Source organism: Carassius carassius, chromosome 36, assembly GCF_963082965.1.
Source record: "Carassius carassius chromosome 36, fCarCar2.1, whole genome shotgun sequence".
NCBI classification, from domain to species: domain Eukaryota; kingdom Metazoa; phylum Chordata; class Actinopteri; order Cypriniformes; family Cyprinidae; genus Carassius; species Carassius carassius.
In genome coordinates, this window is record NC_081790.1 from 25,730,463 (window position 1) to 25,801,286 (window position 70,824).

General features: G+C 39.5%; 3 protein-coding genes across 4 annotated transcripts; 1 reads left to right on the top strand and 2 right to left on the bottom strand.

Moving 5' to 3' along the window:
- Positions 1–32,567: 32,567 nt before the first annotated feature.
- Positions 32,568–35,779, bottom strand: LOC132117486 (D(1)-like dopamine receptor). The gene is made up of 2 exons (XM_059526802.1): positions 35,179–35,779; positions 32,568–35,072 (listed from the first exon to the last, which is right to left on the bottom strand). The coding sequence occupies exon 2, from the start codon at positions 34,847–34,849 to the stop codon at positions 33,509–33,511; it is 1,341 nt and encodes a 446-aa protein (XP_059382785.1). The 5' UTR covers positions 34,850–35,072; positions 35,179–35,779; the 3' UTR covers positions 32,568–33,508.
- Positions 35,780–50,346: 14,567 nt separating this feature from the next.
- Positions 50,347–55,352, top strand: LOC132116834 (uncharacterized). Its single transcript, XM_059525700.1, has 13 exons — positions 50,347–50,641; positions 51,678–51,862; positions 52,069–52,282; positions 52,443–52,518; positions 52,645–52,928; positions 53,042–53,119; positions 53,402–53,478; positions 53,616–53,669; positions 54,003–54,208; positions 54,354–54,456; positions 54,560–54,722; positions 54,865–54,968; positions 55,187–55,352. Exons 1-13 carry the CDS (start codon positions 50,594–50,596, stop codon positions 55,350–55,352), a joined length of 1,758 nt encoding a protein of 585 aa, XP_059381683.1. The 5' UTR covers positions 50,347–50,593.
- A 1,797-nt stretch (positions 55,353–57,149) lies between these two features.
- LOC132117487 (uncharacterized) lies at positions 57,150–60,664 on the bottom strand. 2 transcript variants are annotated; one of them, XM_059526803.1, is made up of 7 exons: positions 60,276–60,664; positions 59,107–59,771; positions 58,962–59,007; positions 58,361–58,452; positions 58,131–58,241; positions 57,730–58,006; positions 57,150–57,398 (listed from the first exon to the last, which is right to left on the bottom strand). In XM_059526803.1, the coding sequence occupies exons 1-7, from the start codon at positions 60,321–60,323 to the stop codon at positions 57,174–57,176; spliced, it is 1,464 nt and encodes a 487-aa protein (XP_059382786.1). In that variant the 5' UTR covers positions 60,324–60,664; the 3' UTR covers positions 57,150–57,173. The 2 variants fall into 2 exon arrangements, with proteins under 2 accessions (XP_059382786.1, XP_059382787.1); XM_059526804.1 differs by having other exon boundaries at positions 57,151–57,398; positions 58,361–58,389.
- Between the last annotated feature and the right edge of the window lie 10,160 nt (positions 60,665–70,824).

Sequence of the window (70,824 nt, forward strand, 5' to 3'; positions counted from 1 at the left end):
GCCATGCAGCTGATTCTAAGGTTTTCAAAAGGCATCACGCGAGTGTGAACATCACTACAACTAGGAAAAAAACGACCGTAATTCAAATGCAGCTCCCGTCGGCATTTAAACAGACCTTTGCTCTTAATTCCGATCGGGCCAACGCTATAAAGAAATATGAGCAGGTCTAAAAATTGAAACTGCTGTTGCTGCACTTTAGACTTTGGAAAAGTGAAATATATATATTAAAAAAAATGTTTTTATATGAGCAGGCCTACAAGCTGGGATTGGTAATGCTGCACTGTAATCATAGTTATTTATTAATATTTTTCATTATATTTTATTATGTGATATTGGTTTGAGACAGAGTATTTTATTTAGTGGAGAACTTTGCACCAGTATTTTATTTCTTATTCTTTTTTATTATATATATATATATATATATATATATATTATTATTATTATTATTATTATTATTATTAAAAAGTGTTTAAAAAAGTGTAAACAAATTGTTAAAAAAATTATAGTAATAAACAACCTGCAGTTTAATGTTTGCATTTCTTTCCCTTACAGTACCGAAAATGAACCGAACCGTGACTTTAAAACCGAGGTATGTACCGAACCGTGATTTTTGTGTACCATTACATCCCTACACAAAATATAATTATTTTATTTAAAAAAATTAAATATTTTTTGTTTTATTTTTTATTTAAGCCAATTAGTAACATACTTACTTAATTTAAAATATACTTAAATATTAAATTAAATTTTTTCTGAGTATTGTTAGATTGCCATTAGTGCAATTATGACACAAAATATAATTATTTTATTTAAAACAATTATTAATTAATTTAAAATAATATGATCCCCATCATCATATTAGCAGGTTTTATTTCCCCTTCCATAGAGAAGTTATCAGTTGACCTTACAGTTTTCATTGAAAAACTACCATATGGAATGATTGTGTCTAGTGTTGCAATTTATAGAAACACATTTATGTTTGAGTAATAAATTACATCCTGTGACTGGAAGGGAACAGTTTCATTAAAAGAGCTCAGTGGGGATAAAACACTTTAAATTGTAATTTACTGAGATCTCACATCACCAAGCTGAGGCAGTGAACTGCATCAGAATCAATTTCCAAGTGTTGACTCTCTGAGGCAAATGAGTCTCTAGTGCAAAGCTCAATTCAGATTGTGAATGTGTTCAGAAGTGGAGGGAAGTTTTGTGCTGAATTTGAAGACAAACATGGAGGTTGGGGAAAAGTAGGCCATTATAATAACTGAGCACCAGATAGTGAAAACATAAATCAAACCACTTAAATAGGAATGTAAATAGAGGCAAGAATGATTCACAAGAGCGACACATAAAGGCCAACAGAAAAAAAGAGAGCTGATTTGACAGCAAACACAATATGAACCAAAACATGCTACTATAATTGGAAGTCCAAAGACAAAAAAAAAAAGCTTCTACATTTGGATACAATGTTACTATAGCTTAGTTTAGGGCCCACAGATCTTGATCATGAATCTTGGTGTTGAGGTTTGTAAAAGGGAGCTGTTACAATAGTCTAAAAGTCATTGGGTAACACTTTAGAATAGTTTCTTACATACTGCATAACTAATAAGGAATTATTGAAGAACTAACAGGTAATTATTCATTAAGACTTAACTCACTACTGTTAACTACTAAGGAAAATGTGTTAACTAATCACTATGTAATACAAATTTATGGTTATGTTAAGTAACAGTTAGCTAATCAATAACTAATGTATTCTGTCATACCTCCTGAAGAATTATATTAATTATCTACTAGTTAAGGTTCAAGAAATATTACTATGAAGTAACTACTAATGAACAGTTATACGCAATTACATTGAATTGTGACACTTTCATATAAATGTTATTTGCAGAAGTAGTAGTAGTATGAAAATTCAATATTAATAAATACAATACATTTTATAGAGATTTTGTCTGTGTAGTGAATTGATTTGTGAGTGTGTTTTGTAAGAAATCAGCTTCCAATAGGAACCCCACCACCACTCCAGAGCCTTGCGATAACTTACACTTTATATACAGTACTGTATGTGTGCCTCCTCAGCATATACCACATGATACATTCATTCAGTTCTTGTATGTAAGGCAAGGATTGAGAGAAAACACAAGTGGCCAATTAGTAATTAATAAAGAATTATCAAATAATTCTCCAAGACTTATTTCGAACCTGAAACAGTAGGCCTTTTCTAAAGTGAAAATAATAGAAAACCATTAGTAATTAATAAAGAATTATTAAATAATTTTGCAAGGATTACTTCGAACCTGAAACAGTATTCTAAAGTGAAAACATAGGGAACCCATTAGTAATTAATAAATAATTATCTAATAATTCAGCAGGACCTATTTCGCACCTGAAACAGTAGGCCTATTCTAAAATGAAATTATAGTGAAGCCTTTAGTAATTAATAAAGACTTATCAGATCAGATAATTCTGCAGGAATTACTAAACCGTATTCTAAAGTGTACCTATTAGTAAACAATAATTACTACATAATTTTGACTAAAATCAAACATACACAAAAAAAAAAAAACTTTGTAAACTACACGGCACAACTTGTTTACGATCTTTATTTCAGTTAAGAACATTTCTTAATACAGCATTTAATTTTTATTCCATTTTAACACGGCCCACATTTAAACTAATTTAACAAACATTTTATAATCAAAAGTTAAACATTTACTGTGGAAGCAAACAAAATGCATATTTTAAATCCATTGTAGCTTTATAAGTGGACTGTAACAAAGTTGTTACTGTAGTAGTACTTTGTACTTGTCCTTTTACTCAAGTTATTTTGAAAATGAATAGGCCTAGTTATAATTTTACTGGAGTAATATTTTATTGGGGTATCTGTACTTTTACTCAAGTACTTGATACGTGGGCTACAACCCGATTATTATAGTGACTATTTGCGTATAACTGTTCAGTAGTAGTTATTTCATAGTAATATTTCTTGAACCTTAACTAGTAGATAATTAATAGTAGTTCTTCAGGAGGTATGACAGAATAAATTAGTTACTGATTAGCTAACTGTTACTTAACACAATCATTAAATTATATTACATACTGATTAGTTAACACATCTTCCTTAGTAGTTAACAGTAGTGAGTTAAGTCTTAATGAATAATCACCTGTTAGTTCTTCAATAATTCATTATTAGTTATGCAGTAAGTAAGAAACAGTATTCTAAAGTGTTACCAGTCATGGTGTAGTGGTGAGATAAAACTTCAAATAAGAAATACAGTTACAGTCATATAAAGGTGTAATTATGAGAAACAACGTCACATTATGAGATACAACATCAGCCAATACTGTGACATTGTTGCAAATATGAGAAAATTAAATAAAAAAACATAATGAGATGTGAAGTGGCTATTACAAGAAACAATAGCCAAATGGTGTGATATATTAGATATATATTAGTGTGTGTGTGTGTGTGTGTGTGTGTGTGTGTGTGTGTGTCTGGGTGTGATACGGTATGTTATGTATATGTTCTGATGATCTGTAAGAAGAATATTTTAGTCAAGTTTGAATGTCTAGAATGTCTCGTAAACCATCCAGCGATCATCGTCTCAGGCATTTCCCCACTCAAGCTTCTTCTGTTGACAGCTAAAGCTGACAATATTTTAAATTCTTAAGTTCAAATGCTTCCGCTGTTCTAAACAAATATATGCTTTAGCAAAGGGAATATTCATTTTGATGCATATTTTAGCAGACTGTAATTACACTGTAGTGTATCATGTTTTATTTTTATAGGCAATACAGAAAGAAGACGAATATGCAGGGATAAACAAAATTCTAGTATCCCATAATTTTAAATAAAGCCTCATAAGCTGTCAGTTGTACACCAGGAGGTCTGAGCTTTCGTTTGCTTTACTGAATTGTCTCTCAAGCATAAATTTTGATAGATATCTCATACTTTAAAGTCTGAGAACAGAAGAAGTACTGTATAATTGAAGCAGTACATCCTTCATGTTTAAGAACTGTCCAGCAGGAATGTGAGAACATTATTTATGGTAAATACCCACTATGTGTTTATCATTCCTCTTTGCTTTGGCAGTCTTAAATCATAAGTGCCACTTGGGGTGTTTCACATCTAGTCTCTTTTACGTTATGGTTTTGGTTTGTTTCTTAATATAGGACCTTGTTAAGTCCCAGCATGTGATATTGCTTCATTCTGAATATGTCTCATGTAATCATATCCCAGAAATGTTTCCCACGCTATAGACCTCAGTCAGGGCAGTTCCGTTTTTCATTTCTGACATGAATGAAAACAAAGCTGCGAGGGGTAGAAGTATAGCCTTATTTTCATCTGTGCAACATTCAGTATGGACTCTAACCTGACTAAAGTCTATTAATGATACTTGGATACACTTAACTGAGTGTTAATTACAATGAAATAAAATGTATTATAATTTAAATGTACATTAAATGAAATTACTTGAACTTAAAGAATGCATTTTAACCCACTTCAGTTTAAGATGTAATTTCATAATTACATCTATTGTCTTTGAAATATAGTTTGTGTACTGCTGAATGTGCTGACATGAATTTACAGTAAACTATATATATATATATATATATATATATATATATATATATATATATATATATATATATATATATATATATATATATATATATATATATATATATATATATATACTAAGGTTTGGAACAAAATGAGGGTGAGTAGATGTAAATTTGTCTTTTAGGAATTGTTATTTTAATTATATGCATTATTTGCCATTGTGATGAATTCTGAAATCAAATACGTATATTACATACACATATACACGTATATAGTATATTAATGCTTTCAAACAATTAATAGCATCCCAAATAAAAAGATGTTGTTTACATAATATGTGTTTGTACTGTGTATATTATGTATATATAAATACACACGCATACAGTATATATTTAGAAAATGTTTACATGTATTTACATGTATGTTCATATAACTTATATATAAATATTTCATATATAAACAAAGTAAAAAAAAAAAACGAATTTGTTTTGCTGTTGTTCATTTGTTTTAGGTTTTTTTTTTTTTTTTGGTGCCACTATTAAAGCCTCTAATCTTTTTCAACTTAAAGATAGTGTCCATAACTAGGTCTTGAAACAGTCATGACAATCAATATTTCAGTGTTGGCCAGTTAAAATAAAAATTAGCTCTCCGATTTTATAAAAAAATTTGCTTGAAATGTATTTGATCTGAATTGCAACTGGACAAGTGTAAATGCATTTGATTGTTAAAGCCAATTTGTAAATTTTGTCATCTTTTTATTCATGCAATCCAGAATAGCAGCACAGCAGAAAGGTTTCTTTGAACTCTGGCCTCTACTGTACAGATGTGAATTTACATTTTCTTCAGTCTGAGGCTTATTCAGTTAACTTTTGGTATATATATATATATATATATATATATATATATATGTATATATATATATATATATATATATATATATATAACAAGCCAAAAAAAGAGAAAAAGAAAAAAGAAACAAAAGTATTGTAGCACATTACTTTCTATAAAAAGTAAATAAGTATGCAATTAGTTACTTTTTTAGGGAGTAACACAATACTGTAATGCATTACTTTTAAAAATAACTTCCCTAAAACTGCTAATAGTGTTGTAAAGAAATGTCCACCAATCAGACAGTTGAAGCAAGCAAATCACATCAAATGAGCACTAAGCTCCATACACTCTCATGAAGCACTGCAAATGACTTAATCAAGTTGGTCTCCACACGCTCTCAAAACACTTAAACATTTTAATATACAGTCATGTGAAAAAGTAAGGACACCCTATTGAATTCTATGGTTTTCTGTATCAGGACATCATAAAAAAAAAATTATCTGGTCCTTGGCAGATCTTAAAATTTGGAAAATAAAACCTCAGATGAACACCATCAAATGACATATCATACTATGTAATTATTTATTTAATTAAAATATAAAGCCAAGATTAGTACACCCTATAATTCAACTCCCTGTAGATCCACTTTTAGCAGCAATAACTTGAAATAATAATTTCCTGTATGACTTTATCAGTCAATCGCATTGTTCTGCAGTAATTTTGGCCCACTTTTCTTTACCACGATGCTCTAGAGGTTTGTAGGCATTTGTTTTTGTGCAAAGCTCTCACCACAGTATTTGAGTCAGGATGAGCTCTGGACTTTGCTTTATTTCAACACCTTGATTCTTTCTTTGTCAGCCGTTCTGTTGTAGGCTTGGTGGGGTGCTTGGGATCATTGTCCTGTTGCATCACCCAATTTTGGCCCAACTTGGACGGATGACCTCACAGTTGACTCTTGAATACTTTGGTGTACAGAGGAGTTCACGGTCGACTCAACGATCCTGTAGCTCCAAAACAAGCTCAAAATCATCAGCCCTCTACCAGCATGAGTGACTTTTGCTATGAGATGTTTGTGCTGATATGTTCTTAAAGGCTTTCACCAAGCGTGGGGCTGTGCATTATGGCCAAACATCTCCACTTTGGTCTTTTCTGTCCAAAGGACATTGTTCTAGACATCTTATGTTTTGCTTTTGCTTTGCAAACCTAAACCATGCTGCCATGTTGTTGTTTCTTTGTTTTTTTTCTGGCAAGCCTTCCAAACATGCCATACTTGTCCCATGTGCTTCTAATTGTACTGTCATGAACTTTATAATTAAACATGTTAACTGAGGCCTGTGGAGTCTGCGGTGAAGTTCTTGGGTTGACTGATCTTGGGGTGAATTTCCTGGGATGTCCACTCCTGGGAGGATTGGTGTCTGTTTTGAATGTCTTCCACTTGTGAATAAACTTCCTCACTGTAGAATGAAGTACTTTAGATTGTTTAGAAATGGCCATATTACTCTTTCCAGATTGTGATTACGTTTCATTTATGTTACGTGTATTCAAGCTATAAAGAATGTTCACAAAGTAAATCTCAAACCAAGTGCAGTAATAGACCATATGTCATTTCAGACACAGCTACAGTCATGTTCATTAAAAACTGCTAATTTTCTAATCAGTGCTGATGCTGCTCTCTCACCTACATGTATTGTGGTCTTTGATCTTTAAATCAGCTGGTGATAAAATAATGCATTTATCTGTTAATTTTAGAGAAGGAAATTCTTTTGATTTTACATATAGTGTGGGAATTAAAGATTGGATTCCTATTCATTTTACTGAGACACATTTATATGGCCAAGTGTTAACAGGCACAAAAAAACACTATTAAATAAAAATATTAACATAACAAATAAATAATGACAGCAAACACAACATAAATAAATCCAGCAAACTACTCCAAACCAATTATATTAAATCAGTAACCACATAATTTATGCATGCTGCAATGCATGTTGGGAGCTGGCAGTCCCTTAACAAATCAGCAACTTTGTTCAATAAAAATATTTCACCAGACAACTCTATTGGGACAATATTTCAGGGAAAATTGCCAGTCTCATATCTGTGACTCAAAAAGCCTCATATGCTGTATAAAACAGAATTGCTTTTTCATAGGCAGGGTATTTTGAACTGCAACAGAGAGCCCATTTCAGTCCGCTCGGAAAGATTTTCTGCTTCCTCATGAAAATGAACCACAAAGGGCTGGAACAAGAAAAAAAAGCTAATTTGTTAACATCACAGTGACTTTATCAGTCTCATTAGGCTGATAGACCAGAAGTAATAGAGAGACATGATCGCTGAGCAAAAAGTGACCCAAAAGCAATTATGACTAAACCTTCAGTATCGCCCTGCTCCGTTTTAGATCCCGTAGCCTCATAGAGTCCAATTATAGCACCTCCTATTACATGTTAATATGTGTGTGTGAGTGTGTTTGTTTGTATGTGTGTGTGTGTGTGTGTGTGTTGGGTGTGTGTGTGTGGGGGGGTGTTTTGTTCCCTTGGTAAAATGACCACTGCTTGTCTCTAAAGCCAGTTTTACTTGGACATTCATGCTGGTCTAAGCTGAACAACACACTGCTACATAATGAGGTCTTCCTCCAGGACTTCCCCTCTGGGTCACTAAAAGTTCTGCAGCCTAGTTTCATCTCATTATAATTCAGCCATGCTCACACCTGCTGTAACACTTTCAATTAGAAAGGCCAAAGTTACGGTTTACAAACACTGACCTTATGCATACAGTACAAACACATCACAATACTGATGACTCACCCACTCTGTTAATACATTCTGCATTTTAAAACTTTATTTTTAATAAAATGAAAACTAAAGGAATTTCAAATCACATGAGCCAATATTTTATTCACAATAGAACATAGATAACGTAGCAAATGTTTAAACTGAGAAATTTTACACTTTTATCCACTTAATTAGCTCATTTAAAATGTAATGCCTGCTACAGGTCTCAAAAAAGTTGGCACGGGGGCAACAAATGGCTAAAAAAGCAAGCAGTTTTGAAAAGATTCAGCTGGGAGAACATCTAGTGATTAATTAAGTTAATTGATATCAGGTCTGTAACATGATTAGCTATAAAAGCTTTGTCTTAGAGAAGCAGAGTCTCTCAGAAGTAAAGATGGGCAGAGGCTCTCCAATCTGTGAAAGACTGCGTTAAAAAATTGTGGAAAACTTTAAAAACAATGTTCCTCAACGTCAAATTGCAAAGGCTTTGCAAATCTCATCATCTACAGTGCATAACATCATCAAAAGATTCAGAGAAACTGGAGACTCTGTGCGTAAGGGACAAGGCCGGAGACCTTTATTGGATGCCCGTGGTCTTCGGGCTCTCAGACGACACTGCATCACTCATCGGCATGATTGTGTCAATGACATTACTAAATGGGCCCAGGAATACTTTCAGAAACCACTGTCGGTAAACACAATCCACCGTGCCATCAGCAGATGCCAACTAAAGCTCTATCATGCAAAAAGGAAGCCATATGTGAACATGGTCCAGAAGCGCCGTCGTGTCCTGTGGGCCAAGGCTCATTTAAAATGGACTATTTCAAAGTGGAATAGTGTTTTATGGTCAGACGAGTCCAAATTTGACATTCTTGTTGGAAATCACGGACGCCATGTCATCCGGGCTAAAGAGGAGGGAGACCTTCCAGCATGTTATCAGCGTTCAGTTCAAAAGCCAGCATCTCTGATGGTATGGGGGTTCATAAGTGCATACGGTGTGGGCAGCTTGCATGTTTTGGAAGGCTCTGTGAATGCTGAAAGGTAAATAAAGGTTTTAGAGCAACATATGCTTCCCTCCAAACAACGTCAATTTCAGGGAAGGCCTTGTTTATTTCAGCAGGACAATGCAAACCCACATACTGCAGCTATAACAACAGCATGGCTTCGTCGTAGAAGAGTCCGGGTGCTAACCTGGCCTGCCTGCAGTCCAGATCTTTCACCTATAGAGAACATTTGGCGCATCATTAAACGAAAAATACGTCAAAGACGACCACGAACTCTTCAGCAGCTGGAAATCTATATAAGGCAAGAATGGGACCAAATTCCAACAGCAAAACTCCAGCAACTCATAGCCTCAATGCCCAGACGTCTTCAAACTGTTTTGAAAAGAAAAGGAGATGCGACACCATGGTAAACATGCCCCGTCCCAACTATTTTGAGACCTGTAGCAGAAATCTAAATTGAAATGAGCTCATTTTGTGCATAAAATTGTAAACTTTCTCAGTTTAAACATTTGCTATGTTATCTATGTTCTATTGTGAATAAAATATTGGCTCATGTGATTTGAAAGTCTTTTAGTTTTCATTTTATTAAAATTTAAAAAACGTCCCAACTTTTCCGGAATTCGGGTTGTACTAGTCTGAGGGTGGCCCTCTGCTGACATTTTCATGACACTGTCCTGAAACGTACGTATGTTGTTGTTGTTGTTGTTTTTGAAGAAGAAAAAGAAGAAGAAGAAGAAGAAGAAAAAAAGAAGGGACTTTTCTTCTTTTTAAATAAATGGTAAAAAAAATTCACATACAACATAATCAAAGTAACAAAACACACACACACATAAACACGCACACATAAACACACACACAAACACACACACACACACGCACACACGCACACACACACCTTTGTTTTTGTGACATCCCATAGGCGTAATGGTTTTTATACTGTACAAACTGTATATTCTATGGCCCTACACCAACCCTACACCTAACAGGATACTTTACTTTCTCAAAAAAACTCATTCTGTATGGTTTATAAGCGTTTTGAAAAATGGGGACAGTCAAATGGGGAGTCACCCTCTCCTTGTAATACCTGTGTCATACCCATGTCATTATAGAGAGTTGTGTCCTGATATGTCACAAAAACAAGAGCACACACACACACACACACACACACAGGGTGCATATGTTTAACGGGGACATTCTATAGATATAATGGTAACACTTTCTATGAAGCCTGTATTTATAATACATTATAAGGGTATTCTTAAGGCTTTATTATGAATGCATAATGGATTATAAAAAAAATAAAAAAAACGTATTATATGTTATATCAACTCATGAATAATCATAAAAACTATTACAATGCATCATAATACTTACGTATTTGCGGTTATTAGTTTAAGAGTATGATTATGTATAACACTCAATGAAAACCATATTAAATCTACTTCATTTACAGTATAATGGACTGTATCATATCTTGACATTGTTTATTTAAGATCTGCACAGTATCTTACTACAGCTTGTGAGTGGTTAGATGTTAAGTGGTTCCTGTGGAGCTAATGTTAATCAATTGATGTGAGCTTGGTCCCCTTAATCAATCGACTATAAGCAACTTTGCAACTATATGCCAACTAACTTTTATTAGAGTATTATTATGCTCAAGCATGGTGGAATCGTGTATGGTAGAATAAGCTGAAGTACTTGCAAAGACATTTATAGTCAGTTTATCTGTTGGTTGACCATCAAAGTAAAGTGTTAGCATATATTTACAGTAGCAGACATGATACTAATACTCTAATGACCACTAGTTGATATGAAGTTGCAGAGTTACTTATCAACAGTTGTCTAAAGGGTACCATAAAAATATTCAAACTGATATTACAATAAAAATAGTTCAAAGCAAATGTGTCATATTACGCATTCATCTGATCTTATGACTGTTTGAGAGAAAAAAGGTATTATTATTATTATTATTATCATTATTACTACTACTTATAAGTGGTAAAGTAGCATAAGAAAAATGGCAAGATATGAGACTCATAACACATTATAACTATGAGAAATATAATCCCTTATAAAAGTGTATGCAACGTGTTCATTGTGTTATAAATCATCATACGCTTAAAAGCTATAACCACAAATAAATAAATATTATATTAAAACTGTTCTTATGATTATTCATGAGATGATACAACATATTATACATTTTTTTTAATGCATTATGCATTCATTATAATACTTTAAGAATACCCTTATAATGTTTTATAAATACGGGCTTTATATAAAGTGTTAGGGATATAATTGTTTTTATACTGTACTTATTGTATTTTCTACCCCCTAAACCTACCCATCACACAAAACTATCTGCTATTAAAGAGTTTCTAAAATTGTCATCCTGTCTTGTTTATAAGTTTAGAATAATTAAGAGTGAATACGTTTATTTTGCTCGCCAAGACTGCATTTATTTGATAATAATAATAATAAACCAGTAATATTGTAAACTATTATTAAAATTTTAAAGAAATGTTCTCTATTTTAATATATTTTGAAATGTAATTTATTGTTGTCAGGCGGTAGTGGTTTTAGTGAGGTGCACGATGAAGAGTAGAAGTAACAGAATCTTTTAATAAGAATAAACCACTTTTAATCATTTAAAATTTTAAATGAACATTAATCAAGGAGAATGGATAAAAGAATGGGCTCGAACTCAAATAGTGGTTTTGTCATGATCCTGGTATTCTCTCTCTCTCTCATTAGCCCCCCGGGGTTTTTCCCATGGCCGGTCCAGTCTGCAGTGTTCTGTTGCTACTCAGCTGAAAGACTTTCTGTTCCTGTGGGGCTGAGACTATTATCAGTTGGAGTTATTACCCAATGCCTTTGTGTATATTTATAAGAGCTGACCGCCGCTCGAAATGTGATAGACTCCCTCGCTGCTCGTATGACTGAGATGTCGCAGGAGCTTCTTCATCTTCGCCTCGAGTCATCCAGAGGCCAGGACGTGCAAGAGCCAGGAATCAATAACCCACCTTGTTATGCCGGTGAGCCCAGGGAATGCCGTTCATTTCTGACCCAGTGCGAGGTTGTCTTCTCGTTACAGTCGTCCATATATGTCAGTGAGCGCTCCCGCATCGCCTTCGTCATCTCCCTGCTGGCCGGCCGGGCACGAGAGTGGGGAACAGCGGTGTGGAACTCCGACGCCAACTGCCTCACTCGTTATTCCCTCTTCAGGGAGGAGATGCTACGGGTCTTCGACCGCTCAGCGCACGGGGCGGAGGCCTCCCGGCAGCTGTCCACGCTTCGTCAAGGAAAGGGAACTGCAGCAGATTTCTCGGTCGAGTTCCGCACTTTATCCGCTTCCTGCGAGCCCTGGTCATCCGTTTCCTAGATGGGCTCCGCGCCGATATCAAGAATGAGATCCTCGCACGCGAAGTCCCCACCCGTCTGGACCCTCTGATCGACTTGGCCATCCGAGTGGAGAAGCGCTTTGAGGTGTGTCGCCGCAGCCGCTACCAGGAAGGACCTCTTTCCTCCGCCTCTACACCGCCCCCCAGCGCCGACTCTGAACCCATGCAGTTGGGTGGACTCCGTATCTCCGCGGCCGAACGCCAACGCTGCATCATGTCCCGTCTGTGTATGTACTGCGGATCTGCCTCTCACCGGGTCGCTACCTGTCCGGTAAAAGGCCAGCGCTCACCAGTAGAGAGAGGGTTACTGGTGAGCACTTCAACCCTAGACCCTCCGTCACGCACGCGCACAACTTTCTCTGCCCTTCTCCGCTGGCCAGGTTCCTCCGCCTCTTGCACAGCCTTGGTTGACTCAGGAGCTGAGGGGAACTTCGTGGATGAGGCCTGGGCTCGTGAGCAGGGGATTCCCCTCATAGAACGCAGGGACCGCACACCTGTCCATGCAATTGATGGTAGTATCCTCTCTAGAGTGCGCTTTGCCACAGCTCCGGTGAGTCTCACCATTTCTGGAAATCATCAAGAGACAATTTCTTTTTTTATTTTTCATTCCCCTTATAGCCCTGTTGTTTTAGGCCATCCCTGGTTAGTTGAACATAGCCCACAGATAAACTGGTCTAAGGGTTCAATCCTTTCTTGGAGGTTGTCGTGTCATGCTAAGTGTTTAATGTCTGCAATTCCCCCTGTCTCTTCGGTCTCTGTTTCTCAGGAGGAGCCAGGTGATTTGTCTGGGGTTCCGGAGGAGTACCATGATCTGCGAGCGGTTTTCAGTCGTTCCAGGGCCACTTCTCTTCCTCCCCATCGACCCTATGATTGCTGTATTGATCTACTGCCGGGGACCACGCCCCCTCAGGGGAGACTTTATTCCCTCTCTGCTCCTGAGCGTGAGGCTCTAGAGAAGTATCTGTCCGAGTCACTAGAAGCAGGTACCATCGTCCCCTCCTCCTTTCCTGCCGGTGCAGGTTTTTTCTTTGTTAAAAAGAAAGACGGTTCTTTACGCCCCTGTATAGATTATCGAGGGCTGAATGACATCACAGTCAAGAACTGTTATCCTCTGCCGCTCATGTCATCTGCCTTCGAGATCCTACGGGGGGCCAAAGTATTTTCGAAATTAGACCTTCGTAATGCTTACCATTTAGTCCGCATAAGGGAGGGGGACAAGTGGAAGACGGCGTTTATTACACCCTTAGGTCACTTTGAATATCGCGTCCTTCCCTTCGGGTTAGTAAACGCCCCGCCGTGTTCTAGGTGTTAATTAACGATGTTCTCAGAGATATGTTGAACATTTTTGTCTTTGTCTATCTCGATGACATTTTATTTTTTTCCCCCTCTCTCCAAGTACATACCCAGCACGTTCGTCAGGTCCTCCAGCAACTTCTCGAGAACTGTCTATTCGTCAAGGCCGAGAAGTGTACGTTTCACGCTCAGTCCATTTCCTTTTTTAGGATCTATTATTTCTGCGGAGGGCATTGGCATGGATCCCTCCAAGGTCAGGGCGGTCACCAAGTGGCCAGTCCTGGATTCGCGCGTAGCGCTTCAACGGTTTTTGGGCTTTGCAAACTTTTACAGTCGATTTATCCGTAACTATAGCCTTATCGCCGCCCCGTTAACTGCTCTTACATCTGCCAAGGTCCGTTTTCTCTGGACTGGGGAGGCTCAAGCCGCCTTTGATCGCCTTAAACTCCTTTTTACATCCGCACCCATCTTAAAGAACCCCGGCGTCTCCAGACAGTTCGTTGTTGAGGTCGACGCATCAGAGGTGGGCGTGGGGGCCGTTCTCTCCCAGCGCTCATCCTCTGATGAGAAGATCCATCCCTGCGCTTATTATTCACATCGCCTAACCCCTGCCGAATGCAACTATGATGTCTGTAATCGCGAACTATTAGCCATCCGTCTCGCCTTAGGAGAGTGGCGTCACTGGCTTGAGGGCGCTCTTGTCCCGTTCATTGTCTGGACTGATCACAGAAATTTAGAGTACATTCGTTCGGCCAAAAGACTCAACGCTCGACAGGCTCGCTGGGCTCTTTTTTTCACCCGCTTCCACTTTTCTATCTCCTATCGTCCCGGTTCAAAGAACCTTAAACCAGACACGCTTTCGCGACAGTTCGCGTCACCAGAGGATGTTCCCACCGAGGAGGAGATCCTTCCTCAGAGCATGGTGGTGGGTGCAGCTGTCTGCGGAATCGAACGATTGGTCAAACGCTCTCTAGCTCACACTATCACTCCCCGTCTTTGTCCTAGGGGCCTGTTATTCGTTCCCCCTTCCGCCCGTCTCGCCGTCCTCCAATGGGGTCACGCCTCCAAATTGTTCGCCCATCCTGGCGTTAGGGGCACCATCGCAGCTATCCGCCAAAGGTTCTGGTGGCCCTCTCTTGAACGTGACATACGCCGTTTTATCGCTTCATGCTCTATCTGCGCCCAGACTAAGTCAGGTAATTCGCCCCCTGCGGGTTTACTACGCCCCATTCCTTTACCGTCGCGTCCATGGTCACACATCGCCATGGATTTTATCACTGGTCTTCCTTCCTCTGAGGGAAACTCCGTGATACTTACAGTCGTTGACCGGTTCTCTAAGGCCGCCTGCTTTATCCCGCTACCCAAGCTCCCGTCCACAAAGGAGACAGCCCAGATCGTCGTCAACCAGATTTTTAAGATTCATGGGCTCCCCACCCATATCGTCTCCGATAGGGGTCCCCAATTTTCCTCTCTCTTTTGGAGGGAGTTCTGTCGCCTAATAGGAGCGTCGGTTAGTCTCTCCTCCGGCTTCCATCCACATACTAACGGCCAGGCCGAGCAGACCAACCAGATAGGGCGTATCCTCCGTAGTCTTGCTTTCCGTAACCCCCGCCTCCTGGTCAGAACAGCTCCCCTGGGCAGGGTACGTGCACAATTCCGCTCCGTCCTCTGCCACAGGCTTATCCCCTTTCGAGTGTTGCCTCGGATACCGACCTCCGCTCTTTTCCTCACAAGACGCTGAGTGTAGAGTTCCATCTGTCACTGCCTTTATTCAACGCGCTAGACGTACTAGGAGAAGGGTCCGATCCGCCCTATGCAAGACTCGTACTCGTACTCGGCAGGCTGCTAATAAGCGCCGTATCAAGAGCCCCCGCTATTCCGTGGGCCAGAGGGTTTGGCTTTCTACCCTAAATCTTCCCCTTCAGTCTCCGTCGCGTAAATTGGCTCCCAGATTCGTCGGGCCGTTCCGTATCCTTAACGTTCTCAGTCCTATCGCTGTCAAACTCAAATTATCCTCCAACCTCCAATGCATTCACCCTGTCTTTTATGTCTCTTGCATTAAACCCGTTGCCGCCCCCCCCCCTCCCCACTCCGCCATCCCTCCCATTCGTGTTGAGGGCACTCCTGCCTATAGGGTTCGCAAGCTCCTCGATGTTAGACCTTGGGGCCGTGGCCACCAGTTCCTGGTCGATTGGGAGGGATACGGTCCTGAGGAAAGAAGTTGGATTCCATCCCGGTACATCCTGGACCACTCGCTGATTGATGACTTCTACCGCTCCCGTCAGCCCTCCTCCATCGCGCCAGGAGGCGCTCCTTGAGGGGAGGGTACTGTCATGATCCTGGTATTCTCTCTCTCTCTCTCATTAGCCTCTCATTACTCGCTCTCACACTCTAGCTCATTATCCTACTCACCTTCAGCTGCTCTCCATCATCTCATTCCAACTCTCTCCCCGCACCTGTTTCCTACCTTCGCTTATTAGACGCTCTATTTCTAGACTTTCCCTTCCTCTGTTCTTTGTCAGATTATTGCCTGATGTTGCATATCCATAACCCTCTTCCTTACCTCTGTTTACGTGAGTGGTCCACGATTGGCGTTTCCGTGCTTGCGTGTTGCTACTCAGCTGAAAGACTTTCTGTTCCTGTGGGGCTGAGACTATTATCAGTTGGAGTTATTACCCAAAGCCTTTGTGTTTGATCATACTGCCTCAACAGCTACCTGTGTTACCTTCTGCTTTTTTGAGAATCCTCATTAAACTGTTGAAATCGCCTTCTACTTTTGGGTCCTCTCTCCTAATCTCTGACAGGTTTTTTTTTGTTACATGTATTTATGCTTTGATTTGAAAGAAAACTGCACATCATTGTGGCACGGCTAACACAGAAGAGCAGAGGCAGTTTGAGTGGTATGGAGAGACACAGAAGAGACTTGACAAAGGAATTGTTGAATTAAGTCATTATTTTTGTTTTATTCGTGTACAAAAAGTATTCTCGTCGCTTCATAATGTTATGGTTGAAACTCTGATGGCAGATGGACTATTCTGATGATGCTTTTCATGCTTTTCTGGACTTTGACAGTGTAACTTACTTGGCAATGTATGGGACAGTCACAATCCTCCCGGGTTTCATCCAAAATATCTTAAATTGTGTTCCAAAGATGAACAAAGCTTTCACTATTTTATAAATTTTTAATATTATAATTATTTCTGAAGGATAATGTGAATTTAGAGAGAGAGAGGGAGAGAAAAAAGTAAAATACATTAAAATAGAAAGCAGCTCTTTGAATTATAATAAGATAGAATATTTCTGATTTTACTGTATCTAAAAAACGAATAGTTTCAAATATAAAATAAGAATGTACATTTTATTTAAATAATACATATTCTATCTGCAGACTGAGGTGTCAGTATTTCACTGCCAGTTTAGTAACTAAAGCTCATGAATGGATTATGATTATGACAGCAGTATGTCCTAAAACACCAGAAATTCATCAGATCCTAAATATGACATCTTTGTTTTTTACAAAGACATTTTGGACAAATAGAACTAGAATTTGGGAACCAAGTCTCACTATCACTAACTTTAAACTATGACTTTTCCCTTAACAAATCCTAATCTGTTGCTTATTAATAGTAAGGTAGTAGTTATGTTAAGGTAGGATAGAGGCATCTAGATCATGCAGAATAAGGCATTAATATGTGCTTTATAAGTATTCATAAACAACCAATATGTTAGTAATATGCTGCCAATAAGCAACTAGTTAATTGTAAGAATTGGTCTTTAAAATAAAGTGTCTTTGGTATAATTTGAATGCTGTCTGTATGGATATTTTTCCTTGATCCCTTGAATCTTGCTTGAAATGTTTGATGTAAACATACTCCAAGTAGGCGCATATATACTGTAGGCAGGATTCGCCTCTAAACCAACAGTGGGCACACAGCAGTGGAGGCTGCCTGTGCTTTTCAAAAGAGAAGAAGCATAGATTTCCAATATCAGTAAGAGTATTTACATCTGTTTTATTATCATGGTGCGTGGAATGCAGCTGTGACAAGCAGCAAACTACTAAAGACTGAACTTACCCAATGAAAAAATAAATAAGCAAGCTATTAACTATATATTATTAGATATTATAAATAATTACTAATTCTAAAATAAACCCTAATGACTAACCACAGAAATTATACGATCATTTATACTTGCACTTAGCATTTACAGAAGCATCATTTGTGAAACATTTTGTCCATTACATAAAATACAGTGATACACGACAAAATTGTATAACGATGATCAGAAACCATGCATATCTACTTCACAATCTCTATTGCTGCTGTGATGTTGCATGGTAATTGTAGCGCTTCTTAAATTTGGGAGTGAGAATATGTATGGTCACCTGCAGGCTGATGATTCACGCTGATTTTAGAGCTCATTCATCATTAAGATGAAACTGCTCTCTGCTACAGCTAGCTTGTATTAATTCCAGTCCATTTGCTGTACTTTATGATTTATGGTTCATTCTGAAGTCAAGATAGAACTAGAAAGTAGTCAGGAGATGAGATTATGCTATAATGCACATGTAAACTGATGCGTTTGAATTTGTTGACAAGATTAACAGAATGTATGATGCCTTTAAATATGCAAACTGTACCTGCCTCTCATTTATTAGATATTGAGAAATAAGAGTGGCAACAAAAAAGACAGAGAGAAATAGAGAGAGAGTTCTTATAAATAAAGTATATGTACGTAGAGAGAGAGAGTACAAGAGAGATGAAGCAATCTTTGAATATGTGCCTTCACATTGATCACAGACACATCTGAACGAGGGAAACAGATAGCATCGAATATAGCATTTTACGTCACAGTATGTGGGACTGTAAACAGAGGTTTTACCATGGTAGAGACTGGCAAATCACTGTAAGGCACCCTGGCAGGGCGAAAATACAGTATAGACATTTGTACATATGGTAAAGTGAGAACATTTATTGTATGGCAACAAACTATTCCACACACCACATTTACGTCATATCTTCAACAACTTTTGATTACATACTTGACGGATATTGCAAACTTCATTTTATATTAATTATATGCGGTTTCGGTGACATCATAAGTTTTTATTACACATTACTTATCGTATCTTGTGTTTTGAAACAGTGATTAATGTAATTGTAATTGTAATGAAAGGATAGGAACTGGTTTTGAAAGATTGCCAGTGTTACAAGTGTGATCAGTTTTGAAAATGTACACCTTTCATTTGAAAATTGCACCAGAATGAGGAAAAACAAACATACATTCAAACAAATTGTGTTTGTCTGTTTGTTTTTGATGAATTACAGTTTTTTTTTTTTTTTTTATAATTTAATAAAAATTGTCATTCTAATATCAGGGTAGTTGTATTAATCAGTTATTTTTTGCATTGTCCCGCAAATAATAGCCACATTCACTTTGATACATTTTAATGGACGGTCATGTCATAAGTCATGTTTATAATATGTGTTATTTATGTTTTGATCATTTAACAGTTAATGAACTTATAACAACACTTCTATTAATACAATATGATATGGTAGTATGGTACAGTATACTTTACATTATTGAGGTATTCTGAATTACTATTTCATATAAAAGTGTCCCATAATACTTCAGAAATCATTTTAATATTCTGATTAGGTGGTGAATTGTTATCAATTATTAATTATCATATGCTCAGTTATTTATAGTGATTCTTCTTATTGTCAAAAACTTTTTTTTGCTGCCTAAAGTTTAATATTTATTAGATCGATATCTGAAGATCAATGTGACACTGAAGACTGAAGCAATGGCTCTTGAAAATTCAGCTGCGCATCACAGGAATAAATTCCATTTTTAAATATATTAAAATGGAAAACTTATTTTACATTTTAATTATATCTTACTATATTACTGTTTTTTTACCTTTTTAACAATAAATAAATGCAGCCTTGGTGGTTTTGTTAATAAAATTTGTTCCTCAATCCCTTTTCATCAATTTTCATAAAAAAACAAAACAAAACAAGAAAATCTCATTTCCAAAGCATGCCAGTTAATACTGAGGGTATTATATTAATCAGATGAATTGCATGTCTAAAGCACGTCACACTAGGTTACATCTTGACCCAGCCATCTGTGATCTTGTGTCATTTATGTCTGCATTTCTTATAGGCACAAGTCCAACTAGTGTATAGCTTTGACCGTGTCTTTCAGCGGTCTGTTATGATCAGCACTGCACTGCACACAGGGTGTCTCATCAACTAAATCTCATTAATATTCATAAGGGGAGAGCGATATCCATTCATCCCTGTCTATGATACGATATTCTACAGAAACATCTGACAAAGCCCCGGAATGACGAGCAGAAAGAACTGACATTACTCATGCTTGAAGTTAATAAATAGATTGTGTCACACTAGTGTCCTCCAAGTGTCCTTGGGTTCTCTTACGAGAGCTCTCTCGTACTGCGTCTTAGCTAAGACGCTACGGGAAAAGTCTTTTCACGAAATACTGAAGCAAAAAATTATCCTTAATTTAGTATTTTTGTAAAGCGCATTTGCAGCAATACACAGCCATAGGCGAGACGGCTCGTTCGCTCATTGGCTTGTTCTGCGGCAACTGCACAGCCTATCGAGCGCGGGCTGATGCAACATCAGACCAATAAGGGCGCTTCGCGCCCTTCTTGCCACTCCCGCCGAAACGGGTGTGGCCCAACCTATAAAAGGAGCTCGAAAAGGCTGACTCACCTGATTTTTAATCTCTTCAGCGAAGCTCACGCATCGCTGGATCACGGAGGAAGCAAGCGCCGTCTGAGAAAGCACATCAGCAGGATGAGCCATTCTGAAGCTGCTGGCATCGCCGCCTTCCACTGGACGGCGGCAAAAGCGGTGTTGCCATCTAAAGCCTGCTGTGTGACGCTGCGTCGGCACTACTAACCATGGCTGCTTCATCGAAGCGCAGGTGTACGAGTTCCGCTGTGGCCGAGCTCTCACCCAAGCGCACCGCTGTTTCAGTTCCAGGAATTGTGACTGTCTCAGCGTTTTCTGCAATGCGCAAGCCTGCACAGTTGCCCGCTTGCCTGCACACAAAAGCCGTTATCACAACAGCTTCAGCAACCCAGCTCGAGACCCCCGTTCTCGCTCTACCGGCCGTCGCCCCGCGCCGCGGGGACCGCGGAAGAGGATTACGGTGAGGCTGGGAGCCCCGAAGCCATCCTAGGAAAGCCATCTATGCATGCTGCATGACGCTGCGTCGGCACTACACACGATGGCTGCTTCATCGAAGCGCCGGTGTACGAGTTCCGCTGTGGCCGGGCTCTCACCTAAGCGCGCCGCTGTTTCAGTTCCAGAGATTGTGACTGTTTCAGCGTTTTTTGCAATGCGCAAGCCTGTACGGTTGCCCGCTTGCCTGCACACGAAAACCGTTATCACGGCTACCCAGATATTTCCCGAAAAAGGTGTAATCTCTGGTGTCCCGGCCACGGCCGATGGTGCTATAAATGTAGTGACGATGCCCACTGCTCAGTGCCCATCTCCACATATAAGCACAGCCCTTCACACAGGGCTCGCGCCCATAAAAGCGACTCAAGTCGATCACGCGCACTATATAGTAGACATGCCCACTCCTCAGTGCCCACAATCACTTTTTCACACGCGTCATGTGGTTTCTGTAAAAACGAAACCCGTACACGTTCGTCCGGCCACGGCCGATGGTGCTATAAATGTAGTGACGATGCCCACTCCTCAGTGCCCATCTCCACATGTAGGCACAGCCCTGCACACAGGGCCTGCGCCCATAAAAGCGACTCAAGTCGATCGCGCGCACTGCTTAGTAAGCGTGCCCACCCCTCAGTGCCCACAATTACTAAGTCACACGCGTCATGTGGTTTCTGTAAAAAACAAAACCCGTGCACGCTCGTCCGGCCACGGCCGATGGTGCTATAAATGCAGTGACGATGCCCACTCCTCAGTGCCCATCTCCACATGTAAGCACAGCCCTGCACACAGGGCTCGCGCACATAAGATCGACACAGATCGGTCGAGCGTGCCGCATAGTAAACATGCCCACTCCCCAGTGCCCACATACACTATGTCACATACGGCGCGTGGCTTCTGTAAAAACGAGGCCCGTGCAAGTACGCTCTGCACAGGCAGACAGCGAGTTGAAATTGGTAAATGTGCACATATGCAGCCCACAGTTACTCGCAGACATATCGAGTCCCACGGGACCTGCTCAGCCTTCCCCCAGTCGGTTAAGCGCCGGGACGGGGTTGAGGAGGAGCGATCTGCCCGCTGTGATCAGCGCGCTCCCCGCCTCAAATGCGCAGCACACCTCTCAGACTCAGAGGCATACGAGTGCTGAATTATTTGGACGACTGGCTGGTTCTGGCCCGATCACGAGCGGAGCTCGTGGACCACAGGGCTGTTTTACTCGATCACCTCGAGAAGCTCGGCCTCAGTGTCAATTGGGCGATGAGTTCGCTGAACCCCAGTCAGACGATCCTGTTTCTGGGTATGGTTCTGAACTCGTGTTCCATGACGGTGCGGCTGTCACAACAGCGACCGATGGGCATTCAGCGCGCAGCGAGTTCTTTCCACTGCGGCGCGACCGTGTCGCTCAAACACTGTCAAAAGATGCTGGGTCTCATGGCCTCAGCATCTCCGGTTCTGCGGCTGGGCCTGCTCCGCATGCGCCCCCTGCAGTTCTGGCTGAAGGCTCGGGTGCCGCGCAGAGCGTGGGCGTCTGGCCGGCTGCATTTCAAGGTCGATCAGAGCTGTGTTGCGGCTCTAGCACCTTGGACAGCGAACGGCTGGTACCGATCAGGTGTAAGCCTGGGGACTTCCCCGAGTGTGAAAATGGTGTCGACGGACGCCTCCACTTCGGGATGGGGAGCGCTGCTCGAAGGCAGACCGTCCTTTGGCCTATGGTCAGAATGGGAACAGCTCCATCATATCAACTGCCTGGAAATGCTGGCAGTGGAGAACGCGCTGACGCGCTTTTGTCCCCATATCAAGGATCACCACGTCGTAGTCCGTGCGGACAACATGTCCGTGGTGTCCTACATAAACGGAGATGTCACGGAGATGGCCGTGCTGCTCGCTTTATGCGTTCCCTCCCGTCTCCCTCCTTCCGCAGGTGATAGAACGGGTGAGAGAAACGAGATGTTCAATACTGCTTGTAGCACCTCTTTGGAAGAACCAACCATGGTTCCCAGATTAGATGCAGTTAGCAGATGTCGCCCCGTGGCCGGCTGGGGGGTCCCTGAGGGACCTCCTCTCGCAGGCCAGGGACTCGATTTGGCACCCTCAACCGGAGTTGTGGTCCCTCCATGTGTGGGCGCTCAACGGTTACCCGCTGATCTCGCAGTGGGAGTGCTAAATACCATCACTCAGGCTAGAGCTCCGTCGACACGACATCTGTATGCCTCGAAGTGGTCAGTGTTTTCCAGCTGGTGCACAGCTCGAGGTTATTCACCCCTTAGTTGTGAGGTGACGGAGGTCCTCTCCTTCCTACAGGAGCTGTTGGATAAGGGCAGAGCCCCATCCACGCTCAAAGTTTATGTGGCGGCCTTCACGGTGTTTTCTGAAATGGCGTCCGGTCAGTCAATAGGAAGGAACGATTTAGTCATCCGGTTCCTCTGAGGAGCTAGGAGGCTGAATCCTCCCAGACCTCCGTCAGTCCCTATGTGGGACCTCGCGGCGGTTTTTGGAGGCCTTGAAGGGTCCCCGTTTTGAGCCTATCCAATCGGTTAGCCTTCAGCATCTGTCGTTCAAGACAGTATTCTTGTTGGCTCTCGCTTCTGTGAAGCATGTGGGTGATTTGCACGCGCTCTCGGTGAGCCAGTCGTGCTTAGAGTTTGGGCCCAATGACTCAAGGGTCACACTCAAACCTAGGCACGGTTATGTGCCGAAATCCCTCAACACACCGTTTCGGGCTCAGGTTATTGCCCTGTCTGCCCTGCCGGTGTCAGGGGAGGATGGAGACTCGAGTCTTCTTTGCCCTGTCAGGGTTTAAAGAGCTTATGTGTCTCGCTCTGCTGCCTTTCGGCAGACGGAGCAGCTGTTTGTCTCGTTCGGTGGACGTTCCAAGGGAATGGCTGTTTCGAGACAGACTCTATCCAGATGGATAGTTGACGCCTGACGTTAGCTTACGCTTCCAGGGGCCTTCAGTGCCCGTTGGGCGTCAGAGCACACTCCACAAGAGGCGTCGCCTCGTCGTGGGCATGGTCTACTGGGATCTCCTTGCAGGATATATGTATGGCGGCAGGTTGGGCCTCGCCGTCTACATTTATCAGGTTCTATAACCTGGAGATCCCCGCCTTGCAAGCAAGGCTGTTGTCCGTATAGTCGAATCAGGGCCCTGAGGGGAATTCTGAGTTCACGAGCGCTATGCGCTGCCGACTGTTATATGGGCAGTATTGCGTAAGACCCGCATTGCCACATTGGTCAGGCCTTGCCTCGGCTGTGTGATGTCATATTGCCGCATCTACGGATGCTGGTAGATATAGGACGGAGGGCTTTTTCCCTTTTCTGTCCTGGACTCTCTGTGAGTCCCTCAGGTGACTGTGCACTGTAAATCCTGGGCGTTGCTTCAGGTTTATTGGTGTGTGATCCCTGCGCGCACGGCGTTTTACATTGGGTTCCCGTAGCATCTTAGCTAAGACGCAGTACGAGAGAGCTCTCGTAAGAGAACCTACTCGGTTACTAAACGTAACCTCGGTTCTCTCTAGAAGAGCGAACGAGTACTGCGTTCTCTGCCGTGCGCACGATTCACTCTGGTTCGCTTCGGCGATGAAATAAATCAGGTGAGTCAGCCTTTTCGAGCTCCTTTTATAGGTTGGGCCACACCCGTTTCGGCGGGAAGTGGCAAGAAGGGCGCGAAGCTCTGATGTTGCATCAGCCCGCGCTCGATAGGCTGTGCAGTTGCCGCAGAACAAACCAATGAGCGAACGAGCCGTCTCGCCTATGGCTGTGTACTGCTGCAAATGCGCTTTACAAAAATACAAAATTAAGGATAATTCTTTGCTTCAGTATTTCGTGAAAAGAGACTTTTCCCGTAGCGTCTTAGCTAAGACGCAGTACTCGTTCGCTCTTCTAGAGAGAACCGAGGTTACGTTTAGTAACCGAGTACGTTTCCACACATGCAACACAGTGCTCCTCCAGAGTGACTAATGTGTGTTTGAAGCAGATTTCGTTCCTTGACACGCCAATAGAGAGAGTATTTCTGGCTCTTTCAGGGTGGGAGGGTGGATTACTAGTTTGTTTTCCCCGGGTGCTCAGGACAGAGATGAGATGAATTAAGAAGCCAGTGGAAGGATCTCCCAGTGGACTCTCTACACCCATTTAAACACTGCTGGAGTGGGTCTGGGAGAGCACATCGCCACTGTTTTATTCTTAGCTTATGCGTTTTAAGTGCTGTTCCCCAGAAAGCACAAACCAGGCTCAAGAGGAGTATGCTGGGTAAGATGCTTTGAAGAAGAACGACATTGATGGACGTACCAAAGCCTGAATGAGTAACATAAGGATTGGAGTCAAGATTTGTTTTAATGCAACCAAGTCAAAAATGAATAGAAATTTGCATGCTTTACTAGTAGTGCCGTTACTTATTCTCAAGGTTAAATATATATATATATATATATATATATATATATACATATATATATACATATATAGAAATTAACAGTACCTTAAATTATGCTTTTTATGACCTTGATGTACCGATGCTGAAGTTCTTTTTTGTTCTTTTCTTATAGGGTAAGTTCAACTATCAAATATACTAATAAGATCTTTCCAGTACGATGACAGCAAAGACAACACAGAAGAACCAAAGACTGAGTACAAGAATCCCAAAGCAGATTATTTGTTTTCTCAGTTCAAATCTACTGAGGTCTCTTCCAACCCCTCATACATGAAACTTTCCAGATTATTACATATTTAAATATACACTACCAGTCAAAAAGTTATTTTTATTTTTATTTTATTTTTTTCTCTTCTGCTCACCAATCATTTATTTATCTGATCCAAAATACAGCAAAATAACATAACATAAAATTTGCCAAATGTACATTGTGTTTCCTCTTAAATGTTATGAAACCCATTATTGTGATAATGGAATTGTAACATTATTTAATAAAACATAATTGAATTAAAACAGATGTGGATAGTCAGTTAGTTATTTCATTAGTTAATAATATAGGTCACATTATATTTGTCTTGGAAATATTTTCCCTTCCATGTCTTCCTCATTTATTTTAAATATATATCATGACAATATGAAATATCCTGTTTTAAGCTAATGATGATCTTCCAGAGGCAGGACAATTCATTATTTATTGTATGAAAAGATTTCTATCAGTATTGTAGGGCATTGTACACAACAATGAACAACTTTGCCTCTAACGGTTTTCTACTAATGGAGTTTTCAAAAGCTGATGTGCTTGTTTACCAGGACAGAATAGTGTCATTAGAATGCAAGCTTAACATGGATGAGAAAAATAAGGATAAAAGTAAATATCATAAAGTAAAATATAATTTTTTTGTTTATTTCCATGCACACTGTGCATAATCTTGTCTAATTATGCATAAAGTCTGAAAATGCTATTTGTTTGAGTGTATTTACTTTACATACGGAATTTAAACCCAGTTGAAGTAATACAACCCAGCCTCATGAGAAAACATTTACAAGGGTGTGATTATGCATGAACTGATATGATGTGTTAGGGTTGTCTTTAAAAACAAAACATTAGCATGAAGGTCCACCTCTAAATTTAGCCCTCAGTGGAGCATAACAGATCATAATAATTAGCCACAAATTCCCCAAAATGTAAAAAAAAAAAAAAAATATATATATATATATATATATATATATATATATATATATATATATATATATATATATATATATATATATATTTAAACTAATTATCATGAGAGTTTGTTGCAAATTTCCTCTCCATTTTCTTAAAGGGATATATTGATGCATTCCCTAAGCCCTTCTGTCTGAGCATATCCACAATCTGGAATATACTTAAGATATCTAAATACTGAAGCCCACTTTGCAGGTTGTTTATAATGCCTCTAGTGTGCTGTTGTTGCCAAACAGGTGTTTGCAACATCCCCTGTCACCAAACCCAAGAACTGGATGGCCACAGTCAGCCAGATACTGACAATCAATTCAGCACTATAATGTCAGAATGCCTACAGCGCTGGAAAAAAGCACTGAATGCACACCACACTAAGCTTTACCGTGAGCTATTGGAGTGCATCACTTCCAAGCACGACTGCAGCAGTCAAGGCATTTTAGCTAAAAATGCAACAACACAGGAAGTGTCACAACTGTAAACAAATGAATATTTGAGTCCTCTTCAAATTGCCACATTAATATTTCAACTTCCTCAGCTGCGGAGACAACTATAATGCACTCTGTTTACACTGAACGTGAAAGCTTTGTTTACCTGCTGTCTCTGATGCTAAGCTAGCTGCAGTAAGCAAAAGCACTCCGTTCTTAGAGAGACCGTGAAGCAATGCTCAAAGTCACTTCACGCTGTTATCTATCTCACTGCCTTTCAGCAAGGGCATCACAGCTTCAAAACTGGCAAGAGCGATGTTATTTGTGTTTTTACGCACTGCTGACTCATATTGGAAATAATAGGAATGCTACAGCTGTCACATGGGTCCTGTTATTTAATTTAACACAATTAAATTGTGTTATTCCGCAACCGGTGAACAGCCAGAACTGAAGTTACAACATCCACCTACCACTGAAAGCAAAGGGGATCTGGTGTCTTTGCATAAGTGATATTTTTGTAGTGAACGCTCTGGAAGCGCTGGTTCCGAAGCAGCACTCAGTGGTGAAATCGAGGCCCGAGTGCCAGTTACATAAGTACATTACAACAGCTCATAGACATCCCTTTTCCACCACAATGAGCATTGCCCTGGGCCTGTCATTAACCTTGACTATGTGTTTTTCCAAACGGGGGACCTTGTGAACTTCGGTGCATGTTGGTGGGTTTGTATGTTGCGTCCGTTCAGAAATAAAGAACAGGTCATATATTTTCAGTTGAGGGCCCTCAGGGGTGTGTGCTGGGCCCATGGCTATTATTACTCATCACATTCTCAAACAGGCACCGATGGAGAGCAATGCATTTGACTATTCATGATACTGTATTTTACACTTGAATGGCCAGCACTGCAAAGCCTTATGGATTAAAATAAGAGCCAACCCAAAATGCCTTAAAGGCAACCTCCATGTGCACTGGCTTTTACTTATTCAGCTGTTGTGAAAAATGCTCTTTTCTCTAAGTCAATTAAGCATTCGGAGCAACCTGTTAAAATGGCAATACAATGAAATGTGCAAAAAAAAAATGTTTTTGAAAAAAGTGTTTGATCACGTGTTTTGTGCTTTTATGCTATTTTGCTATTAATTCATCTAGCATCCAAAATATACCTACTAAAAATATGAATATGCCATATATTGCTTGGCTACTAGTTACTATAATGTCACAGTAATTTTTAGAGTACTAGTTAAGTTTATTGGACCCTGGACTACAAAACCAGTCTATATATATTGCTGAGATTCTACAGCATGATGCTGTTACAACGTTAAAGTCACAGTACACAGCTGGCATTTGCAGTTATAAATAGTATTTGCAGTATATATATGACCCTGGACCACAAAACCAGTCTTAAGTGTCTTTTTTTTTTTTTTTTGATAAATAAATAAGCTTTCCATTGATGTATGGTTTGTTAGAATATGACAATATTTGGTTGAGATACAACAATTTGAAAATCTGACTGTGCAAAACAAAAAAATAATAATAAAAATAAATAAATAAAAAATAAAGAATGAATGAAAATTAAGATATTTAGCAGAATGTCCTGGCTGCTCCTTTCTTTGCAACTGAAGTAGACTGTTTTACTCAAGCTTAAGTATTTTATGGATTCAGAATACTTGGAAAATAGTACACAAGTTATATGGACTACTTTTATTGTAACATTTTTATATATTTTATATTATTTGTATACGTCCTTATAGGAGCATATAAATAACACATAAATTAGGTACAACGTATTTTTGTTAGCATGTAATTTCTGAAATTGTCCTATTCAGACAGGACTAGTCTTCCCTCAGGAGAGGTCAGGTAAATTTGAGTTTTTCCCAGACTTACTTTATGATTATAATCTCATATGAATTGAACACATCTGTTTTTCTCACATCAGTATAAATTATGGAGCAAATTGCCAACTGTTCTTTGGATAACTCTGGGATCCTCTGAGAAATCTAAACCCATCCGCAAAGGTATGTTTGTGATTGTGTATAATTTTTGTTCACATCTTCTCCTCATTTATTTTGACCTTCAACAAATATTATAACTAAAGCTGAACTCCTGCGTGCATCATCTTTATTATGCACTAAAATCTTTTTGCTAACTTTCAGTGTAAAATAACACTTCAAGGTTCAAATTCTACTGGGATCCGGTTTGAAAATTGTAATTAAGATGAGAGTCTTATCACAGAATGCTCACAGGTAGTAGAGCAAATTAAAGGGGTAGTTCCCCCATTCAGGTTGCGGACAGGTTTTAAATAATGTAAGAATTCATTTTAAAATTATTTTTGGGTGAACCCATGTCATTGATTCATATCCAGGTGGATCAGCAGGGGAGTAAAAGTTAGTTCTTGCCCTTGAGTTACTGATACTAATGTTCTAGTCTCCTGTCTGACCATCCTACTTTGCTTTCGGATAAAACACTTAACTTCATTTTACTCCATGGGGCCCAATGACATGTCACATCACTCCTCATACCTTTCATCGCACAGCCTTCTGGCCTCAGAATAACAATAATTGTTAAAAAAAAATTTATCAATCAAAGGATGTGATTTCCTTTTCAGTACAAAATGTTATTTAAATCCCGATTCAGGACACATTTCTTGCTGACAAAAGTCATTGATGGTGTAATCAATAACAATTGATTTTCTGCAAAGAGTTGACCTTTAAATAAAGAATTGGAAGTGACATATCTCATAACAGATTCTGCGGCTTCTCATAAAGTGAAAACAAGGGAAAATATACAGCAAACAAGATTAGAAAAACAACATACACTTTTATTTTGCAAATAGAAAGGGGCCGTTTTATACAAACTGTAAACTACTGTAATAAATTTGTATGGTATATCTTGAAGAACTGCAGCACACATATGAACCTGTACAGCAACCGTGATTTTTCCAGGTAGAACATGTTTCGGGATCAACATCCTTAGTGGACCTGGGACAACGTTCCTGTCAACCACTCAGATTTTTAGACTAGGTTTGGGGACAGGAATGGGAATATTCCAGATTCAGTACAAGTGAAGTACAGTTGATGTTGATTACCACAAATATGAATTTCCACCTGTCCTTTATTTTGTTTAAAAAGCAAAACTTTGGATTACAGTTGCAATTAATGGGGCCTTTAAACCTTTTCTGTGTAAAGTCGTATCCAGCTTTACAGTTTTGTCATCACAAAAACATTAAATTACTGTAAAAATTATGAAAACGATTTTAACACTTTAAAACTGCACTTTTTTTAAACTATAAGCTTCAAATTTTTGCTGTCCTTTAAAAATTGTTCCAATTAATGGTCATTAACAAATGCCTTTCTATAATGAGAGATGAAAACAAGAGATTAATCTTTTATTTTTTTGGGGGGGGGGGGGGGGGTAATAGATGCTGTTTGTTTGCACTTGTACTGAACCCAGAGTATTCCTTCAAGGCTGGGGTTGGGGCTTCAAAAACATTATCAGCCAAATATTTCTGTCTGGTTTTGGGGTTAGTTCATGTTCACAAAAGCACAAGAATGTTGTTCCAGAACAAAACATGTTAATCCAGGAACACTTCCTACTTTATGGAATCACGGAAACTGGTTCAGTGCATGAGAAACCCACATGAAAACAACAAAATACATTTGTTTTCTCTACTCACGATTAAGGACTTAAAGATAAAAAGCACTTGTGTTCACATCTCTATTTTAACATCTTACAACATGTGTTTTTTTCTCCAGTTTATGTTACAATGCGCTAATTTCGTTGAGCATCTGAGGTTAAGGTTGTGTCACCTTGGAATGAATGTCCATAAATAGTGGTACAACGCAGCTGATAAAGTTATGATCCAAGGGGTTTGTGCTGCCACTGTCACACAGTATCGTAAACTCTCACCAGTCACCAACAGTCATTTTCAACCTCCTCCGGAAGGAACAGAGAAAAACAGCTCTCAACCTGAAATCACTGGTTTGTCTAAGTATTTAGAACAGCACCTGCAAAATCAAAAGATAAACCTGCAATCTTTGGTTAAAAAACAAACAAAAAAAACCTTGGCTTACTGTTATTTTATTCACTTCTAATTAAAAGACCACCCATGATTCCCCAGTGTTTCAGGGAATACCTTAGCATTTGCAATAAAAGAAGCATCTGGAACTTTTCAGAATGTCACAAAAGTTGATTTTAAATGCGAATCGCCTCATTGGAGAAAATAAATCTGATGTTACTTAACTGACTTGAAACAAACTATCTTATGTATTCCATCATTAGCATTTAAGCTAAAAATGCTAAATGCTAAAAAACTTTCTATAAAACATATAGCTGAATATTTCTACAGCAGCATTGTGAAGAACGGGTCTTTGACAGGCGGATTAGTAAACAGAGTCTTCTGGAAAATTCCCTGGAGCAGATGTCCAATTTTAGACAAATATGTGTACTGAAGTCTGTTCATCTAGTCTCTCTCTCTCTCCAAGTTGTCCAAGTCACACAAACATATTTACTCAATTCATATAGTTTGGAGTCAAACATATAGAGTGGTTGTTGTTCATATCTTTCAAGCTTTTAGAGACGAGGAGAGTATTAGGGTAAGTGAGAAGGAAGCTGGCAAAGGCTGCTGATCATGATGTCCTCAGCATTTTGGCACTGGGTATTACCGAAGGCGAAATATGAGAGACTTTCTCTTTATAGTCAATGTGAACTATGTTGGTTATGAGAGTCAATGGGAACTAAATTGGTTTGGATCAGTTAAAAAGTTGCAAACTGATCTGAAAGCTATCTTGATTGATTTACGGTAATCATTTTTGTCTGCATTTATTCCTAGTGCACTCTGAGAACAAGCTCATGTGTATCAGTTCAGGCAAATCCTGATGTTCAAGGGAAGCGCTCACTGGATGGTAGGCTTTGGAATTAACTTAGATCAAGGGCAGTTGCATAACATAACAAAACAGCTCAACAAATTATTAAAACTAGGATGGCAGTTTATACACCACAGATTCTGTTTGGGCAGGGAGAAACAATTTAAAATGGTTCAATTTTTTCAAGGCAAATTGAGAGACAATGTACCTAAGGATATATGTTGGTAACCATACTCCCACCCATCTGACAGCTGACATAACAGTCCAGGGGCTGGGTTCTGCACAATACCTATATGCATGATGCAAGATGATTTTCATCCTGGATATGCTTTGAAGTGCTAGATAGACCTACAGAGTGCTTCTTATAGTGTTTTCGGAAAGGTCACAACATCTTTCTTAGTAGCTGGACAGATGCATTGCATAAGACACGATTACAGTTTTTCGTTATGAATTAGAGCTAATTCACACTGTCCTAGAGCAAAGTTCATCCACGTAGTTGGCAAAAGAAACTGTTTAAAGGCAGTTGTGGTGCCTGGAACTACTTTTGTACATTTAGGATCCACATGAGGCTTCTTCTATCATTTAAATACACTTTTATGGATACAAGTACACCAGCATGTCTCTTGTGCACAGGGTTTAAAATAAAATATTTTTCCCTTTTGAAGCGTGCAAATAATGAAAATCGATGAGATTACCACTGGGATCGTATTTTCGCTGTGCTCTCCTGCACTGTGACAAGCGAAGGGTTGGCAGTGAGGAAGGGGGCTGGGTTGGGTAAGGAAGGGGTCTTTGACATCAAAATATAAAAAATTACATCCAAATATTATGGCCACTTCCACAGCTGATAAATCGCATAGCAGAAAAACCCACTGCTCTTCGACTTCTTTGACATCAAACCAATGCACACATAGGTGACTAGGATGAGAATGGCTACTGCTCTCAAGTTACATTATGGGGTGGTTTGCACATACAATTTCACAACTAGCAGCATTAGGAGATGTTGACTTAGCCAGCTCTGATAAATGGTGAAAAATATAAACAACACTATGTACATTTTATTGTCGACAGTAGACGCAACCCAATTTCTCTACTCGTGAGCCATTTACGTAAACTCAACTACAAGATATTTTACTAGTGACCTAACTCTTGTCCTTATATTAACAACCGCAGTTCTACCACAACCACATGGACATGCGCATGTATACACATTTTAAATGCATAACATGTATACATATGCATACATGGTTTATTCACATTACTTTCCATTTATGTCTTGCCATAACTGACCTGGTAATGTCAAACATTAATGCTGCGAATATTTTGCAGATAGTTATCCAGCATAAAGTGCCTTCAATTGGAACATTCTTTTGTTTTCCACAAGTTTTATGTAGTCCAAGAAATGTTTTTAAGGTCTTCAGTGAAGCTTTTTTTTTTTTTTTTTTGGATTCCGTACTTTATAGAAACTAGGATTCTTTGTTGGGGTCAGAATTCACCCATTACTCAGCAGATTATGGATTTGTGCTGCCCGTTTTGTGTTATGGGGTTTATCTTTTCTAGCGAGACATCTGCATCGCTATCCAAATTGCCTGACATGGAAGGTGACAGTTTCTCAAAGGTCTTTATCCCAGAGTCATCCTCCCTCTTCTGGTTCTCCTCTTCCTGGCAGAGGATACTGTGAGGGATCACATAGTTGCTGTTGATACCCTCCTTGGGGATTTGGCCCTTACGCTGATACTGAGAAGTGGATGGAGGGCCACCGTTGTTGTTGATACTCACAATCTCTATAGCATTGCTGCCAGGGCAGAGTCGATGGCAGCCCAGCAGGATGGAGAATGCCTTTCGGAAGTCAGCATTGAAGGCATAGATGATAGGGTTGAGTGAGGAGTTGGCCCAACCGAACCAGACAAACACATCAAAGGTGGTAGAACTGATGCACAAGAAGTCAGAGCTCCCGTTGGGGTTACAGAAAGGAACCATGCAGTTTAAGATGAAGAAGGGCAGCCAGCAGCACACGAAAACGCCCATGATGACTGAGAGGGTCTTGAGAACTTTGGTTTCACGCTTGAAGGACATCTTGAAGGAACTTTCAGACTCCATACTGCCATTGTTTCCCATGCTACTGTGGCGGTTCTTGGCGCTTTCAGCTGCTCTTTCGAGTGCCGAGATCCGGCGTATCTGCTTCTGGGCAATGCGGTAGATGCGAGTGTAAGTGACCAGCATAATGGCCACAGGAATGTAAAAACTGATCAGGGAGGAGGAGATGGCATATGTCCGATTAAGGCTGGAGTCGCAGTTGTCTGGGGGAGGCTCGCTGTAGGTGCCGTTCAGCTCTGTGTAACTGGTCGCTTGGGCTTTGTGCCAGTTTAGCTGCACGGGGATGAAAGATATAAGGATGGACAGCGTCCACGCCACACTTATCATGATGAATGCCACCTTGGGTGTCATCTTGCGCTCGTAGCGGAATGGGCTAGAAATGGCCCAGTAGCGGTCCACGCTGATGACGCACAGATTCAAGATGGAGGCGGTGGAACACATGATGTCAAAGGCCACCCATACATCGCAGAAGGCGCCAAATGGCCAAAACCCTACAATCTCGGTGGCCGCTTTCCATGGCATCACTAAAATGGCCACCAGCAAGTCGGAAATAGCCAGCGATATAACAAAGAAGTTGGTGACTTTTGAGCGCAGGTGCCGAAACTTTGTGACTGCAGCGCAGACCAAAGTGTTGCCCAGCAGGGTGGTCATGATGAGAAGCGAGAGGAAACAACCAGTGAGAACTCGCTTCGACGAATTGCGCTGCGTCACACTGCTGTCCAGGACCGTGGAGTAGTTCACATCCATGGCTTCTTCACCGAGTCGATTGAGCAGTCACCCCATAATTCCATGCCAAACTGAGAGTGCTTACACAGAAATCTGAGCAACTAGTTGAACTGGTTTGTCTAACGCTATGCTGACTGCAGCAGTCATCTTGAAAGACAAATATCATAATTTCAATGTAAAAATCTCTTGAGTAGCTCAGAAATAGACCCATGGACTCCCACAGATCTTCCCAATGAATATATGACTAAAAAAAGAAAAGGAAAAAAAAGACATACATTTAGTCTAACTATCACTTAATATTGCTTATAAACAGATTAGTGTCTAATTATGTCTGTTTCTGCTTTCAGTACCTGGTCAGCAGTTTGTTCATCGTCCCACAGCATACTCTCCCAAACAGGTTAAGCAAACATAAGCAGGCGTGATGATTAGCCTTATATATGAGTCTATCGATAGTCTATTGATCGGATTGCCGCTGCGTTGGTTTGATTTGTCCCCGTTAATGACAGCAGAAGCGCGTCCGTGTCATGTTGTTCCCAAAGCAGACTCTCCGTTCAGAAAGAGCGCGTGTGACAGTTCGTTTGAGAAACAGCAAGAGGTGCGCAAGATTTCTCCGCTCTTTTTCTCAAGTGCTTGCCAAAAGCCTTCACTTAACAGATAACAGTCTTTCATTCCCCTCTGCGTTGCGTTTCTGTATACATCCTGTACTGTGTTGGGTTCAGCGCATCTCGATTCTACTGATCATAAGCTGCAAACGCACCAGACTCAACAGTAAAGTCATAGTCGCAATTTGGCGCACTTCTCACGTTTCAGGCGTCCGATTTGTCCCCGTTCCATCTTGCGCGTAAAGAAAAAAACATCTTCCTGCCTTTAGATTTCCTTAAAAGTGGTTTTAAAAGCGTTTGCATCGGTTTTGTAATGAAAGGCTGTTGTCGTCCCATGCACATCATGTGGAATTACAGCTCATACTCTCTCGTCTTGTCGCGCAGCATCATCACATGTGCATTAGCAGTAGAGCGTGAATATTCCTGTAATGTCAACTTTACAGCGCATTACTTACAAAAAAAAAGCTAAAAGAAAAAGAAGAAGAAAAAACACGTATCTATTGAAAGTATCTATTGATTTCAATTTCTGCACCGTTAAAAACGTATGTCTGTCTCTGGGGACTGATGCGAATAGTCTTGAGCATCATCAAGTTTTGTTTTTGTTAGTGCAATAGTTTCCTTGAGTTTTTCAGAAGGCTTGCAGTCAGTCTCCTGTGCTGGGCTTGCACTGAGAAGCTCTGACAGCTCTGAAGTTATGGCAAGCCATTTAAACATTCCATCAAACTCATTTAATGTTACTATGTAGGTTATTCCTAAAAAAAAAAAAATTCTTTTTTTTTTTTTTGTATAATTATTTTTTCAATTTTTCAATAAATTGCTTTTTGCTTGTCATTGAATTCTATGGTGATCTGTGGTTCATATATCAGATATTTACCTCATAGTTCAACTGTTACTCATAACAGATATCATACAATTATGATAGATATTAGTTTATCATAAATAGGTACTATTATTAGTAGCAAATTAATTATATAGATGAATTTTCTAGTCAAGAATAGATAATTAAAAAGTAATTAAAAAATAAATAAAATAAAGACAGTAACACAATAGTAGTTGTTCTGAAGAAGTAAACATTAAAATGGTTTGCCATACTTAAGTACCTTTGTAGGAGGTGGCCATCAAAACCCCTCATAAATGGTTATTAATATATATATTTCATGGATGTAAAATTTTTCCTAGTAAATAATTACACACTATATTTTTTTTATTTTTATCGTTATACATCAATATACAATACAGCTTAATGACCAATACTTTATATGCTTTCAGAACATGGAATGCAGTTCAGATGAAATAACCTTAAAACTAGAGCAGAACAGGTTATTTTTAAGAAAGAAAAAACATATCTATGGCTTAAGCAGGCTTTTGCATACGGAATGGATCAATGAGGCCATCTGCTGGAACAGATTATTTAGGGTTGTGAATGAGTGTCAGTATGACAAAATAGAAATCGGATTCCCTACAATCACCCTGTCACTATAATTCAATGTGAGAATATTTAAAATATATATTTTTAATTTTGAAAATGAATGTGTCAAAATATATATTTTTAATAAAAATGTATATTAATTTAATTTAAAAAACAGGTACAGTAAAAAAAATGGTAATTGTATGGTATTTTGATATATACTTTGGTCTTGAATGATTAACATATTTAACAAATGGTAATTATACATTATCATGCATGGTACATGTCCAAAAAAACATGATACGTTAAGTTTTTTTTTTTTTTCAATGAAAAGCAAATATTCTGTGCACACAATTATACATTTTTTTATTACTTTAATTACTTATGCATTTTAATATAGGCTAGCTTCAGTATTCAATACTAAGGCATGTCAGATGGTGTGCTTCATCCACCAGAACATTAGGTTAATGACAGTACCTTGGACAGCGGCCGCAAATGCATTGCCTGGGTTAATAACTCAAATCCTAGAGCTTACCACAAGCCTTCTCATTGGACTTGCCTGACTCTACGTACATGAGGGTCAAGCTTTCCATTTGTTTCAAATGGAAGATTTGATAGCCATTCAGTTAGAAGGATTTTCAAGTTCATTTAGCCATAGCATAAAAGTCAGCAAGAATCAAGTGACAGTTTCAGGCCACAGCACAAATGAACCTTTTGTGTCTTTGTCAGTGTTATCAAACCCTTGATAGAGTTGTAATATACCTTCCAAAGGTAAAGGTCCTTGACAGGTTTTGGCTTGTCAAAGACAGCGAGGTCGAAACTTTAACTTTATTGAAAGAGTTTTCAAGTATTAGTCCATTATCACCTGTAACACTTTAGCGACAGCTAACATAAGCTGAGAGCTAATGATATGAAATTCAGCTGATAAGACATTATAAAGTTGAGGGAAAGATCTGCCTTTCTGCTTGATAACTTCACTACTGTTTACAGCTGAGTGTTTTCCAAGAAACGCAGTGAACTTAGAAAAAGGTCCAGGGAAAGGACAGACAAAAACAGAGCTATTGATGCGTTCAGTCGATTCCTCAAGTATATCAGAGGCACAATTATTTTCAATGAACAATCTTCACACTAGAATGAAATGGCTAGACTGGTGGGATTTTTCCTAGGCTTAACAGTGTAAAAGAGAGAGACTGATAATATACATGGTTGTACCCACACAAAAAAAAAAAAACCTTGATGGCAAAGCAGAATGCAACAATGTTTGTTTACGTTACTAATTAAAAATACTACATATCTAGAGACCAGAGATTTTTGACTTAGTCCATTAAGCAGCCAGACCAAACACTTTAGCATCATGGCATTTAGTATTTCATATGCACTCGAAATAAAGGTTACAAACGTTTTTTTTTTTTTTTTCTTCTTCTTCTTTTCTCACAGCAATGCAAGAACCATTCTGGGTTCTCCAAAGAACTTTTCAGTAAAGAGTTGTTTTTCTTTATTTTTTTTTTCTTTAATGTTAAGAATGTTTTAATAATCTAAAGAAGATTTTCTATAAAGAACCTTTTATGTAATAGAATTATTTGGATATTAAATGTTCTTCATGAAAAAAAAAATGCTAATAAAGAACAGATTCATTACCGTTTACAGGTGAAGTAGGGTTTAGGGTTTAGTGCCTAAAATATCACACTAAATTCACCAAGGTGATAATATAATAAAAAGTCATGTTATCCTTCAATCTCATGTCGTTTCAAACCCGTATGATTTTCTTTTTCCCATGGAACATAAAAAGCTACTGTATTTCTGAATATAAGAATGGCTACTGTTGAGATAGCACTGAAAACTGGGGCTGTCATGCTCTTAAAAGTCAAAACACCGTCTGTGACTTGTGAACTATATTTCAAGTTGCCTGAATTCGTACAAAACCAGAGTGGGGTTGGGGGACAAACCGAAATTTATTCATTGGTATTCTTCCCTTTCAGCAGCTCTCAAATCTTATTTATGCATTTGAATATGCATATATTCAAATTTACGAGCTACATCAATGATATTTTTCATGATTTACATCAAACCTTGCATGGCACTATATTTGAATTGCCAGTATGCTAAATTTGAAATGGGGTCAAGGAGACAATTACATTCTGGTCAGTTTCTGATACAACTCACACACACGCACACACACACCCTTATTCAATAGTATGGGGTTGGTCAGATTTTTGTATTTTCTTTATAATAGAAAAGGTTATTTAGATTATTAAAACATTCTTAACATTAAGAAAAAAAAACTCTTTACTGAAAGGTTCTTTAAAAATATTAAATATATCTTAAAGGGTTCATCAGATGTACATAAAGTTGATATGATTCGCCTTTTCTAAAAACGTGCTAGTTAGCAAGTTCTGTGGATAAAGTAAACAGTATCATGAGAATGGCTGGGCACACCAGGAAAGAGAGGGGCGGGGTAAGCAGAGCTCATTAGCATTTAAAGGAACATGGACTAAAAGGGCTTGCTGAAAACGGAGCTGATTATGACATGGTAAAAAGGGTGTTTTTTACACTACTGAGAAATTTTAACTAAAGTATGCTATAGACTTTTCAATAAGACCCTAAATAATCATATCAACTTGTGGAAACTGGCCATCCAATGACCCCTTTAGGATATATTTAATATTTTTGTTAAATCAAAATCAATCAATAAAAATGTTAGTGAATGGAGAAATTGTTCTGTTAAGTTTCAAGTTTACGATTATTACTTATTTAGTATTGATATTCCTGATCTTTAACAATAATTAAAGAAACTGTGTAAGTTGAACATTAAAAAAAAGAATAAAAAAAGGAAAATCAGATTTTACCAGCATGCTTTGGTAAGGAATGTATAAGGACAGTAAATGTTGAAATCAATTGTTGTTGTGTGTTTTTGCACAAACTTAATATAGAAAGACATCTGTTATTGGTATGTTTTTAGGCAAATTATTTCACAATTCTTTGCTGAATATTAAGTTCAAAAGAACAGCATTAATTTGAATAATGACTGAAGACATGTTATTTCTTTGAAAAACTAGGTCAGCACTAATGTAGCATCATGTTTTTTTGTTTTTCTTAGTCTCATTTGCATCTCAAATGTATCTCAACGATGTTTAGATGTTTTGACTGGAAAATAAAGACAGAAATACTGATGAGAAAATAATTTTATGCAGTGTGGGATGAACTGAGATTCCCAGAGCTTTACGTTTGCACAGCTGCTGTTTTATAGTCAATTGCTCTCATTAAGTTTAAAAGCAGCAATCGGCACACTGGGGCACAGTTTCGGACCGTTTTATATCAACCTCTTTATTTGCACCCACTGTACAGACAGAGCTAAACACTTAAGCTTTCCTTGTCATGGTATCGCTAATCATTTGGCTTGTCTAATGAAACTTTCAGCTGCCAAGAAGAGCAAAGATCTCATTTAAACAGGTTATTGTGTGTCACCCAGATCCTCCCTCTCATCAAGATCTCTTCCGAGATTGCTAGAAATTATGCAGGGGATTTTTGAGATACAAAGAGTGCAATTTCACGTTACAACCCACTGCTAAGAGCAATGTCAAGCTTATGACTTGGAACATCAAGGACCACAAATCCTCTTTGACATCTCAGCGCATATCTGACTCTGGGTCTTCGGCGGGTATTAAACGAGCGCAGAGATTCGACATCCAATTCTAATCCTCCCATTGGGGGCTGTCGTATTACTACACATCACTCACTCTACACTATATGGTGGGTTTCATGTCCATTAGTTATGATTGGTGATGAGTGTGTTTTTATGGGGCCCTTGGTTTGTGTGAAAGCTGAAAACCTTTGTACTGTATTATGGCCCTTTGAAGATTTTCCCTAAGGCTCAGAATGGAGCTCAAATCGAAAAGGCAAGAAAACAGAAAACCCCATGAGGCACCTGATGTGCTTTTCTCCCGCGGTAATAATTCTCTTGAGCATATCATTTTAAAGAGGATAGAGTCCCTGGAGAGGGCTATTCATTTCCCCCTCAGTACCTGCTAACGGATGTTTGCTTTAACCTTGGCAAAGGAACAGTGTTCTCCTGCCAACATTTTTACAGATAAATTTGGTATTGCCCAGCACTTTCCCTACAAAATAAAAATATAACATATTTTTCTGTATTAAAAAAAAGTCTGATTTATTCTGTATAAGTGGGTTGTTACAGAAATACAAAATGTGATCTTTTACATTTTGCAAATAAATGTATTTATATTGTGTACACAATAATATATATTATGTTATTTTAATATGTAATTTTATTAAATATTATTACAATTTAAATGAATTGGTGAGGCACAACCGATTTATATTCTAAAATATTTAAAAATGTAATTTATTCCTGTGATGGCCGAGCTGAATTACATTACTCAAGTCTTCAGTGTCACACATTCTAATATGATTATTTTTATCAATGTTGAAAACAGTTGAGCTGCTTTAAATTTTTGTGGAGAATTCATTTGAAATAGAATGAAATAGTATTTATCTTTATTAATTATTTAATAATTTTCTTTATAATTGCAGGTATAACTGTAGGTCTTTGCATCTCAAATTTATCTCGGTGTTTAGTATTATATCTTTTATAATATTATATCTCTTAATAAAAAGTTAAAAAGAACATCATTAGTTTGGCATATAAATATTTTCTAACATGATGCATGTCTGTACTGTTAATTTAATGCATCCTAGCTAAATAAATGTATTTTCATAGATCAAATATACTGAAGCATCACATATTGCCATAATATGTATATTACATATTTAATTTTACACCATCATATTTAATACCTGATATTTTGCTTCAAGATCCTTCATCTAACCTATGCTTTTCACACAGCTTCTGATTCTTACTTTTTTAGGTTGCCAGCAGGAAATAGATGAGACTGGTGTGTGTGTGTGTGTGTGTGTGTGTGACAATATTACTATTTACAGGCACTAGTCACTTCTGTTCCTTTGTTTTCTGAATATGATGCTCAAGTCAAATAATATAGCTCAGATATACAAACTATAATGTATATTTTAAAAAAAGGAGATAGGTTCCTCAAGAGGGCTACTCAGTGTCACCTCAATACCTGGAAAGTGATGCCTTATTTAACCTTGAGGTTGTCTTGTTAAGCACTCCTATTGACTACATTTTTGACATCATTTCGATCCTGGGTCTTGGATGGATTTCATGAGCATAATGTCAGGAATTGTCTGCATCCCGACAGTTCAGGGACCCTCATACACCTGGTAAATGGATAGGGCAGGTGTGTCGATTGCCTATTCACACACACAGAATGAAGTCACACAAAGTCATTCTACTTACTGCCTCTCTTGGCTGTTGCTCCAATCAGGTAATATATGAGCAATGAGAGCAATGAATAGTGGGTTATTCAGTCTCAACTCCTGACAAATTATGTTTTTTTTTTTTTACAGCTATAGCAAAACTCAATTACATCTCTATATATAGCCCAAGTCTATGTGATCACACACACACACAGTTTACATACATATGCACATTTACTGATGCTCGAGAACGCAACACAATGCATTAAAAAACGTGGGTTTAAACGAGATGATGTGTACATTCTTCTCATTTTTTTTTAACAATCATATTTTTTTCATTTACTGCTGGACTTCAGAAGCTACATATATACTTACCTTTTTCCTAGAAGACAAAATGAGTACAATGTACCACGATCATCCAAACAAAAATAAGTTTACACCTTCCATCCCTTAATGCATTGTGTGGCCTTCTTGAGCATCAGTACGTTTTCACCTTAGACAGTATAACAGTTATGTACAACCCGAATTCCGGAAAAGTTGGGACGTTTTTTTAATTTTAATAAAATGAAAACTAAAAGACTTTCAAATCACATGAGCCAATATTTTATTCACAATAGAACATAGATAACATAGCAAATGTTTAAACTGAGAACGTTTACAATTTTATGCACAAAATGAGCTCATTTCAATTTTGATTTCTGCTACAGGTCTCAAAATAGTTGGGACGGGGCATGTTTACCATGGTGTAGCATCTCCTTTTCTTTTCAAAACAGTAAGAAGACGTCTGGGCATTGAGGCTATGAGTTGCTGGAGTTTTGCTGTTGGAATTTGGTCCCATTCTTGCCTTATATAGATTTCCAGCTGCTGAAGAGTTCGTGGTCGTCTTTGACGTATTTTTCGTTTAATGATGCGCCAAATGTTCTCTATAGGTGAAAGATCTGGACTGCAGGCAGGCCAGGTTAGCACCCGGACTCTTCTACGACGAAGCCATGCTGTTGTTATAGCTGCAGTATGTGGGTTTGCATTGTCCTGCTGAAATAAACAAGGCCTTCCCTGAAATTGACGTTGTTTGGAGGGAAGCATATGTTGCTCTAAAACCTTTATTTACCTTTCAACATTCACAGAGCCTTCCAAAACATGCAAGCTGCCCATACCGTATGCACTTATGCACCCCCATACCATCAGAGATGCTGGCTTTTGAACTGAACGCTGATAACATGCTGGAAGGTCTCCCTCCTCTTTAGCCCGGAGGACACGGCGTCCGTGATTTCCAACAAGAATGTCAAATTTGGACTCGTCTGACCATAAAACACTATTCCACTTTGAAATAGTCCATTTTAAATGAGCCTTGGCCCACAGGACACGACGGCGCTTTTGGACCATGTTCACATATGGCTTCCTTTTTGCATGATAGAGCTTTAGTTGGCATCTGCTGATGGCACGGCGGATTGTGTTTACCGACAGTGGTTTCTGAAAGTATTCCTGGGCCCATTTAGTAATGTCATTGACACAATCATGCCGATGAGTGATACAGTGTCGTCTGAGAGCCCGAAGACCACGGGCATCCAATAAAGGTCTCCGGCCTTACGCACAGAGATTTCTCCAGTTTCTCTGAATCTTTTGATGATGTTATGCACTGTAGATGATGAGATTTGCAAAGCCTTTGCAATTTGACGTTGAGGAACACTGTTTTTAAAGTTTTCCACAATTTTTTTACGCAGTCTTTCACAGATTGGAGAGCCTCTGCCCATCTTTACTTCTGAGAGACTCTGCTTCTCTAAGACAAAGCTTTTATAGCTAATCATGTTACAGACCTGATATCAATTAACTTAATTAATCACTAGATGTTCTCCCAGCTGAATCTTTTCAAAACTGCTTGCTTTTTTAGCCATTTGTTGCCCCCGTGCCAACTTTTTTGAGACCTGTAGCAGGCATTAAATTTTAAATGAGCTAATTAATTGGATAAAAGTGTAAAATTTCTCAGTTTAAACATTTGCTACGTCATCTATGTTCTATTGTGAATAAAATATTGGCTCATGTGATTTGAAATTCCTTTAGTTTTCATTTTATTAAAATGTAAAAAACGTCCCAACTTTTCCGGAATTCGGGTTGTATGATGTGCAGTTGTCCTCATTGTTAAAGGATTTCACAAGCATACAGTCAATGTTAGAAAGGGTTCTAATATGCAGACGATGCTGGAAAATCAATGAATGTGCAGGAGCTGGAGGATTTTTCTGAAGAACAGCAGGCAGTTGAACTGTTCAGGACCAACAGGGGAGTAATGAACAACTCAAAATCTCAAAACAGAAAGACAGTCGTGGATCATCGAGGAAATGGCACATAGTGTTCAGATTCAAGGGTATGTAAACTTTTCATGTTATGTGACAGTTTTTACAGGGCAGTACTAAATAAAAAATAACATGCAACTTTGATGATCCCTCTTACTTTGTAAGGGGTCTGTAAACTTATGAGCAATAATGAGCATAACTGTGTGTGTATATATATATATATATATATATATATATATATATATATATAGCCAAAAGATCTGCCCCTGTAACACACCCACTACACAGACAAGCACCACTCACTACAGTACACTACGCACACAAGCACCACTCACACTCATATATTTTGGCTTTAGTGTCCTCAAATCAAAATGATAGACAGTGGTGAAATTCATATTCATGGTCATAGTCCGGTTTTCCATGTGGCTGACAAATGCGTGACAGACAAATGAGTAAGTTCTAATGGAAAGAAGATTAGACATGCTATTTGCATTGAAGAGCAACTTCAAATGACTTTTCCTGTCTCGCCACACAGCCCTTGCTCTCTAATCAGACTGGGAACCACGAGGAGGCAAAAGCAGACATTTGCTGAAGTAATGAGTGTCCCTAATGACACGAAGTTCATTTAATTTGTCCTCAGGATGGTAATAATTGGACTCCATTATGACCTCGGTACCGTAATTAAACCGCTGCCTGGTGATATTCTACACACTGGCATGTAGTTGTCAGTAGTGATTATCAGCAACGAGAGAGAGAGAGAGTGACAAGCTACAACTTTCCTGGCAACCCAGAATGAGTAGTCTTTTCAAAGGCAGCTATTTTTCAGAATATGATATGTCATTAGAATAGCAAAGTGATGCGGACAGGTTCATTAGCAGGCAAAGGGAATTGGGGTGGGAGAGAAAATTAATCAAACTCCTCTCTACCATTTCAATGTTTGCTAAATTGGATAGACGAAAGGGCCCGCATTTCAAACAGCAACCGGTCAGCTATTTGACTTAAGGCTGTGCGGCGAACATGTGACCTTGCCATTTATTCATCAGCAGTTTCAACTTTGATGTCTTGACTGACATTTCTGCCAATCCAATTTACATCAGTTCACACTCTTAACAGCTGGTCATATGGTCTAAAATATGTCTGGTCCAATTTTATTTTCTAAACTTGAAAATATATAGATTTTTATTGATTTTTTTTTTTTCATTTGACCAGCTAATACATCTCTGCCACTAACCGAATCAATCTTGTCCTGAGATTGAGCATTATCTTTAATCTCGTGCTTCACCAAGCATTTCCAGATTAAAATTGGCAAATTCATGCTTGAGAAGTTTTCAAGGAAACCAAAAATGAGAATTGAAGAAATCTGAAAGCAAGCATTGTGATGATTTTCACAAATCATCATGATAATACAGTAGAACGATTTCTTTTCCAAGGCATTTTTATTACTTTTTCACAAAAACACAAACAAAATGTCTATAGCAAGTGCAACAGTCACACTTTATTTTAAGGTCTTATTCTCACTATTAGTGGTTGAGTGATATATCGCCATTTCGATATTTGGTATTTTTCAAATATCGGCATTGGCCGATACGTTTTTTCGCTCGGCCGATGTGTTTGAGGCGGGACTTTAATTTTGACGGCACTAAAAACAGCAGAGCCTGAGCTCAAAGTGCACACACTCTCCCTCTTGTTCACTGTCGTTGTTAACAGTTCTGTCTAAATAAAGATAAAAGTCTGTCTAATAATCAGATGAAACACTTAAACAAAGGTATTAAAATGTATACAAAAATAATTATAATGATTAATTTTATATTATTAGTAATAGAAAGGCAAACATTATAATACTTTCTTGTTTGTAGTCAGTATTAAGCAAATATGCATTCATTTCATTTAAACAAATCATTGAATGACTGATGAATAATTTCACAAACCTTGCAAACTTAGTCGAATCCAGCTGTGAGATCTTGTGAAGTGTGCATTTTTTATCCAGCATGATCGCGTGTTCTCTGTGTGATGGTTAGTCCATGTGAATTGAATGCTCTAAATTTTAAACTCCTGAATTCAAATTATGCTTTGCTTTATGCATTTGCCCTCTGTCGTATTAATGTAATTTTCTCTGTGTGCCGTATGTAAAATGAGTATTACCCTGGCTTTATTTGAAAAATATGATACCCAAATTTACATAAACTTCCCAGAATACTGAGTGCCCTGTTGATTATAGTGTTTACTTCCTTTTTATTATATTTTTTATTAAATGTTTACATTGAAATGTAATTTTTAATCCATTACATTTCTTAAATATTAATTAAAATAAAATAATTATATCTGCGTTATATTGCTATCAGCCCCCCTGCTTTCCAAGATATCGGCAGTCAAAAAAAAAAAAAAAAAATAAAATAAAATAAAAACAATATCGGTTCTCCCCTACTCACTATTATTTTACTATTAAATATGACTTTTGCCTCATTAAACTCCTGATTACTGCTTAGTAAGGTAGCTGTTAAGTTTAAGTAATGGGTAGGATAAGGGATTTAGAATATGGTCATGCAGAATATGTTCTTTATAAGTACTAATAATTGGCAAATATGCTAGTAACATCCATGCTAACAGCAAATATTTAATAGTGAAAATTGGTCCCTACACTAAAGTGTTACCAATGCAACATGTATTTTTGTCCCTCAGGCTGGAGGTTGTTCCAGTTGCTCTATGTTCTCTAAGCATTTGAGCATGGTTAAAAATAGCCCTGAATCATGTGTCGTGGGTTTCATTTGTCCTTTCCTTCTTTGAGATTACAATTCATCCTGAATGATTATTTGGCAGTCTCTCTGGAGAATTTTGTTCAGTTTGCTGTGCTATATAACTTTAACATGGATGAAGATAGCAATCATTCTAATAACAAGTGATAAAGTCACCTTGCTAGCTGCAGCAGGGTCTTATATCAAAAAGTTTCAAGATTAATTTCTCTTTGGGTCAGCATGGACATGCAGCCTATGGAGCTAGACGAGTCTCAAAAAAGATAAATGCACACACTACATTCACATATGCACACACAGGATTCATACATGCACACACATGATTCATAAATACACACACAGGATACACAAATGCGCACAAAATTCACAAATGCACACACAAAATGTAAAAAGCACAGAAGATTCACAAATGCATAAAAAATTCACAAATGCACACAAAATTCATAAATGCACACACAATTCAGAAATGCAAACAACATTTACAAATGTACTCAAGATTCAGAAATGCACAGGACAAGATTCAGAAATGTATTTCTGATGCACACACAAATATACCTTGATTTACAAACTGCTTGCGGTCTTTGAACTTCACTGCATTTGTGTGTGAATTTTGAGACTCCTATGACTTGGCTCGACACACAAATGCATTTTTTTTTTTAAACGGGGAATGATCAGCAACCAATCAGATATATCCCTTGTTTTAGCCAATCACAAGAACACACCCCACGCGGGGGATTGTTTACTTCTAAGCCAATCACATGAACACGTTCACACAGCGCGATATGCCTGTGTCGCGAGCTAGCGCGGTGGAGTTCTGTCTTTCAGTTGGTTGAGAGAGACCTCAACATGGCTTCTGGCAACGACAGGGGAGCGGTAACTTAAAGTGTTTAGCAAGTTATCTCCTTGTTATGAGATGTTGTTTAATTGTTAATGTTAACCGTCAACATAAGCTAGCGAGCTAGGCTAGGGTCAGGCTAGTATCTTTCCATAAAGTTGACATTCTTGTGAATTAAGTGACTGTTTGACAGGGTCTGTTGCCCCAATCCGAGGTAGCAGCTCGGGCTTTTGTGCAGGTATTGGCCCTAATTTTGTGTTGTAACGTTAACTTATGTGAAACAGGTGTTTCTAATTCTGACTCCCCTCGCGTGCACGCGCATGGCGTCATATAATGGTGCCAGTTGCGAAAACAGACAGTTGTAAGTAATACATTGCAATTTGTGAATTGGGGTTTGATCGTGTTGAGGATGAGATGTGTCTGAATGAGTTTATTTATGAATTTGGCAGTTGACAAATGTTGAATAATGTATTTCATGTAAATTATATTGTTATGCTGTATGAAGCACACGTGCATACAACCATGTACATAATATCTGTGTATTTTATTTTACTGTACTGTAATTGGTTAAGTGTACTGCTGTTGTTGTAGCTGTGTATTTGAAAGCTCTTTCTGTTACAAGAAATTATTTAATTATCTTTACAAACATATTTGGCAATAAAGCATTTTTCTGCTACCTCTGACTATAGACTGTAGTGTCCTGATGACCCTTATAAAATATTTAACTATTTGGAATTGTTTTCAGGCAAAAGCGGTTTTATTTGCTACTAACACTGATACTGTCCATCACAGAACCATTTACACAGACCCAATTCATGTTACTCTTCTGTTGGCAGTTATCCTAATAAATGTACTTTTAGTACCACCTTTTCATATTTTTATTATGATTTCACAGTTCTGTTGTGAATAACATGAGATGGGAAAATCATTAAGTGTTTTTATTTACAGTTTACACAGTTTTACAATCAAATAGAAATTACAATAAGCAAACATAATATTTTCAAATAAAACTATAAAAGAAATAGAACTTAATACTTACATTACATAAAAAAAATGATCGCAATAAATCAACATGTGCACATCAAGGTTCACAAATGGGGCAGATTAACTTCAGTCTTTCCTTGAGTGTTGGACAACGTTGCAGTGAAACCAACGTGGGCACACATCACAGCCAATCTAAACATGTTGACAAACAAATATTGAAGTTAAGCATCAAGTTTACTGGGTCAGGGGCCAAATAAACTCATTCTGGAGACACATCTCATCCTGTAGAATATCTGCAAAAAAGTGTTTAGATTCAATAAGCATTTAATAAAGGGAAGTATGAATTTGCTGAATTCATATGACATTCTATTGATATGCTCGATGTAGAAGCACAAGGTCTTCACAGCTTTTCAATGTTATCAACAGAAGGGCAGAGTAATTAAGGCAGATTTAACAAAACTCCTGAAATCGTTCTGCTCTCTAACAAACACATTTTGTTTCATGAAAAGGAATATTCCAATAGAGAAAACGAGCAGTTTTTTTTTATTGTTTTACTGCAGTAAAACACACAAACTACAAAAGCACAGCTAGACAGTCCAAGCTGTAAATCAGATACGTTTAGTTAAATACACGATCAAACACCGATACACAAATTGCAATGTATTACTTACGACTGTCTGTTTTCGCAACTGGCGCCATCGTATGACGCCATGCGCGTGCACGCGAGGGGAGTCAGGCCGGCGACACACTGGATGCGTGGCGCAAGCGTCTCAGCTGCGTGGCGTGTCTGTTTTTAATTCGGCTCCCATGTTAACAGGTTAGAGCTTGCAGACTGCCTGCGTGAGACGCGCGTCTCAGCGCGGATCGAGCCGTGCGGAAAACGCGTGCATGCTAGAAATAGAACCGACGCCTATTTTTCACGCGACACGCGCGCGTGTTGGAAGCGTTTACAGGCAAAATATAATAGGAAAATATGTTTATATGTCATTTTTTACACGAATACATATTAATTCATGACATTTTGATATTTGAAAGTCTATAGGTTGACAAATTCAGATATAAATGTAATTTAAAAAATAAATAAATAATTATCGATTTTCAAATATTGCACCTGTCAAACAGTCTATTTTGCCGTCAATACTGTTGACGGTGTCCTTTATCAGTAGGCTTAGGTGTAGGTGTGTAAAAAAAAAAGTTGATGTTGTCATGAAGACAAGATCCTGGTCTGTCGGTGGCCTCCCCCTATGTCACCTACAGCAGTATGGTGTAAGATCGCTTTCAAAAAGATGTATGCACAACTTTAAACATTTATAATCGTATTTTTAAATATTTGTGCGTAAATTAACTTAAGCACGCAAAATTAAGTTTTCATACACGTGAGTCAATACAATTACATTTGTGTTTTTATGTAAGTGTGATTCTAGAAGCTATGACTGTAAACATTCACGAGTACAACTCTGATTTCTACGACTACGAATTCTTCATTATGAACACAAATTCAAGTTTGTGGGGACGAGTAAAGAACAGTTGAAATGACGTCACTGCCGGCACAGGGCAGGTAATCGAACCTTGATTCCATCTAAAGCGCATGCGTCAAAGGTGAAAGATGGCTAACAACAGACCTGAGGCTGCTAGCCCAGGCTCAGCATCACAGGTAAAGTAGATAACGTGTTTATTCAACAGTTTATACGATTTTACTATTTTTATAGCACTTTATAATTATAGCAATTTCTGCAACTCAGACGTTATTGCTTTTGCTTGCAACCTAACGGTATTTACTCGCTGTTAACTAGTGCTAGGCGATGTTAGCGTTGATGAAGTGCTCTGTGTAAAAAGTAACATTATAGTTAGTAATGTTAGAACTTGACCTGTTTCGCCGATTGACACTGCATGAACTGCAATAAACTTAACTGCTATCATATGTTTAGCAATGTCGACCAGAGGAATAATGAGTAATGAAAACTGAGCCAGACAAAGTAATTGCTTTAGCTTGCAAAATAATGATAACGTTAACTTAGCTACGCCTATTAGATTGCAAACATTCTTCAGTTGTAATGTTTTGAATGTCTATTTAGCCTAACGTTACATAACGTTACGTTATTGCTTTTGCTTGCAACCCAGCGGTATTTACTCGCTGTTAACTAGTGCTAGGCGATGTTAACGTTGATGAAGTGCTCTGTGTAAAAAGTAACGTTATAGTTAGTGATTTTAGAACTAAACTGCACTGTTTTGATATGTTTAACCATGACGACCAAATCAGTAATGTTAACAACTGAGCCAGATATGATGAGATAACGTCAACCAGCAAGTCATTGTAATGTTAATGAGCATAATGGGCTAATACAAACTTTTGACTCAGTGGTTCAGTATCTGCTTTTTATTCACGACCACAGAACCTGAACGATTGAGGGTAATAAATTAACTTATTAATAAGCAATGCAACATTTGTTTAAAACCAGTCATTCAAGGTCATCAGTACATTCATGTATTCCTTTTAGCAAGGCAGAGTCAGTTGCTGGAGACCAGCTGCAGGTTCGGACGAGCTTGCTTTCTAGTCTGAATGTGGACCAAGACCCGGGCGTTGACAAGCCCTACTATGATTAATGTGTTTTGCAGGTGTTCTGTGTAATACTAAAAATACCTATGGCTATAACATTTGGCATTTAGTTATTGTCTTTCTTATTACTCAGGGCCAATTAACAGACATCTTAAGTGCAGCCCAAAACCTGGTGTTGCTATTGAGAAACAGTGCACCGGCAAATGTCATGCCAGTCAGTCAGGGCAGTACAGGAGAAGCTGCTGTTGGACAGGGAGCGCAGTCAGTGAGGCCTCAGCGCAATGACTCTGGACAGTCTGTCAAACAAGAAATGGCTCGGTAGGATACATGGGTCATTTGTCTGCATTCATTTTGTTACTGTACACCCAGTGTAGGTACTTTTAGACAAACTAGGCCCCGATTCTAATGTAAGCAAAACATAACATAATTAGTCATTGAGAATGTAGATATATTTTAAGTTAGGTTGTTTTGTGTTGATGGATGACAACATAAGAGAATAATAGTTTGCCATCTTATATGTTTAGGTCTTTTCCTGGATTTTTCCGAAAGGAGGCAAGAGGCAAGAAGCGTTTTGCACCATATACACCAACACAACCTGGGAAGAGCTTTTTGGTGAACTTTTTTCTTCTTGAAAAGCAACGTGAAAAAACACCAAATGGAGAAGAGGAACTGCAGCTTATACTGGCTGGCCTTGGAAAACGTTCATTAACCCTTAATGAAAACATCACACATTCAGAGGTATGTAATCATTAATTAACTGCCTTGCCTAAAGTAATATCTAAATATTAAAAACACCCATCTTACAATTCATATGAATGCTTGATGTAATAAATATTAGTATGACAAAATAAAAATCATTTTACATTTTACAGTTATAATCCTGCTTCTGTCATTTTAGTTTTCAGATTTGCTTTTGAGCACATATCCAAGACTGGCAAATATCTGTGGAGGCTGGTTGCTGCACAAGTCCACAGGTATGTAGGCATATACAGTGTATTAATGTCAATGGTTTCAAATTGTGTTTCAATGTACTCCCTAGATGAGTAATTGCTGTATATTCAGATTGGCTATATTTAGTATCTACAACTGTTAAATTTTAGGTGGGGGTGGGCAGCGGAGATTGGCTGTTATCCCTCCAGATTTAAATGGATACACTGGCCAGCAGCTAAAAGCAGTGAGCGGGAATGGAAAATATACAATGTACATTGCTCCTTTACAAGAAGAACTGGATACAATTCCTTTACCACCAGAAGCAAAGGAATTTGAGAAGATGCCCAAAGCCCAGTGTACAACCTGCAAAAAAATGGTTCCGCTTCAGATTCTTCCAGGACACATAAAGGAATGCAAGAAACAACTTGTAGATTTGTGTGATTCTGCTGAAGAAGTATGTTAAAGCTTGGTCTTTTAGGCATTATTTCAGAATTTATTGGATTGAAAAATTACATGTTTTTATTGTGTACAGCACTGAAAAGTGTTGTTATTGTGTTTCATCCACAGGAAAGCTGCAAGGAAGAACATGATGAAAGCTGCAAGGAAGAACAATGCTCAGCTGCACTTTGCTACGAGAAAAGCAAGGTAAGATACTTTTTGCTGTTATTTTTAAGTTTATTTTACAAATGCCATTTATTAGCACTCACAAATATATGTAAAAACAGCATTGTAACTTGTAATTGGTCATTTCCAAGGTATATATTCTTTGCACCAATTGAAGGTCATGATGTTATACATGTCACTTTGCTGGTGCTAGAATTTGGGCTCTACAAGTGTTGTTTAAGTTTCTTTAGCTTAGATATGTTTTCTTATATTTCAGGAGTAGTGTGATGCTTTATTCTCATGCATTATAAATTAATTTGTTAGACCGCTGAGTGTCCTGTGTGCGGAAATGCATTTCATCCTGAAATCATTGAGTTCCATGCAGCCAGTTGCGGATTACGGTAATGTTGGTTTCAGTGCTAGTTTTTTATGTTGAATGTTGATTTGACAATAAATTAGATGTAAGGAGATTTCCTGCCAAATTTTTAATGTAGTTGTTTATTGTTAATTCAGGACAATCTGTTTTCTTTGTGTGCAGAACTTCAGATGATGATGGCCATGAGTCAAGTGATCCAATCAGTACCTTTCAAAGGTAAAATTGTATATTAGGGAATTATGGTGGTGAATGATGTTATCTGAACAATAAACCCTTAAAGAGATACAGCTTTTTCCTGTTGAAAGTGATGTTATGTGTGGTCATAGAGCAATCTAGTAATCCAGAAACATGGTATGTTTGTGATATTTTGCCCGTTCTGACTTGCATTGAGGCCTCACCTCACTCCTGAGAGCGTCACCAGTATAGGAGGATGTGCGAGTATTGTACCAGGCCTAACGACCACCCTGAGAAACAGTAGCAAACACCTATGAAATCATAAAAACCACATAGATTTAGTTGTGATTCAAATGTTAAATGTCTTTTTTTCAGTTCTGAGGACATCTTGAATTGGATTGGTAATCAGGTTGATGAGACAAACACATTTTCCATCTGTGTGTCACGAACTGATCTCTACAACAGAGGCATGCAACAGTGGCAACGGCAGAAGAAGACCTCACCCAAATGTAGACTTAAGGTCACATTCTTTGCCGAGGCAGGCATTGATACTGGTGCCCTTTCCAAAGAATTCCTCACAGGTACAGGTGTATGTCCATATTTGTTAAATCAGACGCATGTGTCAACAGGGGGCCTCTGGTGGTGCAATGGGCTCAAATGCTGATTGGATGAAAAAAATGAACATTGAAGAGACCTTTTGAATTTCATGTATTTGTTGTTTTCCAGAAATGCTGGTAGAAATAGAAAAAAGACTATTTGTTGAAGGTCCAGATAAGAAAGGGAAGAATCCTGTTTACTGCCTTAACAGTTTGGACTGTAACTTCTTCAGGTGTGTAATTAAGTTCTTTTTGCATGTTGTCTTTAAGCATATTAATTGCAGTACTACTTTAGTTTATATCCTGTTTCAATCGTTTAATTCTTCCATTTATTAGGACTGCAGGAGAAGTCATGGCAGCTAGTCTGGCACAAGGCGGACCTTGCCCTAACTTCCCGCGTGAATGGTGCTTCAGATATCTCTGCTCTGGTGACTCTGACAGCATTCAAGTGTCTGCCAGTGATGTCACAGATTTGGAACTGTCACAGCTAATTGTAAAGGTAAGTCCAATTTTATCACGGTCAATAATAGTATTAACTTCATTATGACATGGATTGCACAAATCTAATGAGTTGCTTGTTTGACCGTAGAGCACAATTATGCAATGAGAACAACTTTCACTTAACACCAATCGACTTTCAGATAAACAACGCCAGTGATGACAACATCAGTGACCTGATTGGTGACATTGTGACCTGCGGATACACTGGAATCGTGTCTGAGGATAAAAGGGACAGCATAATAAGGTATATTTACATTTTTGGTTTTCATTATAGAAAGGGAGTACAAGGAATAGTACAACAATTTGTGACTTGATTTGGAATTTCTTCTTGCAACGCTATGTTGTGAAACCACTTTTAAATGTCACAATTATAATTTAACAATTATATATTTTTTCCTACTGTAAACAGTTTTACTACAAATGTTGAATCTCCTGATGAAACACTTTTATATTGTCTGATAGAGCTGTTATACTTCACTCCACCATGAGACTCATCCCGATGCTTGACCAGCTCAGAAAAGGCCTGCAGCTCTATGAACTACCAACGATCATGAAGACCCATCAAGAGCTTTGCCAACCACTGATGATAAGGTACATTTTGTCTCAACCACTCTTAGGCCAGACCTGATTTTGTGGTCAACTTAGAGAAGTCACTTTACATCTTAGGGCTTACGGTACCTTGGGAGGTTGCCGTTGGGGAATCATATGAATGGAAAAGCCAGTAGTACAACGAGCTAGCAGCCGAGGCAGTGCTTCCTGCTGAGGTTGGATGTGGAGAGTTTGTAGTCATTTTAACAACCAGGCTCCTCAAGGATGTGGGGATTCGTTCCAAGAAAGTGCAGATTCTTCATAGGGATTGTAACAACATGTCCTAGTAGCTCGACATGGGTTTCTGGTTGCTTTTAATTAAGCATTTATTTTTTTCTGCAAGAATTACTTATGTTAAATGCAGACTGAAATGTATTTTCTTCTTAAAGGTGGATGCAGTCTTCATTCTGGAAAACAGCCGCCCTGTCTTCAGTGAGATTGGTTCTGCCAAACACCGCATGGAAACAAACATCATGAATTTTTTCCAGGACTACCTTCAGGAAATTGAGGATTCTGGTGTGTTTTAGACAATATTGAATAATGTAGAAGTAGTAAGGTTTTCTTCTGCTGTCCTGCAGTAATTTATACAGCACAGTGGAAATGGCTAGCTATGAATTTACACACTCCAATAAAAAAAGTGAAAAAAGAAGAAAGTGAAGTGACATTCAGCCAAGTATGGTGACCCATACTCAGAATTTGTGCTCTGCATTTAACCCATCCGAAATGCACACACACAGAGCAGTGAACACACACACACACTGTGAGCACACACCCGGAGCAGTGGGCAGCCATTTATGCTGCGGCGCCCGGGGAGCAGTTTGGGGTTCGGTGCCTTGCTCAAGGGCACCTAAGTCATGGTATTGAAGGTGGAGAGAGAACTGTACATGCACTCCCCCCACCCACAATTCCTGCCGGCCCGGGACTCGAACTCACAACCTTTCGATTGGGAGTCCGACTCTCTAACCATTAGGCCACGACTTCCCCAAATTCACAAGCCTTAACGTTTCTTTTGCAGAATCTTGATTTTAAATGTGATATTTAATATTATGACCTCTAGAATAAGTGCTTCATGAAATTTTACACACAGACAGGGCTTTTAACACCCCTTGCTCCCAACCTAAAAAGGGGCTATGCTTAACATGTTAATCTGATTTAATTGAGGAATCTTATTAACTAATTGTATTAAGTTGAAAAACAGTTAAAAAGATGCTGCCTTCCTTTATTTATCCAGACTTACATTTAATCTCTTTTTTTTAAGAACAAGATGGCCCAAGCAACAACAACATTGCTCCAGAAAGTTTGACTGTTGGAAGAATCATGCAGTGGCTCACTGGACAGGGACACAAGCCCCTTCTGCCTAGTGAAAAGAAGGACTTTGTCATAAATGTGAGATTCCACCATGACTGTGACACACAGCACACTGTTTGTTTTCCTATTGTCAGCGCCTGCAGTCGTACAATAACATTTCCCTCAGTGCACCTGAAAACATTCAGTGAATTCAAAAACATTATGACATTAGCCATATGCCATGGGCAAACCTTTGACAGGGTGTAACAACTCACTCCAAGGGAAAACTAAAGTAACTGCATAAGTCAAAATAGGCATTGAATTGTTTTGTTTTATTGACATTTTATTTGACATTTTCTTGTTTCTGTGAATAACTTTATTCATGGTTACAAAACCTTTTTTTCCTGTTATAAATGGTTCACTTTAAAACCAAAATGAATGAGGAGTTAGTTTTTTACCTCACTGTTGCTCCCATGATAAAATGAAGTAATGTCACAGCAAGCCTTTTGTAACTGGCAGTCTGTTTGCAAATGTTCAACATTCCATTAAATCTTTTGTAAGGACTGCTTATATCTTAAGTGTTTCTTTGTGTCACACATAGACTTTCAATGCACTGAACCATTGATATATAAATGTCTCTGCCAAATGATTCTGATGATGCAGAGGGATTGATCATGGACTGTACAGTTTCCATACTAGCTGGAGTCAGGGGGCACTCAATTTCTGGGACTTCAACTCCATAAGGTTCTTCAGGCACACCATCAAACATCTCCCAGTCAGTTCCAAACAGCTCCATGTTCTGAAAATAGTGTTATTTTGTATGAAACAACATTTAGAAATATTTGAAAACACTGCCAAGCACACATTGACGTACAAAGGCCTAATGCAGTGACAAAAGAAAATCTATCAAATCAAGCTCAGTTATTTGTCTAATTGTGTGCTTAAGTGAAACAACACACTACTCTTACATACTTCTATATTATTATTCAATAACCTTCTTCTAGAGTTATTTACACCATTCAAAAATTTAATTTCAGCTTTTTTTATATAAGTCTAAATCGATACTTTCAGATTGAAAACATTTTATCTGCATTTTGTAACTGCACTTTTGAGAGATTGCTTCAACAAACCTGCAAATCTTCATCTGTGTTACAAGGGTTCTGCATGTGACCCATAACCCAGAGTTGGTTAGGTGTGAGTCCACCTTCAGATCGTAATGGATGGTTGTCCCAGCCCTCTGTGAATGTGTGAAGGGCCTCTGCCAGACGCGGTAGGAACACATAATGGGCACAAAACAGATGGACAGCATCTGACAAATCCAACAGGCCATCTTCTTCTAGACTGTGAAGAACTTCATAGTACAGATGAGTGACAGAGGTCCAGACATCTCGCCATAGGCGTTCAATCCTAAATAAGAAATAACAGGCCTTACTCAACTCAAAAGTAATCATTCACATAGTCTTACTTAAAACACTTTCCAACAATGATTTAACATTCTCACTATGAATATACTGTAGATTATCATTTTAACCTTTGGTTGTGTACACTTCGCCCAGCGATGAAGCTCCCTCTTCCGGTGCCTTTAACACTGAACATGGTTTCAGCAATTGCAACATTTTCAACGCCTTCATCGCCCCTGACCCTGGAAAATGAATAGGGGAAATGCTCAGTTATAATTATCACAACAAAATATTCCATTGAACATTACTTAAAATGATCAACAAGAGCATAGAAACAGTAGCACAAGATATCACTATTTACCTAGAAGGCCAGCCAAAGTTTTCCACTGCCTTAAGGAAAAATGAAAGGGCAGTGTTTGAGCAGTTATTTGTTGCTGGTTCCAGATACAGTATCTATACAGATAACAGAGTTTCATATAGTGAATCTGCAAACATTTAAATATACTCACATTGCCTACTGCACACACAATAATAACTTAGGGTAAAGTATATTACCAAATGTAATGCACCAAAAAATTTGCTAATTAAACGTGACTTTTGCTGTGCACATGGATAAATGCACAATATTAAACTGCATGTAATCAACTACTGTTGTCCTTTATTTTGATATATTTACTTTTACTTCCGGGTCATCTGACCCACCGGTCTTGTTTTTCTTAATGTCTTAATTCAGTGGAGAAACGAAAAAATGAATTTGCAAAAAAACTAAATCAGACTGTCATTTGAATTTGGTTTTGTCATTATACGTTTTGGATTTAAATAATAATAATAATAAATAATAATAATAATAATACGGACGGAACCTTATGCAGTCTATCAACAGTGAATACATGAACACAAAAATATACAGGAAGAGTAAATCACTATAATAAAAGTAGTAAAAAAAAAAAAAAGTGATGCACCTTTCTGGAGTAACCATCTATTGCTCCAAATATGACAATGTTGTACCTTGAAATCAAAAGGATGAGATGACAATGAGCAGTTAATGAAAAGAGCTGCATTAACTCAACACCCATAATAAATTACATAAATAAATGAATATTTTACCTTATGAGCTTATGGTTAGTGTCCACGTGCACTAATGACAAAGGCCGCTGTACGAAGTATGTCCTCCTGACGATGCAACCAAGCTGTGTCATTCTTTCCAAAATTCCTGGAGCATCAACTCTGTGCATGGACTCCTTGATGCGATTCCACTGAACTCTATGTCCATTTGCTTGCAGGCAACCTTTAACCATTCTGTATCCTGCATTTGGGATCCTGGTTTTTATGGAGATGACAGCATCATCCAGATCACTGTCAGATAAACTGCTGTATGTAAGTCTTGTGGACAACCTGAGTTCATGCATACGCCGGAAAATTGTACTTTGGCTGACACCCAGCAGGTTGGCGATACAAGACACTGGTAAGGGCATGTCAATAAGCCTGGACAGCAGCTCCTCAGAAAAACTCAATTTTGGTCGGCCGAGTCCTCCTTCTCTAATAAAAACACAGGGACTCACTTGTGAAAGAGCTGCGTGAATCATTCTTTGAAGGGATAAAAGACACTCCACAATTTCAGCTGGGATGTTTAAAATGCTAGATGCAGATGTCAGAATAAAGGCTTCCTGATTTACAACGTACTGGAAGTAGTCCCAATTAAAGTATGGTTGACTTAACGAGTCAGTGATCCTTGATTCCAGACGCTGCAGTAACTGAGTAGCCAGTGGTCCCTGTAAATGACAAAATACATATTAGATGCAATACATGGTACCGTTAACTTAGCCTTACCATTTCAACTTTATGTAACGTTAGGCTAAATAGACATTCAAAACATTACAACTGAAGAATGTTTGCAATCTAATAGGCGTAGCTAAGTTAACGTTATCATTATTTTGCAAGCTAAAGCAATTACTTTGTCTGGCTCAGTTTTCATTACTCATTATTCCTCTGGTCGACATTGCTAAACATATGATAGCAGTTAAGTTTATTGCAGTTCATGCAGTGTCAATCGGCGAAACAGGTCAAGTTCTAACATTACTAACTATAATGTTACTTTTTACACAGAGCACTTCATCAACGCTAACATCGCCTAGCACTAGTTAACAGCGAGTAAATACCGTTAGGTTGCAAGCAAAAGCAATAACGTCTGAGTTGCAGAAATTTCTATAATTATAAAGTGCTATAAAAATAGTAAAATCGTATAAACTGTTGAATAAACACGTTATCTACTTTACCTGTGATGCTGAGCCTGGGCTAGCAGCCTCAGGTCTGTTGTTAGCCATCTTTCACCTTTGACGCATGCGCTTTAGATGGAATCAAGGTTCGATTACCTGCCCTGTGCCGGCAGTGACGTCATTTCAACTGTTCTTTACTCGTCCCCACAAACTTGAATTTGTGTTCATAATGAAGAATTCGTAGTCGTAGAAATCAGAGTTGTACTCGTGAATGTTTACAGTCATAGCTTCTAGAATCACACTTACATAAAAACACAAATGTAATTGTATTGACTCACGTGTATGAAAACTTAATTTTGCGTGCCTAAGTTAATTTACGCACAAATATTTAAAAATACGATTATAAATGTTTAAAGTTGTGCATACATCTTTTTGAAAGCGATCTTACACCATACAGCAGCAGCAGCGCGCCAGCGCCGCGTCAGGCACGCTTCTGGTGTGTAAAGACACAGAAAACACGAGGCAGCAGCCACGCTCCTGACACGCAGCAGAGACGCCACGCAGCCAGTGTGTCACCGGGCTCAGAATTCGGCACAACACCTGTTTCACGTTACAACACAAAATTGGGGCCAATAACTGCACAAAAGCCTGAGCTGCTACCTCGGATTGGGGCGACAGACTCTGTCAAACAGTCACTTAATTCACAAGAATATCAACTTTATAGAAAGATACTAGCCTGACCCTAGCCAGCTCGCTAGCTTATGTTGATAGTTACACAATTAAACACAGAGGTCTCAACCAACTGAAAGACAGAACTCCACCGCACTAGCTCGCGCTCGCGACACAGGCATATCGCACTGTGTGAACGCGTTCATGTGATTGGCTTAGAAGTAAACAATCCCCCGCGTGGGGTGTGTTCTTGTGACTGGCTAAAAAAAGGGAGATATCTGATTGGTTGCTGATCATTCCCCGTTTAAAAAAAAAAGCATTTGTGTGTCGAGCCAAGTCATAGGAGTCTTAAAATTCACACACAAATGCAGTGAAGTTCACAGACCGCAAGCAGTTTGTAAATCAAGGTATATTTGTGTGTGCATCAGAAATACATTTCTGAATCTTGTCCTGTGCATTTCTGAATCTTGAGTGCATTTGTAAATGTTGTTTGCATTTCTGAATTGTGTGTGCATTTATGAATTTTGTGTGTGCATTTGTGAATTTTGTGCGCATTTGTGTATCCTGTGTGTGTATTTATGAATCATGTGTGTGCATGTATGAATGTAGTGTGTGCATTTATCTTTTTTGAGACTCGTCTAGCTCCATACAGCCTGCCTCTTTGAATAAATCCTTAATTCAAGTTATGGAATTGAAAATATTAACACACACACACACACACACACACAAATATATATATATATATATATATAAAAACCCTTGTAATTTTTTACAGTTTAATTTAATTTATTTTAAGCAGTAAACATAAATATGGAGTTTTGTAGTAGGCAGATCTACATTCTGAGATGTTAACTAAGAGGATTTTAAAGCGATGTTAAAGGGATACTCCACCGTGTTTTCATATTAAACTATGTTTTTCCCTTAACTAAGATGAGTTGATACATACCTCTCTCGTCTCAGTGCGTGCACTCAATCGCTTTGGCGCGCGGTGACACTTTGAAAGCACTTATCTTAGCCCATTCATTCAATATGGGCCAAGCAGAGAAGCTACCAAACACCTCTACGTTTTCCCTATTTAAATATAGTTACTCGCGTAGTGTAACTCGACCTAGGACGGTAACACAAAACAAAACGTTGCGCTTTTCTAGGTGTGTAAAATTGATAACTATATTGTTTGGCGGAATACCATGGCAAGTGCTTGTAAGCACTTCGTCTTGGCGCAGTAATATCTTCACTCGTGAAAAATCCTCTCACCGGCCCCCGCTCCCTCTAGTGAAGATATTACTGCGCCAAGACAAAGTGCTTACAAGCATGTTGCTTACAAGCAATATTGTTTCATTAAAGAACAGTTATCATTGCACTCGCATTTGAGTCCTCTCTCTCCATTATCATCACAGAACAATCTGACCAAGATATGGACTCAGCAAGTGGCAGCCCGTTCAAGACTGCCGTCGAACACCAGGGTGTCCTTCTAGGGAAGCATAAGGAGGACATCTCCGCTGCCCGACTTGCCATCGAGACATTGGCCGCCCAAATGTCCGAGCTTTCCTGCCAGGTTTACAGTTTGCACCTCCAGCCTTCTGCCTCTCATGGTCCTCCCGTTCCGACGGAGCCACGGATCAACAATCCTCCGGTCTTTTCGGGTGAGCCAACACTCTTTCCTTACCCAGTGTGAGGTGGTGTTCTCGCAACAGCCCGTGACGTATGCTAAGGAGAGAGCCAAGATCGCCTACGTTCTCTCTCTCCTCAATGGTCGGGCTCGTGAATGGGGAATGGCTAACTGGGAGACTGAGACGGAGTGCATCTCCAGTTTTGCGCGCTTCAAGGAGGAGATGATTCGGATCTTCGACCGCTCCGCCTACGGTGAGTAGGCTTCCCGACAGCTTTCCACACTTCGGCAGGGGAGGCGTTCCGTGCCTGATTTTTCCATTGAGTTCCGGACCATAGCCACCACCTGCGGATGGAACCAACCCGCGTTGGTCGCTTGTTTTTTGGAGGGGCTTTCTCCTGAGGTTCGGGACGAGGTCCTCGTCCGCGAGATCCCCACCCGGCTCGACGATCTCATCGACCTGGCCATTCGGGTGGAGAGGCGTTTTGACCAACGGCGCCGAGCTCACCGCCTGGAGGACACGCTCTTCTCTATGCCCCTTGTCAGCTCCGCCCATTCGGAACCCATGCAGCTGGGAGGTCTTCGGATCTCACCTAAGGAGCATGAGAGGAGGATTTCAAATCGCCTCTGCATGTACTGTGCCAGCGCTACTCACTTTGTGTCTTCATGTCCGGTAAAAGCCAGGGCTTGTCAGTAGGAGGAGGGTTACTGGCGAGCGCCATCACTAAGGCCATCTCTTCTAGTTCCTAGTTCTAGCTCCTAACCACAAAGAAACAATCTCTTTTTTTATTTTTCAGTCTCCTTTTACTCCCGTAGTGCTGGGCCATCCTTGGCTAGAACTCCATAATCCTCACATTAACTGGGCTAAGGGATCTATTTTGTCTTGGAAATTGTCATGTCATGTTGAGTGTTTAGTCTCTGCTGTTCCCCCTGTGTCTTCTGTTTCTGTTTTTCAGGAGGAGGCAGGAGATCTGACGGGAGTACCGGAGGAGTATCACGATTTTCGAGGGGTTTTCAGTCGTTCCCTAGCTATGTCTCTTCAGCCCCACCGCCCGTATGACTGCGCCATTGATCTTCTCCCGGGTACCACGCCTCCACGGGGTAGGCTCTACTCCCTTTCGGCTCCAGAACGGGAGGCATTAGAGAATTATTTATCCGAATCTCTCAGAGCCGGCACCATCGTTCCGTCCTCGTCTCCCGCCGGCGCTGGTTTTTATTTTTTTGTCAAAAAGAAAGACGGCTCTTTGTGTCCCTGCATAGATTATTGGGGGCTGAATGACATCACCGTTAAGAATCGTTACCCCTTGCCTCTGATGTCCTCAGCTTTTGATATCCTGCAGGGGGCAAGGGTCTTTACCAAACTCAACCTCCGCAACGCTTATCATCTCGTGCGTATTCGGGAGGGGGACGAGTGGAAAACTGCCTTTAACACACCCCTCGGACACTTCGAGTATAGGGTTCTTCCCTTCGGAATGGTTAACGCCCCCGCTGTCTTTCAGGCACTAATCAATGACGTCCTTCGAGATATGCTCAATTTATTCGTTTTTGTCTATCGCGATGATATTTTGATTTTTTCACCCTCTCTCCAGATTCATGTGCAGCACGTTCGCCGCGTCCTCCAACGTTTGCTTAAGAATCGACTTTTTGTCAAGGCCGAGAAGTGCTCCTTTCACGCGTCATTGATAACGTTTATTGGCTCCATTATCTCGGAGGGGATATGGATGGACCCTGCTAAGGTCCAGGCCATGGTCGACTGGCCCGTCCCTGATTCTCGCGTTTCGCTACAATGCTTTCTCGGGTTTGCTAATTTCTATCGTCGCTTTATACGCAATTTCAGCCAGGTGGAGCGCCGCTTACCGCTCTAACCTCCGTTAAGTCCAGTTTCAGATGGTCCGGGTCTGCGCAGGTGGCTTTTGACCGTCTGAAGACTCTTTTTACTTCCGCGACTATCCTCCTCACTCCGGATAGCACGAGACAGTTTATCGTCGAGGTCGATGCCTCCGAGGTAGGGGTGGGAGCCGTCCTTTCCCAGCGGTCAGCATCTGATGGCAAGATACACCCTTGCGTATACGTTTCCCACCGTCTCTCCCCCGCAGAACGTCTCCCCCCCTCCCGTGTCTTTCTCCGCCGTTCGTATTGAGGGCTCCCCGGTCTACACTGTCCGCAAGATCGTGGACATGCGCCGTCGGGGGCGTGGGCACCAATATTTGGTCAATTGGGTGGGGTATGGTCCTGAGGAGAGAAGCTGGGTTTCTCCCAAGGACATCCTAGACCCCTCGCTCATTGATGATTTCCTCCGGTCTCGCCAGAGTTCCTCCGCTGGAGCGCCAGGAGGCGCTCTTTGAGGGGAGGGTACTATCATGATCCTGTCATGATCTTGTCTCTTTCTCTGTCTCCCTCTGCTGGTAACTCTCTTCCCCTTTTCCCATCACTCTCCGTTTCGCTACTGACAGCTGTTTCCACTTTCCATTAGGCTCGTTTCCCTCCACCTGTTCCTCATCCTGTCTCATTATCTTGGCTACTCTCTTTTCCCTGTCTTGTTGTCAGATTGTTTGATGTCACTGATGAGTATCGACCATTGTCGTCTTCATGTTAGTCTTGTCCTATCCTGTCCTGTCGAGTCGGGGTTTTGTTATTAGTTCACTACCACTGCTGGAATTACTCTGTGCTCGTCATTTGCACCCACAGAACCTTACCTGCTGAGAGCTGCTTCGGCTTCCGCGCTCTGTGAGCACCGACCGTCTGCTCCTTCATGACTGTCAAGTAGCTCCGCCTCGCCAGTCTGCTGGCCACCCCTGCCACAGAGGTCTTCTCAGTTCATTTATGCTACCCAGTCTACGGGTTATCTGGTTTGCTTTTGTTTGGAATACCTGTGGCCAGACTTTGTTTCATTAAAGTACAGTTATCATTGCACTCGCATTTGAGTCCTCTCTCTCCATTATCATCACACATGCAGTGTTTTACAACTGTAAGACAAGTAAAGCTAAATAAACTTATCACTGCATCTAAATCAACCACAAGTTTGTTAGATCCAGTACCAACTAAATTACAGAAAGAGTTCTTATCCGTAGCAGAAGAACTGCTTCTCAATATTATTAACTCGTTGTTATACTATAGATTATAACATACACATAGATTGATTACAAAACTATTTATAGACAGTCTTTAAGATAGTTTAGATCCTGCCTGTCTGATTATTACCACTTTACTTATTTAACTGGGAAATCATCTAAGTTAATGACAGTAAAGTATGGAGTGCCACAAGGACCTGTCTTAGGCCCTCTGATATTTTTAATATACACGTTGCCTCTAGTGTTGCTTTCATCAACGAAAATGATGACTAAATATCATCGTCAACGAACCTTTATCACGTGACGAAAACGAGATGCAATGTAAATGCTGGTCATATGACGATGACTGTAATTAAATGTATAATGCAATATTGTTGACGAATAAAAAAAGAGACTAAATGTGGTTTGCAAAATAAAAAATATGCTAAAATGTCTTTCCATTTTTGTTGACCAAAACAAGATGAAACGAAATGTTATAACGTTTTTTTGTCGTTTAATAGCATAATTATTATTTGAGAACAAGTCAATCTTTTTGTTCATTATCTGGCTCGGCCCAGTGCTCATCTTCAGTTCTCTCTTCACAGCAGTTCAGTCAGTGTACTGTTTGAGTACATGAATTACTCTGGGATATTGGTTTGTTTCAACTCAGAGGGAGTGTCAGCCACATTAAAAAAGTTAACAGCTTATGTCATTTGTGGATTAATGCTTATTGGAGAAGAGAACCGTTTCAAACGATTCAGTTCGATTTGGTGAACTGGTTCAAGAAGATCCGGTTACATCGAGTGATTCGTTCGCGAACCGGATATACATTGAACTGTTGTCTTTGAACTCGCTCACAACAGACACGGAAGAGAAGACAATGCTGAATAAAGTCGTAGTTTTTGCTATTTTTGTACCAAAATGTATTTTCGATGCTTCAAAAAATTCCAACTAACCCTCTAATGTCACATGAACTACTTTGAAGATGTTTTTATTACCTTTCTGGACATAGACAGTATACCGTGCAAACAGTCTTAATGGAGGGACTGAAAGCAATTGAACTAAATCTAAAATATCTTAAACTGTGTTCCGAAGATGAACGGAGGTATTACAGGTTTGGAACAACATGAGGGTAAGTTCTTCTTAATGACACAATTTTCATTCTTCGGTGAACTAACCCTTTAAGTCTGACAGAGAGAAAGGGACCGATGTGTGTACTTCTAACATGTTTGGTTGGTAAGATACATTTAGTAAATTCAAATCAGAGCGTCTTCGATGTCTGGAATGTATGTATTCTTGAGTCTATAAGGTAACAATAATATAATAAGATAACCTTGTTTGAAATGGGTTTAGCTAAAAGAAAATTTAGTTTGTCTATACTACTAGGTAATACTATATTGACTGGGTTAAATACAGGTGCATCTCAATAAATTTGAATGTCGTGGAAAAGTTCATTTATTTCAGTAATTCAACACAAATTGTGAAAATCGTGTATTAAAAAAAATCAATGCACACAGACTGAAGTATTTTAAGTCTTTGGTTCTTTTAATTGTGATGATTTTGGCTCACATTTAACAAAAACCCACCGATTCTTCTCAACAAATTAGAAAATGGTGACAAGCCAATCAGCTCATCAACTCAAAACACCTGCAAATGTTTCCAGAGCCTTCAAAATGGTCTCTCAGTTTGGTTCACTAGGCTACATGAGGAAGACTGCTGATCTGACAGTTGTCCAGAAGACAATCATTGACAACCTTCACAAGGAGGATAAGCCACAAACATTCATTGCCAAAAAGGCTTTTTGTTCACAGAGTGCTGTATCCAAGCATATTAACAGAAAGTTGAGTGGAAGGAAAAAGTGTGGAAGAAAAGGATGCACAACAAACAGAAAGAACCACAGCCTTATGAGGATTGTCAAGCAAAATCGATTCAAAAATCGGTATCTGAATCGGCCATGAAAAATCATGATCGTGCATCCCTAGTTCTAATATATTCTAAGTTCTTGTGATTGGTCCAGACGATGAAAGGTACCCCTGATCCTTCTAAACCAATGACTCCACTCCTCCAATGCTAATTTGACGCCAACAACTCTCTGTTATCAATGTCATAATTACATTCGGCAGGAGATAAACAATGAGATGAGAATGCACACAGATGCATCTTGTCGTCTGAGGCAGCGCGTTGGGAAAGAACTGCAACTACTCCCACTTCTGATGCGTCAACCTCCACTAGGGCTGTCACTTTTTATTCGATATTCGAAAATGCATTCGAACATGACGTGAAATATCCGTAATCAAACTATAAATAAAATATCCGGTTTTTAAAATGCCACATGTAGCGCATTTTTTACAGTCTATGTTTAGACCGTTTGTTTTTTATTTTATTCTTTCCATCTTATCCAATAGAGGGCACTCTAGACGTATTGTAGCTAGGCCCATGACCAAATCAAGCGAATAAAAGCTAGTAGCCAGGCAGGCACGTCTGTGCGCTCTGGACGTGTGTTCTCCACCGCAGGGAACATTATAAATAAAAAGAGAGCCGCACTTAATCCAGATCAAGTTGATAGACTGGTGTTTCTTGCAAACAATATTAAGAAATGAATTAGGCTAGGCTATATGCCTTACTCCTGCTGCTGTTTACGTTGTCACGTTATTGTTTGTGCCTGTTCTGAATCGTTTTTTCTTTTCTTTTTTCATTTAGCCTAATGTTGTGGGATATGCATAGTGGCACTTCATAAAAATGTATATTCTATAAGTTGATAACCAGCTGTTTCAAACATTAAGTAAAAAATAATAATAATAATTCAGATAGTCCTGTTTATGACTCACTGTTAAACATTTGTGATTGAATCTCCATTAGGGGCCATTCACATATCGTGTCTTTTGTGTGCTCATGTTCATTATATGTAGGTGCGAGGTATGAGCGCTCATAATGGAAGCGACGCAGGCGGTGCGACACGCTCGTTTTTTTCCAGGCGCGTCCTCACCGAGTTAAAAACATCTCGACTTTTCAGAGAGCCGCAAGTGCACCACAGGTCATGTGACAAGAACTAACCAATCAGCTTCATCCTTTCCCGTAATAACGTTAAAAGCTCAGCTAAGATGAAGGAACAGCTGACCATAGCGATATATGAATTGCCATTTTGAAATAAATTTAGTAGCAGAGCTACTGCAAGCGATTTTTTTTAGTGCTGCAAATCTCAAAAAAAAAAAAAAGTTGCTGAAATTTCAGCGTCTTCATGGAGAAAGCAGGTCATGGTTGCTTAGCAACAGCTGACGCCTCAGGAGTGCAACTGCCCGAGCGCTTTGGAGAAAGATGAATGCGGCGCACCTAGCGTTTTCCATGCGTTTTTAGGCACAATATGTGAACGGCCCCTTAGGATACGGTGCTTTTTTATGGTGCCACGTAGATATTCGAATATATTTGAATAAATTGCATGATATTCGATATCCGTTCGAATTTTATTTTTCTCAAAAGTGACAGCCCTAACCTCCACCAAGAACTGACGTGTGGGATCAGGGGCTACTAAGATGGGAGCCAAAACGAAGTAGCTCTTGAGGTTGGAAAATACAGTTTCGGCTGTATTAGACCACCTGAACGCAGTACTGGGGGAGGTCAAGGCGGTCGAAATGGCGATAAAAATTGGTGAACCCCAGAAACCGCTGTAGGGCCTTACGGGAATCTGGACTTGGCCAATTTATCACAGCCTTAACCTTGACAGGATCCATACATATTCCCTCAGACGAGACAATGTAACCTAGGAAGAGAACAGACTGTGCATGAAATACACAATTCTCTGCCTTGACAAAAAGCCCATTCTCTAGTTATCTCTGGAGCACTCGTCTGACGTGTTTCATGTGTTCCTGGAGAGAAGAGTAAAAAATCAGTATGTCATCCAGGTAAACATATATCAACTGATCTCTCAACATGTCATTAACGAGTGCTTGGAAAACCCCATGGCGAATTGGAGAGCCCGAACGGCATCACCAAATATTCAAAGTGCCCTCTAGGGATGTTAAAAGCGGTTTTCCACTCATCCCCCTTCCTAATGCGGACCAAATGATAAACGTTGTGTAAATCCAGTTTTGTGAAGACGGATGCGCCCGGTACCTCTCTAATGCTGAAGACATCAGCGGCAAAGGATATGTATTCTTTAATGTGAAGTTGTTCAGCTCTCGGTAATCAATACAAGTTCGCAGGGAACCATCCTTCTTACCAACAAAAAAAGAATCCCACCCCCGCAAGAGAAGAGGAAGGGCGGATGAACCTCAATGCTAGAGAATCAGAAATATATTTCTCCATGGCCTCACTCTACGGAATGGAAAGAGAGTAAAGCTTGCCTTTAGGCGGGGATTTACCTGAAATTAACTCTATGGCACAGCCATAGGGATGATGCAGAGGGAGAGAAGAAGTGCGGGATTTACTGAACACTTCCTTCAGGTCCAGGTACTCAGCAGGCATGTTTGACAGAACCAAAGCCTCCCCCTGAAAAACAGAAACAGACACAGCAGGACAAGCAGAAACCAGACAAGACTCATGACAACGTTCATGGTGTTGGAACCCCAATCCACTCGTGGGTTGTGTTTGACTAGCCAGGGGTGACCTAAGATGATGGGTGCCACAGGGGGGACCATGAGGAGGAAGGGAAGGGTTTCGGTGTGGTTGCCGGAGGTGAGGAGAGTTATGGGTCCTGTGGTGTGGGTGATGTGGGGCAGTTCCTGGCGATTGAGTGTGCTGGCGGTTAGCTGATGTAAAAGGGGAATGATAGGAAGTCTCAGGTGTTATGCAGGGGTGGTGTCTCAGGGGTGCCTGGAAGATGTGTGTGACATTCCTGCGAAACTGGATGGAATAGTCCGCCACGAGTGATTTCCCTGCTTGAGGTCCGCGAGCTCTCGGGCCGCCTCCTTGCCGGCCACGGTCGAACACTCTCTTCATCTCTTCTGAGAGGGTGTGGAACGAGGCGCAGCATTGGTCTCGGTTCTCCCACACCGCCGTCCCCCACAAGGCGGCTCTTCCGGAGAGTAAAGTCAGAACGAACACCACCTTGGACTGCTTGGTCTCAAAGGTGCGAGGCTGCAGAGAGAAATGAATGGAACAAATGCATGGAACATTTAGTCAAGAATGTTCTGCAGTAGTTGGGCTCACCAGAGTAGTTCTCCAGCACCGGAAGGCATGGTTCCGGCCGGTAGTGGTTCTCGGGGATGGCCTGGGGGACGGACGGTGCGGGTGGCGCAGCGCGAGTGGTCAGCTTTTGGATCTGTGGACCGCGTCCGATGTTGAC

Bases quoted from the DNA above. Each gene is read 5' to 3' on its own strand.
- LOC132117486 (XM_059526802.1), bottom strand. From the start codon at position 34,849: ATGGATGTGAACTACTCCACGGTCCTGGACAGCAGTGTGACGCAGCGC.
- LOC132116834 (XM_059525700.1), top strand. From the start codon at position 50,594: ATGGCTAACAACAGACCTGAGGCTGCTAGCCCAGGCTCAGCATCACAG. The intron at 52,519-52,644 runs GTATGTAGGCAT...GTTAAATTTTAG, and splicing joins GTTGCTGCACAAGTCCACAG to GTGGGGGTGGGCAGCGGAGA. The intron at 53,479-53,615 runs GTAATGTTGGTT...CTTTGTGTGCAG, and splicing joins GCAGCCAGTTGCGGATTACG to AACTTCAGATGATGATGGCC.
- LOC132117487 (XM_059526803.1), bottom strand. From the start codon at position 60,323: ATGGCTAACAACAGACCTGAGGCTGCTAGCCCAGGCTCAGCATCACAG. The intron at 59,772-60,275 runs GTAAAGTAGATA...TGTCATTTACAG, and splicing joins GCCCAGGCTCAGCATCACAG to GGACCACTGGCTACTCAGTT. The intron at 57,399-57,729 runs GTTTGTTGAAGC...CACTATTTTCAG, and splicing joins ACACAGATGAAGATTTGCAG to AACATGGAGCTGTTTGGAAC.